Source organism: Podarcis bocagei (genome assembly GCF_964188305.1).
Source record: "Podarcis bocagei genome assembly, chromosome: 6".
NCBI classification, from domain to species: domain Eukaryota; kingdom Metazoa; phylum Chordata; class Lepidosauria; order Squamata; family Lacertidae; genus Podarcis; species Podarcis bocagei.
In genome coordinates this window covers 20,409,315-20,481,403 of record NC_138130.1, presented here as the reverse complement: position 1 = coordinate 20,481,403, position 72,089 = coordinate 20,409,315, and the positions used below count along the sequence as shown (strand labels likewise).

The window sequence follows — 72,089 nt, the reverse complement described above, 5'->3', positions numbered from 1 at the left end:
ACCCTCTGAGATACTCTTCAAAACACTTCCGTTCATCTCTTCTCTGTGACTCATCCTTATTTCTTAGTTTTGCGGTCATAGTTACTAATACTGAGTTTTATAACCTTTCAAACCCGTGACAATCTGCTGTCACTGACTTGTTCAGTAACTCCGGGGAGGTGGGGAGGAGCTGGGTGAAAGGCCCCCCCCCCAGGTAGAATGAATAGCACATCTAATGTTTCTTGCCTTTCAAGTCTTTTAAAAGTTGAATAAAATCACTAAAAGACACGCACACAAATCAGCATACAACCCAGTGGACAAGGGATCCGGCTTGTATAGAAATCCTGATTGAAAGATTTATCTTCTGGAAAAAATCCATGGAGATAAAGTGGCCAGATAAGAAAGGATGGAATAGCATACAGTAGGCAAAACAGGTTTTTGTGAAATGCTATTCTTTTGTCCTTTGTATAAAATATTCTAAATAGCCTCAATGTGCATGTTAACCGGGGGAGGGAGGGGATACAAGGTCCCTTCCCACATGTGTGATTGCTTGAAATGTTCAGCATAATGTTGGGAAGGGAATCACAGAATGCACTCTTTCTGCACCACCTGAGAAACACTTGGAAGTAGAAATATGGAAAAATCATAAATGCTATGCAGACATCTTTGCAATGGGCATAATCAGGCAGTGAAGGGGGAAACTGGAATTGCACTCATTGGTCCTGACCGCAGGATTCGTGCGTATATGAAGGTCGGTTCTCTCTGAATGGTTCATCCCAAGTGGTTTTGCGGGTGTGAATCATGTGGAGAGAGTTTACACAGACACAGCTGAAATGCATGGTGATATCACTTACAAGGTACAATCAGCAATGGAGGGTGAAGATGGGAAGCAATCCTACTCTCCCTGCCTGCGTTGAACATTTGCACAAATTAAAATATATATATCCCTACGAAACACAGATGGAACAACTGATTGGTTCAAAATTGGTAAAAGAGTACGACAAGGCTGTATATTGTCTCCCTGCTTATTTAACTTATATGCAGAATTCATCATGCGAAAGGCTGGGCTGGATGAATCCCAAGCCGGAATTAAGATTGCAGGAAGAAATATCAACAACCTCAGATATGCAGATGACACAACCTTGATGGCAGAAAGTGAGGAGGAATTAAAGAACCTTTTAATGAGGGTGAAAGAGGAGAGCGCAAAATATGGTCTGAAGCTCAACATAAAAAAAAAAACCCGAAGATCATGGCCACTGGTCCCATCACCTCCTGGCAAATAGAAGGGGAAGAAATGGAGGCAGTGAGAGATTTTACTTTCTTGGGCTCCATGATCACCGCAGATGGTGACAGCAGTCACGAAATTAAAAGACGCCTGCTTCTTGGGAGAAAAGCAATGACAAACCTAGACAGCATCTTAAAAAGCAGAGACATCACCTTGCCGACAAAGGTCTGTATAGTTCAAGCTATGGTTTTCTCAGTAGTGATGTATGGAAGTGAGAGCTGGACCATAAAGAAGGCTGATCGCCGAAGAATTGATGCTTTTGAATTATGGTGCTGGAGGAGACTCTTGAGAGTCCCATGGACTGCAAGAAGATCAAACCTATCCATTCTGAAGGAAATCAGCCCTGAGTGCTCACTGGAAGGACAGATCCTGAAGCTGAGACTCTAATACTTTGGCCACCTCGTGAGAAGAGGAGACTCCTTGGAAAAGACCCTGATGTTGGGAAAGAGAAGGAGAAGGGGACGACAGAGGACAAGATGGTTGGACTGTGTTCTTGAAGCTACTGTACCAGCATGAGTTTGACCAAACTGCGGGAGGCAGTGGAAGACAGGTGTGCCTGGCGTGCTCTGGTCCATGGGGTCATGAAGAGTTGGACATGACTAAACGACTAAACAACAACAACAATGAAACACAGAATATCTTTAGCTCAATGCTGATTCGACGCTTCTTATTCTGCTAACCATGGTTAAGAGATCAGGCGTTCTATGGGCTCCATTCTTTCCTTCCTCGTTGTTCTTCCCATCTTATGTGTCAATCACTATAGCTCTCATTGTAGAGCTAGCTGTAGTGTAGCGTTACCTCGGCGCCAGCACTTCTGCTAACCACGGTTAGCTCCGAAAGCTCTGTTTGCAGGTGTTAAAACACTAGCTTGCATTGCACGTTGCTCCCATTGTAATTAAACTCCTTCCCCCTTTTCAAGGCTCCCAGAATGTTTGACAGCAAAGGACAATGTTAAACAACTAAGGAAGAGGTTTTCAAACGCTGGAAATATTTCAGAGAATTATTGTAACACTCAGAAAATGTGTTTTTTAAACACCTTTGGATAGGCATGCATGTTTAGAAAGTGTTCTCTTTGCTCTGCCCCTTGCCTCTGTTCTATTAAAGGTCTTTATTGCAAGTCATTAAGTATTACAGCAAATCCTGCCTTTATTTGGTATAAATGGGTGGCTTGGCCAACATATCTGATATGACTTTTGTTAAACAACACCATTTACTGTATTGTTCAACAGGATCCACATTTAAGGGCTGAATGCTTGTGGCGCTGTGGTCTAAACCACTGAGCCTCTTGGGCTTGCCGATCGCAAGGTCGGCAGTTCAAATCCGCATGACGGGGTGAGCCCAACGTTTGTTCTGTCCCAGCTCCTGCCAACCTAGCAGTTTGAAAGCATGCCAGTGCAAGTAAATAAATAGGTACCACTGCAGCGGGAAGGTAAACAGCATTTCGGTCATGGTGTCCCATTGCGCCAAAAGCGGTTCAGTCATGCTGGCCACATGACCCGGAAAGCTGTCTGTGGACAAACGCAGGCCTGAAAGCGAGATGATCGCCGCACCCCATAGTCGCCTTTGACTGGACTTAGCTGTCCAGGGGTTATTTACCTTTACCTTTCACCTGCTTTTTTATTAATTTGACTTGTTGATTCTCTGGGCCCATAGTCAGTGTTGCACAACCTGTTGATTAGGTGTGATCAATATATTCAAAGTGAATTTTTAGAGTTTGGTCCTTTGTAAAAACAGGGCTTTTTCCAGCTTGAACTCAGTACCAGCACCTCTCAGTTGGGTGCCATTGCAATTCTAGGAGAATGAGGTGAGTTCATGGTGAGTTCTGGCACCTCTTTTTGTCGAAAATCAGCATTGATCAAACCTTTTGACAGCCACATTGAATCAGCTGAACCTTGGAGTTGCTGAGAAGGGAAGGTTTTAACACATACACTATTCCTGATGCAGCCTAAATGAGTGTGTAATAATAATAATAATTGTCAGAGCTGCTCGAAGATCCTAGCTCACAGAGGATCACGCTAGCCAGCGATCATTAAGTAAAAGTCTTTATTGAGTTACAGTTTCCATTTTCAAGCTGCTGCGTGCAACTCTACGTCTAGTAGCTAGATCGGCGAAGCTCCGTCTGATTCTCCGCCCCTTGTGCACCAACTTAATATCCTAGCCCTGCTCCACCTTTTCCGCCTGACTGTTCTCCTCTGGGTCCCTCTGCCCCCCGGGGTTTCTTCCTTCCGGGATTCTTCTGACGCTGACCCGGACCCTCCTGCCTCCTTGCGCCGGGCTTTAGGACCTGGCTCCCTTTCCGGGCTGCTTACTGCGCCGCCTTCCTCTGCATTTGAACTTGGCGCGCGCGCCCAACCTTCCACTTTCCGCTTAACCGTTTCTTCGCTCCCCGATGGAGGTGTGGCCACTCCTGACTCATGCCCTCCCTCCTGTGGTGAGCTGCCAGCGCTTGCCCCCTGGCTCCCTTCCTCCTCCCTGCTCCCTAGCGGTGACGCTGGTCCCGATTTCCAACTGCTCTCCTCTGAGTCCCCTCTGGCTCTATCTTCCTGGGGTGCCCCCCTAAACTCCCCCCTTGCCCTGGCCACTGGTGCTCCTTTCTGTGAATCCTCTGATTCACTGGAAAGACTCGGAGATCTCGGGTCGTCGTCATCACTCATCTTTTCTTCTGCCTCCTCCCCTTCGCTCTCTGTTTCCTCCCTTGCCCTTGCCTCTGCTCCTAAACCCCTGACATCCATCCCCCCCTCGAAGCCCCCCATTCCCCCCTCCCCTCCTTCCGGTGCTGGAACTGGGTGCTGCTGTTGCAAAGGGACGAATGTCGGATATCGTTCGCTTCCCGTGGCGGGCCTCCATCTGAAGGCTCCCGGGTCTTCCTCCCTGCTCCCGTCGACGACGGTCACCTCCGCTTCCATCTCTGTGCCGCCGTGCTCGAAACCAGGGTCGTCCCCGAAAACGTCCATGTCCGTCTCTCCCTCACTTCCTCCTGGCGGCGTTGCTCGTCCTGGGCATTCCAGCCACTTTCTGCGGAACTGCTCCTCTGGTCGATCGTCCCACCAATACGAGGGTTCTGATGCAGATCCCGAGGGTGACCCCTCCGGGGAACGTACGTCTTGTGTCGGGTCCTCGTCCGAGTCGAACCCCCGGAAAGTGCTGGCCGAAAGCGTGGGCGTAAAAAGCCAGTCGTCGAAAAAGTCTGCTGGCATTGGTCTATGTGGGAAGAGGGCGTGAAACTCGTCTTTGAGTAGAGGTTCGTCCAAAGCGTAGCCCGGCACCCAGCTGTTCGCACTGGCCGGGGTGCCCTCCTTGGCGAGAAAGTATTCTACCCCCTCCTCCCCCCATCTGGAGTCCAAAATCTCCGTGACTTCGTTGATGCGCTCCTTCTGTGCCACTCCCGCGTGCCCTGTTCTGTCTCTGACCGGACTCGGCGCCGTTCCGGGGTCTTGGAACCTGTGCGGTGCCTTGTAGGGAGTGAGCACCGATCTGTGGAACACCGGATGCATTCTGGAACCCTCCGGAAGTGCCAGTCTGAAAGCTACCGGGTTGACCTGCTCTTCGACTTGGTAGGGCCCCAGTTGTTTATGCCCTAGTTTCTTCTTGGCCAACGACCTGGCCGGCACTGCGTGGGCTGCTAACCAGACCCAGTCTCCCACGTGGAGCTCTTCGCCAACCCTTCTGTGCTTGTCCGCTTGTACCTTGTATGCGTGTTTGGCCAGCTCCAGGTGGCGCCTCAGCTGATCGTGGACTTCCTGCAGCTCCGACGCGAACGCATCTGCTGTCTGCGGCTCCCCCTCCCCCATTCTTTCCAGTCCCGGGAAGGTTCTGGGGTGCCTCCCATTGTTGGCGAAGAACGGCGTGACCCCCGTGGACACGTGCTTCGTGTTGTTGTAGGCGAACTCGGCAAGCGGCAGGTAATCCACCCACGTCGCAGGCTGTTGATTTGCATAACATCTCAGGTACTGCTGCATGATGGCATTGACCCGCTCCGCTTGCCCGTTGGTCTGCGGGTGTCTCGCCGACGCCAGGTTGATCTTGACGTTCAGGAAGCCCATCAGCTTCTGCCAGAAATTCGAGATGAACTGCCGCCCCCGGTCGGACAGAATAGACCGTGGCAGACCGTGAACCTTGAACACGTGGTCTATGAACAGTTTGGCGGTTTGCTCCGCCGTGGCCACCTTCGCACACGGAATGAAATGTGCCATCTTGGAAAACAGGTCCACCACCACCAGCACTGCCGTCTTGCCTCTCGAGCTGGGCAGATCTGTGACAAAGTCCAGAGCCACCCTCTCCCAAGGTTCGACCGGAGTTTGCAGCGGTTCCAACAGTCCGGCCGGCGGTCTGTGCCCTGGCTTGGCCCTCTGGCAGGTGTCGCACCTCGCCACGTAGTCTGCGACCTCCCCTCTCATTCCAGGCCACCAGAAATCCCTGGCTACTAATTCCACCGTCTTCTCCTTGCCAAAGTGCCCGGCCGTGGGCGCGCCGTGCAGCTGCTGCAGCACCTTGGCGCGAAGGTCGTCTCCCGGCACGTAGATGGCCCCTTTACGGATGAGCAATCCATCTCGTAGCTGGAAACTGTCGGCCGCAGCCTTGCCCCTTTGCACCTCTGCCATCTTTGTTTGCGCGAAGGAGTCATCTTGCAACGCTCGTCGCACCGCCTCCAGGTCCACGGTGGCCGCGGCGCACGCCCACACTGTTGGTGCGAAGATGTGCATGGCGGCCGCTGGCGTTGCGTCCTCCAGATACTGTGGCTTACGGGAGAGGGCGTCCGCCATGATGTTAGTGTCCCCCGGGACATACTCTATGCGGAAGTCGAAGTTCGCAAAGAACTCAGCCCAACGTATCTGCCTCTGGTTTAGGAACTGTGCCGTGCGCCAGTGCTCCAGATTCTTGTGGTCCGTGCAAACCTGCACCGTGTGCTTGGCGCCGATCAGGAAGTGCCTCCACGCTTTGAACGCTGCATGAATGGCAGGCAACTCCCTGTCCCAGATGGTGTAGTTCTGCTCGGACTTGCTGAGCTTCCTGGAGTAAAACGCTCCCGGTCGCCACACCCCCTGCTGGTCCTTCTGCAGCAGGACCGCCCCCACGGCTCTGTCCGAGGCGTCTGTCTCCACCCTCATCGGCCTGCTGGGGTTGACATGAAGCAGCTGCTCTTCCGACGCGAAGAGACGCTTGAGCGCCTGAAAGGACTGCTCCGCCTGCTCTGTCCAAACGAACTTCTTTTTCTTGGAGCTAAGCGTGTCAGTGATGGCCGCTGTCTGCATAGCGAAGCCTTTGATAAACTTGCGATAGAAGTTCGCGAAGCCGACAAACCGTTGGACCTCCTTCCGGTTGCGTGGACTCTTCCAATCCAACACCGCTCGCACCTTGGCGCTGTCCATGGCGAGCCCCTTGTCAGGCAGCTTGTAGCCCAGAAAGTCCACCTCCGTCACGTCAAATTGGCACTTCTCCAGCTTGGCGTAGAGCCTATGTTGCTTTAGCCTGCTCAGCACTTCCTTGACGTGCCCGTCATGCTCCTGCTGCGATTCCGAAAAGATCAGGATGTCATCTAAGAAACAGACGCACGTCTTGTAGAGAAGTCCCGCCAACACGTGATGCATGAAAGCTTGAAAAACGTGGGAGCCATTTTGCAATCCAAAAGGCATAACTCTGTATTCGTAGGTTCCCAGTGGCGTGAACATGGCCGTCTTCCACTCATCTCCTTCCCGCATGCGAATGAGGTTGTACGCCCCTCGCAGGTCCAACTTGGTGAACACTTTTCCCTTCCGCACCTTCGCTAGGAGGTCGTCGATTCGGGGCATGGGGAAGTCCGATGGCTTGGTCCCACTGTTCAAAATGCGATAGTCCACGACCAGTCTTTTTTGGGGCGTGTCTCGCTTTTTAACAAAGAATACAGGACTGCCCCCCGCTGCCTTGGACTCTCGGATGAAACCGCGCTCCAAATTATGATCTATGAACTCCTTGAGTTCTTGCAGTTCGTCCTCTGACATGGAATACAGTTTCCCTTTAGGCAGCGCCGCCCCCGGCAGCAGGTCAATTTTGCAGTCATATGGTCTGTGAGGGGGTAGTCTGTCCGCCTCCTTTTCGCAGAAAACTTCCAAAAATTCTGCGTACTTGTGGGGAATCGCTTGCAGCGTGCCTAGCAGCAGCTGTGACTCCTCTTCCTCTCCTTCCTGCCGGGGCACGATGCAGTGTTCAGCACAAAAGGAAGAGCCGAAGATCAGCTGCCTCTGGTACCAAGCCAGCGTTGGGCTGTGCTTGTCCAGCCAACTCATTCCCAATACAATGGGCGTATCCGATAGTTGAGTGACATTGAAGCTGATGACTTCTCTGTGATTCCCAAGTCGCATCACCATCGGTGGCGTCTGCTTCACCACTTGCCCCCCTAGCAGCTCCCTGCCATCCACCGTGACAACCTGCAGGGGCAGTGTGGCCGGCAGCAACTGTATAGCGTGTTTGTCGACAAAGTCCTGCCCTATAAAGTCCGCGTTGCTGCCCGAGTCCACGGTGATTGGCACATCCATGGTGATGCCATTGGGCAGCTGGAGAGATGCGGTGAGCCTCACTACTGGTTTGGGCGGGAGGGGGTTCACGGGCTGTAAAATCTCTGGGGACTGCGTCACTAACACGTCTGGCTGGGCCCCAGTGCCTCTTCCTCCAGCCAGACTGCGTCGTTTCCCTGCTGTGGTCCACTTTGCTGCGTCGCTGCAGTCACCATTGCTGAGGCTGCAGTGAGCTTGTGGGGCCTCTGGGGACACTCTTTCGCCATGTGCCCTGGCTCCTCACAGACGTAACACTTCCTGTTCCCTCTAGGAGGCTTCGCTTTCACTGCTGCCGGTGCTAGGGCTCTGGTTGCTGACTGAGCCCTTGCACCTCCCACCTCCATAGGTTCCGCTCCTCCTCCTGGTGGAGGCGTGGCTTGCACCCGCGCTGCGTCTCTGGGAAGGAAGGAGGGGCCCCTGGCTGGTTCGCGCCCTCCACGCCCTTCGTCCCTGCTCCACGGACGTTCTTCCAGCCGCACCCCCACTGCCAGTGCCCTCTGAACGACCTCCTGGGTGGTCCGGGGTCGCTCCCCCCTCGCGATCTCATCTTTAATCGAGCTGTGCAGCCCCTCCCAAAAGAGGTCTCTCACAGGGGCCGAATCTCTGTCCCATTCCAGGGCACTGACCAAAGCGAAAAAGCGGGCATGATATTGCCTTACGCTGGCCCTCCCTTGCCTTAGTCCATGCACCTCCTTCCGGGCAAGATCCACGTCAATGCTTGATAAAAAACACCCATCCATCGCTTTAATAAAGGCATCCGCATCTCGGAGCGCCGGATCCTTATCTCTCCATAGATTGCGCAGCCATGCTTTAGCATCCCCATGCAAATGGGACATGATGAATCCCACCTTCTCTTGCTCATCTCTAAAGTCTTTATTCAGCAGTTGCAGTGCGCACAGTACATCTGCTCTAAAGTTGGGATACTGTTGCAGGTTCCCATCGAAGTGAGAGACCAGACCGCCTGTACGTCTCGCCAACCCAATTCCCTCCTGTCTGGGTGTCTGCTTTGTAAGCACGTCTAACCTGACTTGGAGATCCCTGCAGGCGGCAGCTGCCTCCTCCTCTCTCTTCCGGGATGCGAGAGCCTCTGCATTCAGTTGTGAAACTGCTTCTCTGAGTTCCGCTATCTGCTGCTCAGCCGTCATGTCGGTTGCCGTTCGTGAGCTCGCTGGTAGGCACCTGCTTCTCTCCCCTCCTCGAGGCTGTAGATGCCCACACTTGGGAGACGGAGCTTACTGTCAGAGCTGCTCGAAGATCCTAGCTCACAGAGGATCACGCTAGCCAGCGATCATTAAGTAAAAGTCTTTATTGAGTTACAGTTTCCATTTTCAAGCTGCTGCGTGCAACTCTACGTCTAGTAGCTAGATCGGCGAAGCTCCGTCTGATTCTCCGCCCCTTGTGCACCAACTTAATATCCTAGCCCTGCTCCACCTTTTCCGCCTGACTGTTCTCCTCTGGGTCCCTCTGCCCCCCGGGGTTTCTTCCTTCCGGGATTCTTCTGACGCTGACCCGGACCCTCCTGCCTCCTTGCGCCGGGCTTTAGGACCTGGCTCCCTTTCCGGGCTGCTTACTGCGCCGCCTTCCTCTGCATTTGAACTTGGCGCGCGCGCCCAACCTTCCACTTTCCGCTTAACCGTTTCTTCGCTCCCCGATGGAGGTGTGGCCACTCCTGACTCATGCCCTCCCTCCTGTGGTGAGCTGCCAGCGCTTGCCCCCTGGCTCCCTTCCTCCTCCCTGCTCCCTAGCGGTGACGCTGGTCCCGATTTCCAACTGCTCTCCTCTGAGTCCCCTCTGGCTCTATCTTCCTGGGGTGCCCCCCTAAACTCCCCCCTTGCCCTGGCCACTGGTGCTCCTTTCTGTGAATCCTCTGATTCACTGGAAAGACTCGGAGATCTCGGGTCGTCGTCATCACTCATCTTTTCTTCTGCCTCCTCCCCTTCGCTCTCTGTTTCCTCCCTTGCCCTTGCCTCTGCTCCTAAACCCCTGACAATAATAATAATAATAATAATAATAATAATAATAATAATAATAATAATAATAATAATAATTTTATTATTTATATTCCGCCCATCTGGCTGGGTTTCCCCAGCCACTCCAGGTGGCTTACAGCACATAAAAAATGGTAAAACATTAGACATTGAAAATTTCCCGATACAGGGTTGCCTTCAGATGTCTTCTAAAAGTCAGATAGTTGTTTATTTCCTTGACATCAGATGGGAAGACGTTCCACAGGGCGGGCACCACTACTGAGAAGGCCCTCTACCTGGTTCCTTGTAACCTCACTTCTCACAGTGAGGGAACCGCCAGAAGGCCCTCGGCATTGGACCTCAGTGTCCGGGCTGAACGATGGGGTGGAGACGATCCTTCAGCTATACTGGGCCGAGGCCATTTAGGGCTTTCAAGGTCAGCACCAACACTTTGAATTGTGTTTGGAAATGTACCAATGTAGATCTTTCAGGACCGGTGTTGTATGTTTTCAATGTGTGCTGAATGGAGGTGTTCATTGTGCCTCTGGGTATATGTCTCCATGTACGTTTGCTGAATGTGTGCATGTGTTAATGGCGCCAGCATCAGCCACCCCCGCCAGCCATACCCACTGGCATGCAGGTCCCGAGCATCAAGCTACTGCCACATGGGGCTCTCAGGGTCCAGATATATACACTCTCCTGGGATACTTCCACCCTGAGATGTGAGTTTAGGTACAGTTCGCAGCACCTTGAGCATCAAAATCCTGCATTGCCATAGACCAGGGGTCTGCAACATTTAAGACAAAAAGAGCCACTTGGACCCGTTTCCGAAGAAAAAACAACTGGGAGCCGCAAAATCATTGCGACATTTAAAACAAATATGACACTGCATATATTGTTTCTTACCTTAATGTCTGATCTGACAGCGGGCGGGAAGGTGACGTCGGGACGGTGCGTGACTAACGCACACACCGCCCCCATGCGACGTCACAGCCAGTACAGCGCCCGCCACAGTGGGGAGTGTTGGGGCGCACAATGTGCCTCCTCCCCTCACTAGTATCCGCCCCGGAGCCACAGCAAAGGTGTAAAAGAGCCACATGCGGCTCCGGAGCCGCGGGTTGCAGACCCCTGCCATAGAGTGTTGCCCATCAGTGCTAAAGCACTCTTCTTCAGCTTATATTTTCTTGATTATTTTACATGTGTCGTTAATGTTTGGTTATAAGCCTATCTTACAGGCCTCTCTTGTGAAAAGCTGGAAATAAACAGTATTTTATTTACCGCAGGAAAGTTCCACACTGGAAGCGTTGACATGGTCTGTAATTATGGCCATCTGTACCCAACCCAAGGGGAACCTCTAATTTTCTAGTTTATGTAATTTAATTTTTAACTGCATAGCAAAAGAGAGAGAGAGAGAGAGAGAGAGAGAGAGATTTTCACTGAGAAATGAACTCTAATTATAAAGCAAGCAGACTGAATCATTTAAATAAGCAAATAATGTTCTATTCTAAACTTCCCTCTTTTTTTTTTTTTTTTTGGAGGGGAAAAAAATGACCCTTGTAGGAATGGCTCCAATATTTTACAAAGAAAATACTTCCCCTAATTAAAATTAGCCAGCTATTTGTTCAGGGATTTGGGGTCAATTATGCTCACTAAGGGTTTTGAAAGACAACCATATGTTGACATGCCCTTGGCTTCCTGTAGTTCTGTAATGGTATCTCACTATTTTACTTTTTTCATATTTAATATTCAATTAGCTAGTAAGTGTCCAGAAACAGGAGGGCATTGACTTTTCAGAGTCTGAAAGATTGACTTTTTTTCTTTTTAAGTACAACCTGTTTTTAAATTACCCTTTCTTGTGACTCTTGCGGCATCTGGCATTCTTTAGGCCAGATATCACCAATCCGATGCCCAGAGACATCAATATTCTCTCTTTATATATACAGTGGTACCTTGGGTTAAGTACTTAATTCGTTCCGGAGGTCCAGTTCTGAAACTGTTCTTAACCTGAAGCACCACTTTAGCTAATGGGGCCTCCTGCTGCCACAGGAGCACAATTTCTGTTCTCATCCTGAAGCAAAGTTCTTAACCCGAGGTACTATTTCTGGGTTAGCGGAGTCTGTAACCTGAAGCATATGTAACCTGAAGCGTGTGTAACCTGAGGTACCACTGTAATTTTATTCCAAGTTGCTTGAACTCAGCGGGTCTTTTCAGTGAGGCACCACTGTATCTATATATTTTTTATTCAGTTTTACACTATACATTTGAATTCAAACATTAATCATAATAATTTAGGATTCCCTGATTCCTTAGACTTCCCTTCACAGTTTCCATTATCAAACTTTTTCTACTGCATCATATATTTTCTCTGTTTTCTTAAGATAATCCATTTTTACCTTAGTTTTTAATGCATTACCAGTGTTACTCAAATCCCGCCAAAGTTTTTAGTTCTTTACAGCGTTTTCTTAAGTAAATTGTAATTTCCCCCCCATTTGTTATTGGTTTCTGATTTTCATGGTCATTTTCACCATTTCGGCGTTGTCTATCATCTTCATCAACCATTCATCTCTGGTTGGGACTTTATATTCTTTCCATCTCTGCGCTGCTGTTGTTGCATACATAAATAGTCTCAGAGAATTCGTACTAAAATAGGAAAGGCTAGCATTTTGGTGCCAATGATATCATGTGGGCACTGCAAAACAGCTGCATCCATGAAGATCAGCAACTCCAGAATAAACATCCATCCCGAAGCACCACCGCCTTGAATTTCCCTACCTTTTCGCCTTTAGAAATGCTTTAAAGAGATTTTTGTGTATTGCTGCTGCCGCCGCCATTTTGTTTGCATTGAATTTAATGCTGCAGTCTGGGGGTGGGCTACAAATGAACTTATTTGAAAATGAATGCAGAAATAGATTTGTGACATTGTAGCCAGCTGGGAGGAGCTCAGTTAAACTGAAAAGCTGTGTACGTTTCACTTCCATTGGGGGCACAGATGAAGCAATGTTGTTTATTTCTTTAAAAAAAGTTCACGTGGGCAGAGTACCTAGGAATGCTTATGTTAAAACAAACAAACCAGTATTTGTGAAATTGACAAAAGTCCCAAATTAGCCACCCACCCCCAAAACACCCTCCCACCCCTCTGCAGTTAGTGGAGAGATATTCAGGGAAATTGAGAAGCCTTGTGATTTAAACAGGTGCAAAGAAAATCTTTGTTAATTTCACCATTGCTTAAAAACACACAAAAGACCCAGTTCTGAATGGGTTTTTTCAAGGTGTGAGGCTGAGGAATGGGGGAGATTGTCAGGGACTGGGCAGAAGAGGAATGGTAGAGACCGCCTCCCCATCCAGACCCTTCCAGGGAGGAGGAAGAGGAAGACGGTATAGATTTACAACAGGGGTTTGAGGGAGGTTGCAGCTCAGAGGCACATGAGGGGGAAAACTGGGAAATCATGGGAGAGCTAGAACAACACCCGGCTGACACATTGTCATTAGAAAGCTTTCCAGACCCTCCATCTCACAGAACCTGGCGAGCCTTAAAAGTAGGAGAGCAAAGAGCTCAAAGACAGAGGGCACATAGCAGCACCCGCAGAGGAAGTGATAATGATGATGAATGAGGAACTGGGATAGAAGGAGGGTGAAGGTTCACTCGGGACAACGCCATTATCCAAGAGGCTGGGTTCCAAAGCCTCTCTCTATCAAGATTGGAATAAAAAAGGACTGTAAGAAACTTTCCCTTGTCTTTATACTTTCCTGGGCAACTAGCTGGGAGCCGCTGACAGCATCTTGATAGAGATGGGTATTGTTGCCATATTTCCAAAGTGAATAGCCGGAGAAAGTTGTTGAGCATTCCTCCCCCCTCAAAATGGTTGAGCTTTTTGGGGGGAACATTTCACCCCAAGCCAAAAAGAACATTTTTGGGCTTTCCCCTGTTTTTTATAAGGATTTTTTTTTTAACCCTTGCTATATGTTCGGGTTTTCCCAGACATTTTGCAGACAATTCAGCAGAAATCCGCCCGGACACAAATGATTGCCCGATTCCTGGATCTGTCCTGGAAAAACAGGATATATGGCAGCCCTAGAGATGGGGGATTTAGCTTTCAGTATGTGGCTTGAAGACTGAGATAAAATGGAGAAAGAGGGCCACACACACACACACACACACACACTTGTGTTTTATGAGGATCATGACTATTGTGTTTTATATTTTCTTTTCCTATATTAGTCTTTTCTTTTGATATATTGCCTTTTATTATCTTTCTACAAAAGAGTTTGGATTTTATTGCTTAATATGTTGAAACCTCTAATGAAAGCTGCTATATATATATATGAAAAAACACACACCAAAAAAAGGCAAACGATAAGCACCATTAGAGCAGTGGACAGAGTGGCTTTCCCTGGAGACAGGGATTGCATTCCGTGCTGTCAGCAAGCACATCATAAAGCACTTCTCCACACCAGGCAAGAAAATAGCACCCAAGTCACTCTATATCCGAATGGATTGTACTGCAATTCTGGTGGAAGTTAAAAAACAAAGTCATGCAACCCCAAAAAACATAGTACAAGAGAAAAATCCATAGGAATGCAAAATGGCAAAGGTCACCTCGGTTCTGTAGTATAGAAACAATGGGGTGCATGGTGTCACTAATGGGTGGGTGAGGCAGTTCAGGTGAATGATGGGCAGGATTACTGGGTGCTAGCTGCTAGTATAATGATTATGAGAGGGGTTAAAGAAATTAGCAGCAGCTATAACTTTAAATGAAGGATGCGGGTGGCGCTAGGGGTACGGGTGGCGCTAGGGACACGGGTGGCACTGTGGTCTAAACCACTGAGCCTAGGGCTTGCCGATCGGAAGGTCGGCGGTTCGAATCCCCGTGACGGGGTGAGCTCCCATTGCTTGGTCCCAGCTCCTGCCAACCTAGCAGCTTGAAAGCATGCAAGCGCAAGTAGATAAATAGGTACCACTCCAGCGGGAAGGTAAACGGCGTTTCCATGTGCTGCTCTGGTTTTGCCAGAAGCGGCTTAGTCATGCTGGCCACATGACCCGGAAAAACTATCTGCGAACAGACGTCGGCTCCCTCGGCCAGTAAAGCAAGATGAGCGCCGCAATCCCAGAGTTGTTCGTGACTAGACTTAACTGTCAGGGGTCCTTTACTTATATATATATATATATATATATATATATATATATATATATATATATACACACACACAGAGACATACACTTTAAACTGGTTGAAGAGAGGGAAACTTTTTCCATATGTGGTGGGCATGAGGAAATTTTAAAGAATATTGGGAAATGATAAATAATGAGATGAAAAAAAATGTTCTAACAACCACCCCCCCAAAAAAAACCCCAGAGGCATTTTTGAAGGTATTATTCAGACAGAGGTTCCCAGGAGTCAGAAAAAATATATTTACGTATGCAACAACAGCAGCTTGAATCTTGCTAGCCCAAAAATGGAAAGCGAAGGAGGTCCCTAGCAAGGAGGATTGGCAACTTAAGATGTTAGAATATGGAACTAACAAGTAGAATAAGAGAACAAGAAGAACAGGTATTTAAGGAGGAGTGGAATTTTTTTGTCGAGTATATTGAAAATAACTGTATGCAGTTGAAAACGCTGGCAGTATTAAAGTAAATTCAACAGTATAATAAACACTGAAGCGATGTAAGATAGGAAAATAGAATTAAATGGATATATCAAAATATGCAGGAATGGTGGGGAAGTTAAATGAACCTTGGAACGGAAGGGAGGGAAGTCAATAAATGTATGGCATAATAAAAGATGTTTAATTTGTAATGTAAAATTTGAAAAAAAATATTATTATTATTATTATTATTATTATTATTATTATTATTATTATTATTATTATTATTATTAAAAGAGGGGGCAGTTAATTCATCAAGACTATACACCAGCATTGTATCCCCAGGAATCTGTGTAAAGGCCGTTATTCAAAGCAGACCTCATTCCTGCATCGCTCAGAGAGGCAACTTTGGTTGTCTTCCTAATATTGAGCTGACTTGAGATAGCCCAGAGTTTGGAAGCAAACAATGTATGGGCTGTTCAAAAATGTGCTACAACTGATGGTCCCACATTAGGACATAACATAGGATGGAAGAGTATGGATGCTTAGCTTGGATAAATAAGTGTATCTACCTGAGACATACACTGGGTTCTCCCCCTGGGTTCTCCCCACTTTTGTCTTGTGTTCATTAAAACTCACACCATGGCACAAAACACTAAAGAGAGGTTCTGCACAAAAGCAGGCACACACATCATTGCTCATTTCAGCTTAAATTGTATAAGTAAGGTAAGCAGGCAGCCCAGAATGTTTTCTTTCTGCTTCAAGCCATTAATTCAACCCCTCCCCCTAATAATCATGTTTAAAAGATGTCAGATGAATTGTGGAAGAATGGGTTATTGGGGGGTGGGTTATTGTTTTGCTGTTTTGTTTTACTTATTTACTTGTTTTTATCCTTCATTTTATTCTGTGAGCCACCGTGAGATTTTTGGATGAAGGGCAGTATATAAATCTAATAATTAAAAAGAAACAAAATAAAATAATATCCCCCCCTTTTCTACATACAGTACTTTCTTTGAATGAATGCATGCCTTGCTTTTACAAGGTGCTGAGGCAGGGGTCAGCAAACTTTTTCAGCAGGGGGCCGGTCCACTGTCCCTCAGACCTTGTGGGGGGCCAGACTATATTTTGAAAAATATATATGAATGAATTCCTATGCCCCACAAATAACCCAGAGAAGCATTTTAAATAAAAGCAAACATTCTACTCATGTAAAAACACCAGGCAGGCCCCACAAATAACCCAGAGATGCATTTTAAATAAAAGGATACATTCTACTCATGTAAAAACAAGCTGATTCCCAGACCATACGCGGGCCGGATTAGAAGGCGTTTGGGCCAGATCCGGCCCCCGGGCCTTAGTTTGCCTACCCATGTGCTAAGAGCTTTATATACGGTAGACTCAACAATCAAAAGTTTATTGTATTAACCAGAGGCCATAACAGTTTCAACCCATCTGACTTGCCACACTGCAAACCAAAATGTGGAGCATACAGCTATTACGTATAACAAGGCACCAATGATTTGAAGAAAGGGAGTCGGAATTAATAAATGTCATCTGTTATCTCATACTTAGCTCAACATCCGTTAGACCTCCAAATCTCCGGCTCAACTTATTGCAATACCGGCTAGCTCTCGCTTTCTCATCTTACTTGTGGCCAGAGCATTAAGCGCCACTCTGTGTGCCACAAATCTGTTAATGCAAAAAAATGAACCGCTTCTGTTTCCTGGAGTTAGTAAAGGTTCTGGAATCGGTCTCTTCGATCCCCATGGAAAGGGCAGATCAACAAATCGCGTGCCGTGTTTTCCACCTGAGGTTGGCCACGTATACAGCATATGTTTTCATATGGAATCCTGTACTTAATATATTGATAGCAGCACTGTGAACTGCCCTAACTGCAGCTTTCAGATCAAATGCAAGGGAAACCCCATATAGAATGCATATAATCTGCAGGAATATTTTAAGTGTGTTTTATAGGGCTGTGCTCAGTCCCTCAATCCAATGGGACCTGACATGGCCTGAGACAGGGGTCAGCAAACTTTTTCAGCAGGGGGCCAGTCCACTGTCCCTCAGACCTTGTGGGGGGGCCAGACTATATTTTGAAGAAAAATAATAATGAACGAATTCCTGTGCCCCACAAATAACCCAGAGATGCATTTTAAATAAAAGAACACATTCTACTCATGTAAAAACACGCTGGTTCCCTGACCGTCCATGGGCCAGATTTAGAAGTCGATTGGGCCAGATCTGGCCCCTAGGCCTTAGTTTGCCTACCCATGGCCTGAGACAACACACCTGCCCTTACAGAGGCAAGAAAAGGAGATACTTGCAAAACAGACCCCCAGCTTCCTTCCTTCCTTCCTTCCTTCCTTCCTTCCTTCCTTCCTTCCTTCCTTCCTTCCTTCCTTCCTTCCTTCCCACCTGGTGCCTCACCCACTGACAGCCTCAGATCACTGTGGGCAGTCAAAACCACACCAGGGTGATCTGGCGCTGTCCCTACCCTTCTTCAGAGAAGCAGCCTCCTCTAGGCAGACCAATTTGGGATTCAGTTGAATCCAGTGCACAGCGCTAGGATTTTGGCCCTTGAAACAAAATATTTTAGCCAAGTTTTAAATGCTGGGGCTGTTGCTTTTAAAATGATGATTTTATGATGTGCGCGTTGATTTTATGTGGATATTTGCATTGATTTATTGTTTTAACTTTTTCTGGCCAGCTCTCTCTCTCTCTCTTTCTGACGAACTGCCCAGAAGATGTGGTTAATAGGCAGTCTATATGTGTCAAAAATAATAAATAAATAAAGTGCTGTACAGGAAGAAGAAGTCCCGAAACTGCAGAACAGACTACAGCTTTTTCTTTTTAAAAATTTAAACCCTTAGGGGGGTCGGGGGGGGGGGTAAAACACAAAACATTCATACATATGCACATCATAAAACCCATCCTTGACGAATGGAGGGCAAAATTTTCTCCTATCCTATCTGGGTGAAGAAGAAACCGAGCCGAAATATTTTGGAGGTAGCCCAAGTGGTGGCCCTCTTAATTCACTGTGATTTGTGTTGTATGACTTGTCCCGTGAAATATTCCAGCATCGTAACTTTGGTTGAAGAGAGAATGTTTCCAGTTTGCCGAGGTGCCCCCATTGTCCCGGAGAGGGATTTCCTCTGACTCCGATGTGAATAATTCTTTTGGACACTGGTATTCCCTTGAAGCGACTGGGCTTTCACTGTGAATCACAGAGTCTTATGCTGTCTCGCTGAAGCCAAGGGTTGCGTAGACCTGGTGCTAACATTGACTTTCAATTATCCATTCCTTTTGTTTACCTCATCGGCATTGATTCAGCATCCCTGTGTCCTTCTGTGAAAAACGATTACAGGAAGAAGAGGTTGCGTGGCAAGTTCCTGCCCCCCCCCTTCCAGGTGGAAATAATTACACATGACACAATTATTAAGGTTAATAGGCTAAAAAGGTCACAACTTTATTGGTTACAGGTGATGAGCGGTATTTACTTAGGCATTGGTCCTAACTGACTATATCCAACTTCAGCCCATCTGCTTGAAGACTGGGAAGGGTTAACCACCAGTAGAGGGAGTCCTGCTGATGCACATCAACTAGGAACTCCCCCGGGGTCACCGATAGGGCCTTTGGCCCTCACCTCCCTAGGCTTCGGACAGGGCCACGCCCCCCAGAATCCTTTATCAGACTACCCCTTCAATATGCGGGGCAGTTTATGGCGTTACCTCCCCTCTTCCATCCACAAAACTATACCAATGCCTAACCGCCAATACCCAGAAAGTTGTGACGATTTGCTACGAGGTAGGCGAAAACCAAGTGGCTGGGGCCAATTTGCCAAGTGGAAAAATTCCTACCAGGCCTCTCAACGGTGACCAACCAAGGTCCATACCAAGGTGAAAGACAAAACCTTAAAGGGCAGGAGGGTGGGGAAACCAAATAGCTGCAGAGCAGCAAAGAGGAAGATCCCCGGCCGCATCCTGCCTTAAATAGGGCAGGCCACGCCCCCAGAGCCAGCCGATTGGCTGGCCAGGTGGTGATGCGGCAGGGAATCCCCCCAATCATGCGGGGGCTGGGCTGTGAAGCCCGCAACCCCACCTCCGCTGAAGGGTGGCTTTGAGGAAAAGCCACCTAGAAAAGAGGCTCCCCCTTGGCTCTCTGTTTATGCATTTGTTGTTGTTGTTGTTGGTGGTGGTATTATTATTTCTATACCGCCCTATACCCGAAGGTCTGAGGGTGGGTCTGTTGAGCCCCAGAAATTGAGGATCTGCCTAATTATTTGTTCATTCGTTCACTTCACTCTGAACCAAGAACCGGGATCTATTCTGCCTCATCTCTATTTCAATACCATTCCAGGAAAGACTTTCTACTGCCTGCTGGACACCAATTTTAGGGTAACTCGCAAGGTCTCTCTTAGCACAAATGAAATCCCGACAAGAGTTATATAGGAGATTGCAGTTGACTGCTTTGGGGGTGCTCTTAATTTAACCATTATATCTTAAAAAAAATAATTATTTTTACCTGTATCAAATTTTACCCTTTCAATATGTAAGTTCTATATAGTATGTTACATGTGATTTATATTGTATGTTAAACATACTACACCCTATTTTCCAGGGACAGTCCCGGATTTACAGAAGCCGAGCCAGTTTTTTATTTGATCCCAGAATGTGTCCCGCTTTTCCTTAGGATGTCACTATTTTCACCAGAGAAATGTTGGAGGGGATGGAGTTATGTGACCCCCGAGCCAAGGAGATAAGTAACTATACAACCATTAGAAGACATCTAAATGCAGCCCTGTCTAGTGTAGCTTTTTAATGTGTTTTTATTAGCAATTTCAACATAACAACATATCAAACATATCAAACATAACAACATATCAAAACATATATGATAGCCATGTTCAAATATATAAAAGGATGTCACATAGAGGAGGGAGAAAGGTTGTTTTCTGCTGCTCCAGAGAAGCGGACACGGAGCAGTGGATCCAAACTACAAGAAAGAAGATTCCACCTAAACATTAGGAAGAACTTCCTGACAGTAAGAGCTGTTCGACAGTGGAATTTGCTGCCAAGGAGTGTGGTGGCGTCTCCTGCTTTGGAGGTCTTTAAGCAGAGGCTTGACAACCATATGTCAGGAGTGCTCTGATGGTGTTTCCTGCTTGGCAGGGGGTTGGACTCGATGGCCCTTGTGGTCTCTTCCAACTCAATGATTCTATGATTCTATGATTCTATATCATATTCATTATTTTCTCCCCTTTTGCCCCCCCTCAAACCCCCTCCCCTCCCCCAAAGACTTCCCTCAGCTCCTCTCTCTAACTTCTCAGCACATATTATTCTCTGCATGTTATAAAATTATACAAATCCTTACATTATCTGTCTACCATGTTATCAATCAATAAATCTGTGTATGTTTATTCAAAACCTGCCAACGAGTCCAATTCATTTTGTTGTCTTTTTAAGTAATTTGTGAAAAGTTCCCATTCTTCTTCTTCTTTTTTTAAGTCACAGTTGTCGTTATCTCGCATTAATGTGTAATGTTTGATTATGTTTTTATATATGTTGGAAGCCACCCAGAGTGGCTGGGGCAACCCAGACAGATGGATTGGGTTTAAATAGTAAAATTATTATGATTGAATAGGATGTACGTATTTTCATGAGAGAAATGTCGGAGGGTATGGAATCAAGATCATCGTGCCCATTCTTGCTTTTGATATTCTGGTGTATGTGTGTGTAATATTTTTGTACCCGTCGGTTCAGTTTTCCCAGAATGAGGTGTCGCTAGAGATTTCGTTTCCTCCCCAAGTGCCTCTTGCAGTCTTGGGAATGGATCCAGAGAAAGCACGGCCACATTTTTATTCTTTATCTGAGTTTGTTTAAGGAGCCGGAACGATCCAGGACTGAATCACAGGTCGTTTGCAGAGTCCCTGACTAGTGCCCAGCAAATTCTAAGAAATCTTTTATTCCAAGGCAGGGCAGTTCTGCAAGCCTGCGGAATTTGGCTGACCACAGGAAGCAGTTGAGAGCTTTTCCAGCCTGACCATATCGGCCGTCTCACCACAAGAACGTCCTATTTTGGCTCCGGCCCTTCAATCAACTCAAGGTTGTGCCTCTCGTGATCTGCAGGGCCGAGTTTAAGGAAAGCTTGTTGGCTCTCTGTTTATGAAGTAGCCCTCGCTCCACACAAGCTCTCCTTTCTTGCTTCAGAACAGCTCCTGTTTGCTTTATTAAATGCTGGCTAATTTTCCAAAGGTGCGTAAACGGCTTCCATTACATCTGAATGCTTAAAGAAAAAAGAAAAAAATCTATTGCGAATCCACTTACGTTAAATACAGAAAACAGAGAGTCAATTGAATAATAGAGGAAAAACACACCCTCCCACCTCTGCTTCTGTAAATTAATATGGACCAGTTCAAACACTGGCCTGGCCAAGGATTGTAAGTTTTGTGGTGGAGGAAGGAGACCTGCATGCTAGGAACATAGCACTGAGTCACAACATTGGCCCACTTAGCTCAATATTGTCTACACGGACTGACAGCAACTCCTTGGGGTTTCAGAAAGGGGTCTCTCTCAGCTCTACCTAGAGATGGCAGGATCGAATCTCAGACTACTTGAGTGAAAAGTGTGTGTGTTAGCTCTGTGCTATGGTCTTTTCTCTACTTCTGAGTAGACCTACCTGTCAGGCAGCGTGGCATAGTGGTTTGAGTGTTGAATGAGGAATAAGGAGATCCTAGTTGAAGTTCTTACTCATCCATCAAGCTCCCTGGGTGACATAGTGTCTCAGGTGGGAGAAGATTGCATGATCCTCCATGAAATAGACTCCCTGCACCTAGAAAGTTAGCATATCAGGGGGAAGGCTAGGATTACTCCTGTTCCTTAGTATGCTATATTTCTGTAGGCAATAAACTCAATTTGTGTTTTTGTGTGGATATATATGTTTAGGTCAAAACCTGTAACCCCTGACTCACAGTCAAAAATAGTACAGCCCACATGATTCTCCTGAATGTATAAACTGGCGCTAGCTTCCTTTGGATAAGGGCCAATATATATGGAGCTGGACTGAAGCATTAAGCCATAATTATCTTATAATCAGTTGCTCTGACTTCCGTGGTGTATAAGGTAACTGTGGATTGTTAAATGCAAACATTTGCAGAATAAATTGAGTTCCTTTGTTCCGAACAATTCTCTGATCCAGTTCTCTTTCCTAAGGTGCAGTAAATTTTCCTCCATGACATTTAAAAAGCCAGGCCTGACATTTTTCATCTTAATAGCCAGGACAATGTTTCTTATATTTCCAAATCTTTCCATATGTTACAGCTTATGGGATATAAACAACGAATGTTAGGCTCGTAGATCTCCTGACGATGTTTTTCCTCCTCAGTTTGCCCGAAGATTTAAGGTTTTCAGACATTGCTATGGATTATATTATTATATTTGTTTTCCACCATTCCTTTAAGGAGCCCAGGACGTGAAGGAAGTTGCCCCATTTTATTCTCATAATTGTCCTGGGGAAGCAGGTTAGGCTAATGATTTGTCCCCAGGGCTACGCAATGAATTATATGGCTTAGTGACAAATCGAATTCCTGTTCTCCCCAGTTTAAGTCTACTGCTCTGTCTCCTACACTCCCGATCCCCATCTAATGCTCTGTCCGCTATCTCCACATACATCCAGGACCCAGAAGTGCAGTGGGACAGAGTTGCTCTGCTAGCTTCCAGGCAGTGGGTTGCTGTGGCTTACCAGGGACTCGGCTATACAGCTGCACATAAAACATTTCAAATGCGTTGCAATGTGCAATATACAAAGGTGACACTGGATGGCAACAGTGAGCTATGCAAAATTCAGTGCATTTTTCAAAATGTTTTTTAAAAAAATATGTGTGTAGATTCCACCCAGGTTGGTGCAGTGCAGAAGCAATGGAAGGAGCATCCGATTGGCGAGTTTGCACCATGCCAGCCTCCCTGCTGTCTTGCCCCCTTTCCAGTAAGCCACGGTAACCCACTTGTTTCTGGAGCCTTTACATCCAGATACTAATTTTGAGCAACTCAGTTTATTTGTTCTTCTGTTGCTTTGCAAGCTTTGTTCATCCAACCAGGGGCACATTGGGGGTGGGTCCAGAGGCCACATGTTTTTGAGGGGGCACAAGCCAGGTACCTCTACGCAGGGAGCTCTGCCCAGCCTGCCACTGGGGGGTCTCTGGGCCCTGGCCTGGCCTTGCTGCTGCATCCCTGGCACCCTTGCAGAATGGCCACCCAGCTAGTGTTGGGGGGATGCCCCCGCCAAGGGCTGCATCGGCCAGCCGGGCTCCCCCCTGCATGGGCAGGCAGGCGGCATATTGCAGCATGGCCCCATGAACCCTCTGTGCCATGTGCCCACCCGGTGGTACAGGGTTGGGCTGGCGAGGTGGGTTTTTTTTTACCTTCTGCTCCCAGCACCTGGTCCCACTTGGTGCATGTACACACATGCGTGAGCTCCAGACAGCAGCGAAGGATGCAACGCCGCTACATTCAACGCCCTATTTCAGATACCAAAACCTCTTCAGATCTATTTCCATTCAGTACCTGAGTTTGTGGACTGTGGGGATTTGGTTTCATATCTTTGGCCCATCCTGGTCAGAAGCAGAGGGGCTGGTACATGCAGGAATGTTGGGGGTACGTGGGGATGTGTGCTCCCTGAAGGGTTTGTGTTACATGAATTCAGCTGAATGCCTGAACAGAGCCCTAGCAAGTACAGTCCAATGACACCCAGTGTCAGGTGGCAGAGGATCCAACCCCCATGGCAGGTTACCAGAAACGGATAAGACAAGGAAAAGTTCTTACCAACTGCTTTTTATTCAATATTCACAGAGAGATGCTTAGAAAAACAGCCTCTTTGAATAATGACTGAGTCTCTACCCCTCCCTCTCTCCCTTCATGCGTCACCACTATGGGTGCTGAGAAGTGCCCTCTGCCTTTGAGCTCTTTGCTCTCCTAATTTCAATGCTCACCGGGTTCTGGGAGAGGGGGGGGATCTGGAATGCTTTATAAAGGCACTGTGTCCATCAGCTGTCACCAGCGGCAGAGGAAGCCACTCGGGCGCCTGGGGCAGCATGCCCAGTGACAGTGGGGTGAGCCGCCCATAGGGGCGAGGCACGCTGTGGGGCCTCAGAGTCTGCCTCCCTCTTCCCTACAACAATCCTACAGCTGGGGGGGCGAGGCAGCGGGTGGACGGTTTTGGGCAGCGTGGAGCCTGCAAACGCCCAAGCCACCACGTCTCTCCCAGGAGAGACGCATGGCTCGGGCATGCTTCAGGCCCTGCGATGAGTGCCACCTGGCATTTTGTCACCCCCCTCAGTGTATTTCTGGAATGTCTTCTTCTTCTCTGGAAGGGTCAGGCTGGGGAGGCAGTCCCCATTCCTCCTCTGTGAAGTCCCTGACAGGGCTTTGTGGCTGTGCAAGGATCTGACTTGGATCTCCCTGGCACTAGTCATTTGTTAGCTGGGCTGCTGCTGTCGAAAACATTGGAAGGGTGCCAGGTTGGGTAAGAGTTCCATAATCCAGGGATGGGGAACCTGTGACCCACTAGACACTATTGGACTCCCATCTGCTCTAGCCAGGGTGACCAATGTTCAGGGATGATGGGAGATGAAATCCAATTCTTTTTCGAGTGCCACCACATTGACCATCCCTGCTGCAGTCTAACACTCAAACTAATGCGCCACACCAGCTCTGTTATTTGAGATGTGACGTTCTTGTATTTTGAACTGCAGCAGTTTTTAACAATCCAGGTGTGTGTCGTTCTCCACTCCTCCCCGACAACATTCTTAATAAATACTACAGTGGTACCTCAGGTTACATACGCTTCAGGTTACAGATTCCACTAACCCAGAAATAATGCTTCAGGTTAAGAACTTTGCTTCAGGATGAGAACAGAAATCGTGCTGTGGCGGTGCAGCGGCAGCAGGAAGCCCCATAAGCTAAAATGGTGCTTCAGGTTAAGAACCGTTTCAGGTTAAGAACGGACCTCCAGAACGAATTAAGTACAAACTTCTCCTTTTAAAAATGTCCCTGTTTTTAAGTTCCGTCAAATGCAACTCATCTTCCAGTCTTTTGAGCAAGAGCTGTAAAAATATTTTTGCTGGGGAAGGGTATCAGCATTTTAATCTTCCGCGCGCTGATAAAAGGAGGAGGGCGAGGAGGAGGAGGAAGGAAACTCCTTTTTGCAGCACAAAATAGAGGAGAAACAAAGATGGCCTTTGTTTGGAGGAATATTGCACCTGCGTTAACTTTGCTGCTGACATCCTTAGTTGAAATTTGATTTCCCCCCTCTCCTTCCCCTCCCACTTTCATTATTCCTCAGGCCCAGGAATGCGCGGCACGCAAGCCATCTTTCTTGTCACTGACAAATTTCTTTCTTCGACTGCGAAGGGAGAGAAGCCCTTCCTTGCTTGCGCTACCATCGGCGAGGCATTCTGGCAGTGCACCTGCGCCTTGTAACCATATCCTCTCCTTGAGCAGGGGCTTCATGCCGGCCTGACAGACTTGGGAGGTCGATTTCCTGCCCTTTTCTAAAAGCTTGGGGTTACAGGTTCTGTCTGGACGAGGGAAGACCTTTTTAGAAATCCCTGCAGCAAAAAGAAAAAAACCAAAACAACCAGGAAGAGCAGGAGGAGCCCTGGATTTCCCTCAAGGAGAGAGTGTGGCTAAGAACTCTTGTGGCATGTGGTTGTGGAGGAAATGCTGCTTCTGTTTCATGCTGGGCTGCTACTTTTTAAGCTGGCAAGTTACATTGGAAGCGGCCTTCTAGGAAAGTGGTTTTCAACCAGTGTGCCATGGCACCCTGGGGTGCCTTGAATGATAATCGGGGTGTTACAGGCAGCACTGGTCTCTGTCCCTCTTTCCTCCCCTCCTTCACCTGAAGCTCTCTCATGTCTCTGCCCCCCAAAGGTTTTTGTGGCTGTTTGTTGAAGCAGCTGTTGCTACAAGCACCACAGGCGAATGGTGCCTATGGGGTGACCAGAGGATGCTGGTTACCAAGAACTGAGGTGGCCTTGGCGTATGCAAGCAAGTGGGCAAGGGAGACCAGTCAGGTAGTCCACCAGCTCTTGAGAATGGACAAACAAGCGGGAGGCAAGGCAGGCAGACACTGTGCTGGCCTTTCTTGTGTTTGCTGTGTGCAAGGCCTGCCTGGGAGCTGAGTGTCCGGTGCTGAAAGGGAGCCTTTCCACCATGCAAACCCAGCGGTGCCCGCTGCTGGCACTGCTGCCTCCCAAGGTAAGGTGTTAGCCCCATGTTCACCTCTGGCCAGTCTCTGTTGGGCCACCAAGGCTGGGGGCATCCTCTTCCCAGGACCCTGTAAGGCAGTGTGAGGAGGCACCTCTCTTTAGGACAGGGGGGGGGGAGGAGCGCAGAGACCAGGGGTGGCAGTAGTGACTGCCCAGAGGACTCCCAAGGACAGGTAAGAGGTTGAGGAAACACTACACAAGGGAAGGTGTTCAAAAACGGGTAAGAGGATGCCAGTTCTGTGAGAAAGGAGTGACATAATTGGGCTCCTGAACCCCACAGAGGTGCCACAGAAAGAATGTAGTTGGTCAGAGGAGCCGTGGACTCAAAAAAGTTGATTGGTTTAGGACATTGGTTTAGCTGTCCCAAGACTGTCTCTCCTTCCTGGCAGTGACTCTTTCCAGAGTCAAAGCAGAGATCTTTCTGATTACCTGCTGCTGATATATTTCACCAGAAATGTGAAGGATTGGATGTGCAAAGTGTGTGCTCAGCCATTGAGCTGCCACACAGCTTGCAGCAGGAGGCATTCTAACCACTGCACCATGCTGCCTTTCCTCTGTTCATTTGGCCCAGCTGAGTGGAGAGTTCCTTGGACAGGTGCTTGTATGCTGGACAAAGTGAGCCCAAACAACATTTTCATATAGCCCAGACTCTTTTTATGATATTAACCTTCTTTTGTTCTTTGCATGTCGGTTGGGGTTGATTTTGGGGGACCTGGGTTCAAGTTCCACCTTCACCAAGTGCAAGTTGTGTGGCCTTTTGTTGATCGACAAAGTCACTTCCCATTCTTGGCTTTGGTTTCCTGTCTGTAAAAAAATAGAAATAATTGTTGACTGTGGGTTTCATCTGACGAAGACAGCGCAGAATCGGAATAATTGGTGGAGAGGCATACAAAGAATAGAAGAAAAAAATATTATGTATGCTACCACAGCAGCTTCTATGATGTATACCCAAAGGTGGAAAGAAGAAACAGTTTCAACGAAAGGAGATTGGCAATTAAAACTGATGGAATATGCAGAAAAAAGTTAATGGAAGAATATGAAATCAAGATGAGAGACTCTTTATGACTTAGTGGAGAAAAATCTATTGGTTATTTGAAGGCGCATTGTAAACAACTTAAAACGTTAGCAGGGTTGGCATAAACTGGTACATTAGCGGATAACTAAAAGAGAATATAATGGGAAGTAAATAAATAGATTGAAATTGGATATGCAGTAATAAAAAGATCTAAAATAAGTAACCGCAGAAAGGAGGGGAGGGGAGTAGAAGAAAATGCGGATTGATATAAAGATGGTGATGATGATGAGGTAAATATATGTAAAATGAAAAGTGAAATTTAGATATATATATATATATATAAGACATAGAGCAGAATCATATTTCCCAGCATAGAAATTACTGTTTTAATCTTTGGAAATTAATAGATTATAAGATCCTGTCCCAGTGGATGTAGACCAGTTGATGACAATCTTGACACTTTAAGGACCTCTGTAGCCCTCAATTTGTACTTTGTTTTCAAGGCCTAAGATCGCACACATTTCTCAGCAATGTGCTGCCTCACCTACTGGGCCAGCCTGTGATTTCGTGCAGTGATTCCCTTGCTCTCCTTTCTCCTTTCCCCAGCTCCAGGGAAGCTCTGACGACTTGCTCAGAAAAGAGAGCTGTGGATATCTCGTAGATGACGGCTATGGAAAAATGACCAACAAGGTTCTATCCCAGTCTTATCACTTTCACCGCACACCACCAGTAAGCAGAGAAAGAAAATGGCTGTGCCGCAGATATCCATGGATCATGGGGAAGACGTAATAGAACCATGCCTACTAACAGTGACTAAAGACACACCTCTGAACTCGGAAGTTAAAATGTGTGTGTAAACCCCAAATTGAAAAAAGTGGATAGAACTCTTAAGTGCACTAGAAACAGAATAGTTCTAGTTGCATGTGACACAAAAAATGCAGTAAGGTTGGAACATGACCTTCTTACATGATTATTAGTGCCGTATATTGTATTTATCATCTGTTAACTATTTTATGATTACATTGTTCTTGTTGTTGTTGTTGTTTAGTCGTTTAGTCATGTCCGACTCTTCGTGATCCCATGGACCAGAGCACGCCAGGCATTTCTGTCTTCCACTGCCTCCCACAGTTTAGTCAAACTCATGCTGGTAGCTTCAAGAACACTATCCAACCATCTCGTCCTCTGTCGTCCCCTTCTCCTTGGCCCTCCATCTTTCCCAACATCAGGGTCTTTTCCAGGGAGTCCTCTCTTCTCATGAGGTGGCCAAAGTATTGGAGCCTCAGCTTCAGGATCTGTCCTTCCAATGAGCACTCAGGGCTGATTTCCTTAAGTATGGAGAGGTTTGATCTTCTTGCAGTCCGTGGGACTTTCAAGAGTCTCCTCCAGCACCATAATTCAAAAGCATCAATGCTTCAGTGATCAGCCTTCTTTATGGTCCAGCTCTCACTTCCATACATCACTACTGGGAAAACCATAGCTTTAACTATAGGGACCTTACTGGTTATATTAAAATCAGTTAAAACAATTCACATGACCCTCAATTGATTCAAAAATCCCAAACAAGTATCGGTACATTTAACTAACTAACTCTCTCTCACACACACAGCTGCTGAAAAACACTTTAAATGCTGTGTGTGAAATCTTAGTCATGATGAGATCCCATAATACCGCCTAGGAAACTTATTTTACAATTTCACCTTGTCCAAAATGCGAAACTGAAACTGGTGCCAAGCCACAATCCAATCGCCAGTCATTGCCAAGCTTCTGCCATCTTAGAAATGCCATAGACATCTTGATAGATGTGAAAGCTAAGTCAAATGTGGGCCGCATTCTTGGAGATGGGGAGCCATTCTTTACTTCTGTGGCTTCTACATCCTTTTGATTTCAGCTTGTTCCTCCTTGTCATTGTGGTGTGTGGGTTTTACCTTTTTTTTTACTTTAACGTTAGATTTAGAAGAGTTAACCTCATGAGAAGGAAACTACGGTATGAAGATATTTCATGCACTGTAGCCCATCAAACTGTGGTGAAGAGCTTTAAATTCAACAGTGCTAACTGCAGAAAACTCCAGCTTCTGACATGTTCTCTAAAATCTGCTTGAGATTAGGCCTTAAAAATAAATCTGAGGGAAAGGAATGTTTTTGTGTGGAGATATTAGGACCAGCTTGAGCTGGAGACCATCTTGGCAACTAGGGGTGGACCTCCCTGACGTTTAAGGAAAGGCAAGCCCCATTTCAAATCCTTTCGGAAATTGCCATTTTGATAGAATAACATTACAGGCAATCTCTCATATTTAGCATGTTTGTTTCATGCTCTGCCAGTCAACCACTGGAACAATGATAGAACCTCCAGGGCAGGTCATGGCTTGGAAATCATGGAACAATAGATTCAGATTGCAATAAATATGCTTCTCTCCCCCTCCCCCTTTTGAGTGAAAATAGTATATATTTTTCTTTGGGAAACTGCAGCTCAAGTTGCTTTATAAATATGCTTACTGGCAAACATGTTAGGTGGATTCCCCCCCCCCTACCTAATGTGTTCAATGAAACTTACTCTGGGTACCTATATATATAGGATTGCATCCTTAATCTGTGGTTATTCTGTGGTTGATATTTAATTGTCAAAGCTGTGAAGGCTGAGAATGAAAGGTGCATTTATTAATTTTTGGGACTACTTTGGTTCTGGGTGTTTTTTTTACTGCAATGGAAAAATCACACTCTGAAGCACATTTCCTTCCGGTGACTAAACCTTCCACTGCCTCTAAACAGGTAGGGTTATGTGTTTCTCAGATTTTTTTAAAAAATCAGGCACAGTTTGTGACCTATAATGCCACAATTACATTTTTGATATTAAAAAAAAGCTTTAAATTGCTTCAAGAACTCCTTGAGAATGTGATGGGAGATGTTTGTATTCACTCCATGCCACATAATGATTTCCAAGAACTTCTTCTGAATATTGCCATCCATGAACCACATCTGGATAGCAGAGAGCACATCCTAGTCTCTGTCCCATATTTGCTTAACATCTTTCTCTTGGAAGCTAACCAAAGCTTGGGCTTGAGCATCTATTGGAAGTGTTAGCCCTCATTTTTATTTGCCTTGGCTTCTTGAGCCAGGATGACTACAGCTGAGGATTAGGAGTTTTTCACATCTGCTCCAAGTTTCCACAATTCCAAGAGCTGGAAAAAGATCAAGATGGAGTCCACAGGTTAACTCTCCCTGGCTTTCTTGTGCAACTTACATCTCACGGGAGGTCTATCTGTGTGAGCAGTTCAGTGTTGGAGGAAGGGACTTAAAGAGATCCGCAGAGCAGCACCCATGAGTAAACTTGAGTTTCAAAATAGGAAAACCCTGCTGACTGATTTATGGAGCTCTGTGAGGTCCCTTCTCCAACATAACGCAGTTGCACCAGTTGTATAGTTAAATGCCTAACCATCTTGGGGAAAAGACATCCTCACCAGCTTTAACATCCAGCTGCCACTCTTCTGCCTACTTCATTATCAGACTGTCTTAGAAGGGACACGGTACTCTAGATGTGCAGGGATCCCGCCCCAATCTGTATGCTGACAGAGCCCTTTCAAATGCCAGCTGAACATACGGATGGAACTACATGGGGATAAGGACACCTCAAGTCTCGTGAAATCAAGGCAGTAATCACCAGAAGGAAATCTTGCTCCCTCAATTCTCAGTGGTGAACTGACCCTCTGTATAGGAAGAATGGGTCTTTTCAGGGCTTTTGAACCCAGGGCTCATAAATGGGTTCCTTGATGTTCTTCAGAGGCTTTGCCTGAGGAGGAATTCCAAAATTCATTGAAGAAAGCAAAGTTGAAATTTTGTTGCTAGGGGGGTAACCTCAGGGTGAGAGAGAGAGAGAGAGAGAGAGAGAGAGAGAGAGAGAGAGAGCGAGAGCAGGGGGAGAAACAGTTTCATTTTTGTATCTGAGGCCTGTTTGTGTGGTTGAGTCTGTTACTCTTGTCAAGAAAAACAATTCGGGACAAATACACCAATACAGAGTGGCAGTTGTCAGTTAAGTTGAAACTTATTTAGGTCTCTCCCTTGACCTTCCCCTCATGTGCAACAGTATAGCATCAAGCTATTAAAAAGTCTGGTGTGTGGTGCTGATCAATAATAGACAATACAGTGGTACCTCGGGTTACATACGCTTCAGGTTACATACACTTCAGGTTACACACTCCGCTAACCCAGAAATAGTGCTTCAGATTAAGAACTTTGCTTCAGGATGAGAACAGAAATCGGGCTCTGGGGGCGCGGCAGCAGCGGGAGGCCCCATTAGCTAAAGTGGTGCTTCAGGTTAAGAACAGTTTCAGGTGAAGTACGGACCTCTGGAACGAATTAAGCACTTAACCCGAGGTACCACTGTAAATTCAAAACAGGATATACTTAAAGCAGATTCTTCTGCCTCTCTATGTTAGAACTACACAGAAAAAGTTAAAATCTTTCTTGTCCTTTACAGTGGAACGGATACACTGCTACAAACAGCCCAAGTCAACAAACCATGGTCCTCAAGGACCGAAACTTACAGCCTCTTCAGAGGTTTATGAGAAATTTACTTTCCACTTGTTTTAAACTAAATTAAAGACATTTGGATGCTGTTTGGCTTTCTGCAGTTAGACCAGCCTGGCTTTCTATCTTTTATTGCTGTATGAGTTGCAGAGAGGATGGGATGGGGAAATTCTTGATTTCTTTTTTGGACAAAATAATGCATCCTTCGAATCAATATGGCAAACATGACCCAATAACCTGCCCGCCCTACAAACAAGCCCCACTGTAACCAACTGAATGCAACCAATCAAGTTCTAGACCCCCTAACCTCTTGCAATGTATGTGTATGTATATATATATATGGACACACACACACACACACAACTTATCCACCTGATGCTGACACAAACCCCCATCTCTCTCTCTCCCTCTCTTTCCCCTCAATCACAAGTTGTCGATGACAAAAGTGTGTCTCACTACATGCAAGCTAACTGTGAAAAAGACTCGGTGGTTCGAAAGGGGAGACAAAACATGTAGTTTCCCCACATTTGTTTGTTTTGTAGCACAATAAAAACCTTTAATAAAAACTAATTCATAAAAAGTAGTGACAATCTGTATGTATTCAAAATGGCGCCATCTATGTGCAAATATCAGGAGGCTTGTGGGAAAGGTACAAAACCTTCAGGGGCAAAAATAGGAAATAATCTCAAGTGGGCGGGAGGAGGAGTTGCCTCCAAACAACCCTATGAGAACTAAGCATAGAAATCAGAGGATGGGGAAGGGAATCAAATTGCAGATTGTGGAAAAGAGGGTGGCTGGCTGGCTGGTTCCTCAAACAGGCTGGGAAATGACAACAACAGGAGGAGGAACACTCCGTGTTGCAAGTTGTGAGATTCTACACTACTCCTGTTTTTTACTTTGCACACACACATGCAAAGGAATTAACAAAACAGGGCAAAATGGTTTGACTGTTTACTGCTTCTCTCTCTCTCTCTCTCTCTCTCTCTCTGTGTGTGTGTGTGTGTGTGTGTGTGTGTGTGAGAGAGAGAGAGAGAGAGAGAGAGAGAGAGAGAGAGAGAGAGAGAGAGAATCTGTAAGGCTTTGCATGAAGGTCTGAACCTTGCAAAAAGGTTTCTGAAGTTGTCTCTGTGATAAATCATTGTGTGACTTTGTCCATTTTTATTTCCCCTTTACCTAAATTGTCTCTGCACACCCTTTTCTAAAGTACACATTTGAGAAATGCATTGGCCTGGTTGTGAGAATACGTCTATTTTCCTCCCTGTCAGATAACAGGCCCTTGTTTCCTTTATATATAAAAAAAAAGCTCAATGGCAGCTGTTTTGGCAGCTGCAACGGAGGGTAAACAAAATACCATTTTCAAGTTTCCACATATTTCTCATATTACAGCCATCCAGGGACTGAATCAATACAACAAAAATTCTCAAAAGTGGGATTTTCAGATCCATTTGCTAGCAAGCAGGCAATATATTGAAACGGCAAGTCCTGAAAAGCAAAGGAGGTGTAGGAATGAAATTGCAACACAGAAAACACTTAGCAGGGTGGTGTTATGCAAAACAAACCCATCGGGATGTCATTTTTATTGGGGGTGGGGGTGGTTGGGGGGGTGGAACACCTGTTTTCAATTGTCTGGAAAAAACCTGCACAACTCATGACCCACCAAGCCAAATAAATACAACCCAACAGCTAGGCTGTCAAGCTTAGAGATATGTTTGACAGCAATTAGAATTAGATCTACCATCTGACGAACCTGTTTAATGCCTTGCAAGGAAAGCCCACTCGTTCATATGCTTCATTTGTGGTCGAGGACAGTTATGAACTCTTTCATTTGTACCAGTGGCGTAGCGTGGGTTGTCAGCACCCGGGGCAAGGCAAGTGATTTGCGCCCCCTAACCCGTGGATTTGCGCCCCTAACCCGTGGATTTGCGCCCCCTAACCCGTGGATTTGCGCCCCCTAACCCTAACCCCCAGATGTTGCGCCCGGTGCGGCCGGCCCCCCTGCACCCCCCACGCTACGCCACTGATTTGTACAGTTGTAAATTCTCAGAACGTATTTTGTATAGCGCACCATCTAGCTAGATCTGTGTTTATTGGATTTGATTCCTTTGCTATGGCTTGTGGCTGACTCAAATAAAGGTTTTCTCTATCTATCTGACAGCCCAGGTCTAGCCCTCTCATTAGCAAGACTGATACTGTCCATCTCAGGCAGCAGGTATGGGGGCACCTACCTCCTAATGGATAGCACATTGTCAAGTATTGTGTTTATTATAATTCTGCCATGACAGGAGTACTATTCAGACACCTAAATATCTTGCCTGCTTTTTCACTCACTGGCGGGCAAAAATTAGTCGAGCCCTTGGTCAACCATCTCATGATGTTGGGCTTTGAGAGTTGCAAACTATGCAGGCTGGATTTAAAGCTGCAATGCGGGTGGTGCTGTGGTCTAAACCACAGAGCCCAGGGCTTGCCGATCAGAAGGTAGTGGTTCAAATCCCCACAACGGGGTGAGCTCCTGTTGTTCGGTCCCTGCTCCTGCCAACCTAGCAGTTCGAAAGCACGTCAAAGTGCAAGTAGATAAATAGGTGGTACCGCTCTGGCGGGAAGGTAAACGGCATTTTCGGGCACTGCTCTGGTTTCGCCAGATACAGCTTAGTCATGCTGGCCACATGACCTGGAAGCTGTCTGTGGACAAACGTCGGCTCCCTCGGCCAGTAAAGCAAGATGTGCGCCGCAACCCCAGAGTCATTCGCGACTGGACTTAACTGTCAGGGGTCCCTTTACCTTTACCTTTTAGCTTGTAAAGAAAAAGAAGGTACCTTTTATCATATGTGGTGGACCTGTAATGTAACTTAAAAATTCTGGGAAATGATATACAATGAAATGAAAAAAAAATGTTTTAAATAACTTTTGTTAAAAAACCAGAAGCTTTTTTCTTAGGTACCAAGATTCTAAAGGAGCAGAGGAAATTTTTCATGTATGCCACAATGGCTGCTTGGATATTGCTAGCCCAAAGATGGAAGGAAGAAACAGCCCTGACCAGAGAAGAATGGCAAATCAAGTTGATGGATTATGCTGAAATGGCAAAATTAACCGGGAAGCTCAGGAATCAAGAAGACAAGAAATTTTAAAAAGAATGGGAAATGTTTATAGTGTATATACAAAATCATTGTAAACAGGTTAAAACATCAGCAGGATTTTAAATACACTTTTAATGTAACATAATTTACAGATAACTTTGGAAGATGAAAAATTGGAGAAGTATTGAAATGCAGTTGAAAATAGAATTAAAAGGAACCATGGAAGGGATGGAGACAGATTCAGAGCAATCTCGATATTTCAATTTTCTCCTATGGTTTGTTGTGTTTACTTTTTTGAAAATCTAATAAAAAAGATAATAAAAAATAAAACAAAGCTGCATAAGCTGGTTCCTACACGCATTCACACACCCATTTTTAACTTCTACCCAGGCAAAGCAGAAATGCGACCAACTTTCAAAGACTCGTGCCAACCAGGAAAAGCACGAAAGGGGGGTTGCAGAGAGGTGGGACCTAAGGAGAAGGGGTGTAGCTGGGGAGTGTTCCAAGAGCCAAACAGAGAGGACTGGAGGGCGACATTTGGCTCGTGGGGCTGTGCTACCCTCATCCCCACTTTCCCCTCTTCTCGACTGAGACTGATGGCTTGGCTCTTCAGCAGATTGCATTGCCTTTGATTTTCTCCCCTGATTTCTTTTCTCATGCTACGAGGTGCAGGAAACGTCTAGTTCTGTATCTGTTTTTCTTTTTTTAAGCTGAGATTTCTGCCGTGACTCATTCAGCGTATCCACTGGAAGACAGGAAGGTCTTCCCCAGATCATCATTTCGCTCCTGGTGGTGACTTTAAAGAGAACCATCTATCTCCCCCCCCCCATCTCCTCTTGCCACCCTGTTCCCACTTCCTCCATCCCACACCAGAATACTTAAAGGCTGGCTCCTGCACTGCTGTTCCTTTGTGGCCACTTTGCTCACTCTGCAATCAAGTTTCTGCCAGCATGTTCTAAAATTACATAGTTTATGTCTGAGTGGAAGACTAGTGGGTGCTGAAGCTCTGCTGTGTGAGTGGTCAGTCTGTTCATACTTTCCTGTGAGTTGGACTGCTTCTTGGTCATCACAACTCCTGCCAAGGAAAACATCTCCTCTTATAAACACGATGTGTATAATTTTACTGGGCTGAGGGCGGTGGTGGCGAAAGTTAGCACTTTGCCGTTTCAGCACTGCCCACTAATAGGTTTCTTCAAATCCTTACTAAGTGAGTCATGAAGGGACTCTGCTAAGAATGACTCAAAAAGCATCCCACAGTTTATTACACAATTTGGTGAAGTTTTATGAGGTAGCACTGAGTGTCCCATGGAAAGGAATTCCGTCCCTGATGCCTACTAAGAGGTATCTCATTTGCCAGTCAAAAACCTTGTAGTCATCATTGTCCTTTCATATTTCCTTCCTAAACTTCTCAAGGTTCTCCAGATGAACAATTGCCTTTGCATTGTCTCAACAGGGACATGACGGGTTGAAAGAAAACCAGATGTTTGTAGAAGGTGTGATGAATGATTAAACAAGAAGCCTTTCCTTGCAAAAGCAACCCCTCTGGTGGTCTGTTCAATAGCAAGATGTATTTGTAAATGGTATTATTCACACAGCCACTTGGGGAGGGGATGGAGTTGGCCTGGTCAGCAAAATGTCACTTTCTTTCTTACTTCAAACTATGAAGCTGTAGGAGGGCACAAATTAAAAAACAACAACCCCAAAAAAGCTGTCACTAGTAAGGCTGCCAAGTTGTGATTTTATACACACCTGGTGAGCAGAGACAGGGATGGGAATGACTAGACAAGGGACGGATTCTAATGATTTTTTGGTAGATAAGTGGGTACACGCCTAAAGGTTTTAAAAAATATCATTTGTATTAGTTTTTCAAAGGTTTTAACTAATTTACTTAACATAAAATATATCATTCACTTATATTTTTCTTTTTGGCTTCCCATCCTTTCCACCCTGATGCTTTTATTCTAATCCTTAATTGCTGCATTATACTTTTTACTAACACCCTAACTCCATCTTATCATTCATTTCCCCCATGCCATTCATATCGCAAATCCTGCTCGCAATTCATATCGCTAAAATACTTTGACAGATAGTTCAAAAAGGCCTCCAATTTCCCATAAATGGTTCATCATTTTGATCTCTTGGTTTTCCAGTCAATTTCACCATTTCAGCATCATCCATTAATTTTATAAGCCATTTTTCTTTGGCTGGAATCTCGTCCTCTTTCCATTTCTGTGCATCACCCCTGAGGGGTTTGATGGGTCAAGGGAGCCAGGATCTAGTAGGTTTGTAGTGGTTAAGAGCGGTAGTCTCGTAATCTGAGGAACCGGGTTCGCGTCTCCGCTCCTCCACATGCAGCTGCTGGGTGACCTTGGGCCAGTCACACTTCTTTGAAGTCTCTCAGCCCCACTCACCTCACAGAGTGTTTGTTGTGGGGGAGGAAGGGAAAGGAGAATGTTAGCCGCTTTGAGACTCCTTAAAGGGAGTGAAAGGCGGGATATCAAATCCAAACTCTTCTTCTTCTTCTTCTGTAAAAAACAACAACAGTGTAGGGTTGATTAGGAGCTTCTGGGTAGGTGGTGTACTTGGATGGTGAATTGCTATCACCGTCTTGCCATCAAGTGGAATGGCATTTAACAGGGTAACAACAGAAAGTAATAGACACTGATCTGAAATACAAAAGCAATTACAAAAAATACTTTCCTTGCAATCAATACAATCATTACTTGCTTCAAGATTGTGCTAATTTACATGCCTCCTGAAGATACAACAAACATGTAGCAGCTGTTGAATGTATCTCATTAGTGGGGACTCTTTTGACTTGTAAATATTAGGTTTTCGGTTAAAGGCATACAATCCTATGGAATGAAGAGTTCCAAGAGGACAGCTTGGAAATATCTGTCATCTCTCAAAAAGTTCCAAAAAGCAAACAGGAGACAAAGTATTATCTGCACTGAGAGTTCAGCAGTCATGTGGTGCAGATTTTGTTGGGCTGTACCATTTCAGAGTGCAGAAATTATGGACACATGCTTGAATGCTTCCCCAGATTTTAAAAAAAGAAAACACTAATTCTGTACCTACAAAACTGACACATCCAAAAAAAGGATAATGTCAGTGTAGGTGTATGCCTGCTCCCCACAAAACTGTGTCCAACGTGGCTCACAACATATCAAATGAACAAGAAGTCCAACTCAAAAACCTTTTAGAAACAATTATACATCAAAATAAAAAAATAATAATTCCATGTAACATTATGTGAAGTAATACAAAAAACCTAACATAATTTAGCAGCTTAAACTAAACAATATTGTATAAAATATTGTTACGCTCCACCCTAAATTCCAAGCATGAGAGATTGCCAAGGGTGCCTACGCTTATCCAGAGTTTGGTTTCCTTTGAATAAAGACCAATGGAGACTGTGGTGCCTTTAGGATATTTGGTTTCATTTGCACATATATGCAACTTGAGCGCAAAGGTCTTTCAGTGTTGATGCTCCCATAAAACTTGCTTCCCAATTAGGTTTCCAGGGCAGCCCCCAAATCCTGCCCAGAGCAAAGATGTCTCCATCTCCAGCTTTCAGCATCCGGATTTTCTGCTCACACCCAAAACAACTCTGGTTATTGTTCTCCTATGTACCAGCCAGGTGAGGGAAGTGTGGAAAAGACCCTCCACATTTGTCTGTGGCACAGAGCAACGTCTTTGGATATGCTAAATTGCGGTACTTAACTAGCCAGCCAAAGCCATTACCTTGACAAAGAATCTCATTTGGCAGGCTTTATGGAATCATAGAAATGTAGAGTTGGAAGGGAACATGAGGGTCATTCAAGTCCAACCTCTGACAATGTGGGAATCTCAACTAAAGCATTCAGGACAGAAGACCATCCACCGAATTCAGCAGGCACACAAGCCGTGAGCTTTTCCTGTGAGTTCTCCTCCACTGACGAAAACAGTGCTGGCTTCTCCACCAATTCCTCCCTCTCCCACTTTACCTCAGGGTCCCGGGTATTAGAGAAATCAGTTGGCACCAGCTCATGCTGTCTAACAGACACCTTCAATTTCTCCCACTCCCCTTTTTCCACAGCAGGTTCAAACATATTTGGGACTTACAAGGGGACGTGAAGGAAATAAGCCCTTCCTTGTTTGTCTCCAAACATCTGGTATTTAGTGGCATACTGATAGGATAGGAGAGACCCAGTACATAGATTTTCAACACGCACAGAAATGCTATATGGATTATTGCAAGAAAAACAGACATGCTCAAACACATGCAGAAAAAGATGATCTCTTTCCTTTCCTGCTCTCTCAGCTTGACGAAAACACTGCCTTCTTAAACCCAATGTGAGACGCTTCGTATAGAAGCACTTGCTCACGAAAGCTGTGTGCCTATTCCATTTGTTAATTGATGGCAGAACTTATTCCACTCTTTCCGAGATCTGTTTCTTTGAGGAACCCCAGGGAATAAATTACTTCACACACAGGTATTTGTAGCACTTAGTCGCTTTCGTGTAAAATGCTGAATACAATATTGTCCTGTGTAAATCTCCTAGGATTAGCACTTTGATTAAACCTGAGACTTGAAATTCTTGCCCAGAAGGAATGGAGACAAAGAGATTTGCTTTGGGGCTCCCTGCACCTCAGAAATGATGAAGGTGAAGGAAAAAAATTTGTTGACTCTTGGGTCTAACAAGCCCAAGCTCTAAACGTCTTTTTAATGCAAAAAGAATTTTGAGCAAAATAATTTAAAATATGTATCAAAATGGGTCATGTTCTAAGGATAGACATCAATGCTGACATGGGCAAAACACATCTGTCAGTTAATAAGATCTTGCTCTGTGTATGTAGGGAGATTGATAGCCAGTCAAATGATTTTGAATGTGTGTATTACAATCTGCTTGGGAGTATCTAAATGCAGATGGGAAACTGCTTGTATGAATGGTGAATGTATCTAGAGTTGTACACCAGAGTACCTTGAGAAGTTCAGCTTCTTGAGGTGGCTTCGACCACTCTATTTCTATGATTATGAGACTTTGAGTTGTCTTAGAGTTCCAAACTTGGAGGGTAACTTATGGGTCCCTCTGTAGGTTATGCCTTGCAATCTTTTCTTTCAATGGCTTGGTAACGACCAAGAGAGCAAGCCTCAATTGGTGTTGTTACTCTGCTTTAAGCTTATTTTCTTCCTTTGTTCTTGTATAATAAGAACAAACAAATAAAATTAATTTATTGACTATTTTGAATTGATCTATGATTCTATGTGTACTTTGTATGTGTTACCTATTGTATTCAGGTTGATTTGACGCCCCCCCCCCAAAAAAAAAAACACACAGTATGATTATGTCAGTTTTAATTTGTTCATATTTATGATATCAGCTTTCCATAACCAGTACATATTATTCCATTTCATAGAAATCTTATGTCCAGATCCCAGTTTGCAGCTGTTGGGTATGTTGGGTTGGAATATGGATTGTGTATTTCCCATACATTTGAAGCACATTCCCACCCAACCATGGGAACTGTAGTTTGTTAAGGGTGCTGAGGGTTCTTGGGAGATCCTTATTCCTCTCACCAAGCTACAGTAGTGGTTTAAAAGTCAATCCCTCTTCCCAGGGAACTCTGGGTATTGTAGATCTGTGGGGGGGACGGACAGTTATTAACTCTCAGAACCCTTAACAAGTTACAGTGCCCAGGATTCTTTAGGGGAAGACTGTTTAAAGTAGTACAGTGGTACCTCGGGTTAAGTACTTAATTCGTTCCGGAGGTCCGTTCTTAACCTGAAACTGTTCTTAACCTGAAGCACCACTTTAGCTAATAGGGCCTCCTGCTGCTGCTGCGCTGCTGGGGCACGTTTTTTGTTCTCATCCTGAAGCAAAGTTCTTAAACGGAAGCACTATTTCTGGGTTAGCGGAGTCTGTAACCTGAAGCGTATGTAACCTCAGGTACCACTGTATTACAAAGCTTTAAAATATAGCATGGATGTAGGCTTTATGGACCTTCATTGAGTATGTTTGAGGGTGTAGACCAAGGAGTCTGTCCAAAGACATCACAAAAATGGTGAGTTTTGAAGAGGATTCTGATGGAAGAGACTGGTAGCATAATGCGGGAGTTCTTTCTGGGAAGGATTGGTAAATATTCCAGTTCTCTGCCATCGTCTGAGTCATGATATATTCTTGACATGGCCTTCAGTGCCGTCTAAGTTACCTCAGCCCGATCTTGCCATATGCTTCAAAGCAGAAATACAATTATCCCTTGGAAGTGCCCATTCGTTTCTTCCTTTCCCACTGCCAGTTCTGCGTATGGAGTGTGTGTTTTTTCTTTCCCCCCTTAGTGTCTATAGCAAATCTTACTCATCAATATGACTAGCTACACGAACCACTCGATTATTATCCTTCAAACATGCAGAGGGCCTCTTGACTAAACCAGCTGTCAGCGTTAACAGCAGCCACTCCTTCAGGAAAGGAACAAGAATCCCCCCCACCCATTCTGTTAAATCAGAGCTTAGTCACTAAAAGTTATTAACGGGAAAAGGTTTGACTGCAATCATGCATTAAGTCAGAACAGGTATGGAAAGTTTAGGGGTTTAGATTTTTTTTTTTTAACCCTACTCTTCAGTAAATGGTTTAGATCACGGGTGAAGTACATAGAAGAGGCATCACTAAATTTACATGTCTGCTGTACAGTGGTACCTTGGGCTACATACGCTTCAGGTTACATACGCTTCAGGTTACAAACTCCGCTAACCCAGAAATAGTGCTTCAGGTTAAGAACTTTGCTTCAGGATAAGAACAGAAATCGTGCTTCAGCAGCGCGGTGGCAGCAGGAGGCCCCATTAGCTAAAGTGGTGCTTTAGGTTAAGAACAGTTTCAGGTTAAGAACGGACCTCTGGAACGGATTAAGTACTTAACCTGAGGTACCACTGTAGAGTGATTTTTGATACGCCCTCATTGCAAAGTGCTTGGTGGAATATAAAAACTTGAGCCAGCTTCACAACAATAACCCTATCAATCCCCCCCCATCAAACTAGCCAGGGCATGCTGGATTCAGTGTGACAGTGCATTTAGCATCTGCTGCAATGGAATATTAATAGAGAATGACTAGGAGTTAATTTTATTAGAAAGATGATCTTGGAGAACTGTTACAAAGGTGTCACAATGAAATTCAGTTAGGGGGGATTTGAGGAAGTCAGATAACAATGAAAGTTAATTTGGATTTTAGAAGTAATAAGTGTTTTTATTTTTCTTTCTTTTTTTCATTTAGTACAGTGGTACCTTGGGTTACATATGCTTCAGGTTACATACACTTCAGGTTACAGACTCCACTAACCCAGAAATAGTGCTTCAGGTTAAGAACTTTGCTTCAGGATGAGAACAGAAATTGTGCTCCAGCGGTGCAGCGGCAGCCCCATTAGCTAAAGTGGTGCTTCAGGTTAAGAACAGTTTCAGGTTAAGTACAGACCTCCGGAACGAATTAAGTACTTAACCCGAGGTACCACTATATTGTAATGTGTTTTGTTTTGTGTCTTTTATATGTTATATTTGTTACAAATGTGGAAAATCAATAATTTTATTTTTTTATTTTTTTAATAGAGAATGATTACCTTGCACCCCAGGCGAGGAGCATCTTTGGTACTACCCCTCTCATTTGTTCAATTTTTGAATATTTACGGTATTTTTCGCTCTATAACACGCACCCGACCATAACACGCACGTAGTTTTTAGAGGAGGAAAATCCGTAGGCGTGCCACCCATAGGCATTCCGTCCATAACACGCACAGACATTTCCCCTTACTTTCTAGGAGGAAAAAAGTGAATGTTATGGTGCAAAAAATACGGTATATTTCATTTCCTTTTTCAGCCTACTTGACAGTGTTGATGTGTCCTTTGCACGCATGACTCACCTTGTCGTGTGAGATCCTGTGTTTCTTCCCGCATGTGTAACAGCAGCAGCAAACGGCAACACAACGATGGCCATGCCACCTTTATAAGTGAAAAAGAAGTACTGTAAAATAGTATTCACAAATCACTTGGCCACTGAATTCCATGAGCTGGTGACCTACTGACTAAAGTACTGCAGCGTGATCTATGCGGGGCCACCCTTGAAGACTGAGGGTGGAATTCAACAAAGCTTCCCTAAACAGGGCTAAAAGCTTCCCTAAACAGGGAAGTTGGAAGATATCAGGAAGATGTACACCAGAGATGGGAATCCTGCAGGATCGATGATGAAGCCTAGTTATGGTTGGACTGCAATTCATCCTTGTCCATTGGCTAGGCTGGCTAGGGCTGATGGGACTTGGCATCCAACAACATCTGGAGGGCCACAGGTTCCCTGATGTGCACACACACACACTCACACTCACACACACACACACACACACACCAATTCAACATGACAAGAATGGCAAAGTGGATGATAATCTGCCTTTTCCCTAGAACACATTGCCTGCTTCTGGATGCGAAAAGAGAGGGAGTGAACCTTATACACCGCCAGGAGCTCTTTAGAAAAAAGGTAAAGGTAAAAGTAAAGGGACCCCTGACCATTAGGTCCAGTCATGGCCGACTCTGGGGTTGCGCCGCTCATCTCGCTTTATTGGCCGAGGGAGCCGGTGTACAGCTTCCAGGTCATGTGGTCAGCATGACTAATCCACTTCTGGCGAACCAGAGCAGCGCACGGAAACGCCGTTTACCTTCCCACCGGAGCTGTACCTATTTATCTACTTGCACTTTGACATGCTTTCGAACTGCTAGGTTGGCAGGAGCAGGGACCGAGCAACGGGAGCTCACCCCATCGCGGGGATTCGAACCGCCGACCTTCTGATCGGCAAGCCCTAGGCTCTGTGGTTTAACCCACAGCGCCACCCAAAAAGGTGGGGTTTAAATGTAATAAATAATAAGAAATGAGCAGGGCCTGTGTGCTGATTGGCCTGGCTGTTGGAAGTGCAACAGCAGAGATCATTTGGTGTTTGACTTAAGGGTTAATTGCATTACCAGTAAAACCAGCTAGCCATGTGGGTTGAGGAAGTGTTACTTAAGTTCAGTTCGTAAGGGTGTGTGTGTGTGTGTGTGTGTGTGTGTGTGTGTGTGTCTTTAGGCATGCTCATAAGATAGTAAATAGCCAGGGGATTTTGTTTCGTCCCATAGTTACGCTTTTAGCATAAATTTCTGTTCAGTTACAGTTCTGCCTTACTTCCGGAAATCTCTCTCTGTACCTATGGTGGCATGTGTTTTCAGTTAATTACATTTGTTCCTGATTATTTTTGTTATGGCTGCAGGGAAAGGAAGGGGCCTTACTATCTCTGAAATGTGATGTGAATATCCGCAACCCCCACCTCCAAAATCCAGCTTTTGGTTCATTAACAAACTATCTTTGGGGAGCGGGGGCGGGGGGAGACTGCAGAGACTGTCTGTACCATTGACACGAAATAAAACTCTTGTCTTTCAATACCGTTCCCCCCCCCCCAGTTGTCTTGTTATAACCCTGGAGACCCTTATTTTCCATATAAATTAATAATTCCATCTTTCCATCGGAAATAAAATACTTCGAAACTATACAAGTCCGACAGAAATGAAACCAGATCCAAACTCCATTCAGGAGCAGGCTAAAGCTGGCTAAGCTAGCCTAAGCCTCACAGAGGGGAAACAAGCCTTTAGAATAGTGTTTGAATTACACCACCCTTTCTGCTGGGTTGCCAGTACATGTGACTGAGCTCAGTGGGCTTAGGATCCAGCGTAAGTGGCCCCTCTCTAATCCCACCAGATGCCTCTTTCTCAGGGCATCTGCCTGCTTAAGATCGGCTGGATCCTAATTCCTCGCACCTGAACAGCTCTTGCTATAGGATGGATGCCTTAGAGCTGGGAAATTCCACCTCAGATTATTTCAGAAGCACAGGTCTAAATCTGGTTCTTAACACAGACCCTCCAAGTGTCCCTATTTTCCAAGGACAGTCCTTGATTTACAGAAGCCACCCCAGTTTCTGATTTGATCCCAGAATATCCCACTTTTCCTTAGGACATCCTTATTTTCATCAGAGAAACGTTGGAGGGTATGGAGTTATGCGACCCCCAAGCCAAGGAGATCAGTAACTATACAACCTTTAGAAGACATCAGAAGGCAGCCCTGTATATGGAAGTTTGAAAAAAAAATTTAATGTTTTATTGAGTTTGTAGATATGTTGGAAGCCACCCAGAGTGGCTGGGGCAACCTAGTCAGATGGGCGGGGTAATATTATTATTATTATTATTATTATTATTATTATTATTATTATTATTAATAAGGGCATGCCTGTTTTCATCAGAGAAAAGTTCGAGGGTATATTAACACTGATCTTCTGGTCTCTTGCAGACTGTCAGAGTTTTCTGTAGGTACTGTAATTTGCTATGGGTTGCTGAAAACCGTAACTCTGGAAGTGCCCAGAACTCTTTGAAGGAAAGAATGTGCTTTGGATGTGTTTTAAAGGTATACTTATGTACACAGTCGGAGAGAGCTGTGTGTTTTGAGGAGCTGAATAGTAAACATGGAACATCTTCCTGGGCTTAGGATATAAGAAAACTGTAGTAGGCTGGGGAAGTCTTCCTGTGTAATTTTCCTGGAGATATTTTTGGCTTGGAAAACAGACCCAGGAAGGACGAAGGCTGCGTGGGAAGCAATTGTGAAACAACCTCTACTCACAGGAAGAGTAGTAAAAACTCAGCGCATTATTTATAGAATGACTGTCAAGCTGACCAGCTCCCAGAGGAATATTTAACTTACCATCTGTTGCCTCTTCAGTCATTACTACTCAGCCTCTTCCGTCTCTCCAGCTGCTCAGAAGGCCCCTGAAGGAGGGATTCAGAAGGACAGTCATCTCCTGGGGCTTCTCAGCTGGCAGCTGAACCCCCAAGATGTTGGCCTATAAATTCCCCATTTCAAGTGAAAAACCTCTTTTACATTCATCTAAGCCAGTCAAGTAGAAACATCTCATTTCCTCTGCTGGAAAGTCTATACAAGCCCTTCAAGCTATTGGGTAATTTTTGTATCAAGTCCAAAGCTACTTGTAAAGGACCTCCCATAGAATTGCTCTCATTCAGGAGTGGGGTGGAGAGGGGAACAATATCTCCTTCCCCTACCTGGCCATATGTTTAATTAGGGTTTCAGAAAAGCTCCTAATTAAACATAAGCCTTGTTCCTGAACTTCTTTGGAACTGGGTCCAGTGTGAGGAAGGTCGTCCTCAGGTTAGTCCAGGTTGGGTTGCCCTGATTCAGGCCCCCGGAATCAAGGCTGCAGGGGGGATGTGAGAGGGCTGTGGCAGCCTCCCAATCTACCCCACCTTTGGCTCCAATCCAAAGAGCATTGGGTTGCCTCACCCTTGGCTGACCCCAGGACCACCACCCCAGACTTGGGTCCAAGTAAGTTCAAGGGTAGGACTAATTTGTGTGTGTGTGTGTCATTGTTTTGGTTTCTTACTATGGGGTGCTTTTTTAAAGTTTTTCTGTTGTAAACCACCCTGTGATCTTTGCATGATGGGCGGTATATAAATTTAATAAATAAATTGAATTGAATTAGTGTTCTGAAATCCTAATTAAATACATAGCTAAGAGAAGGGCGGAGGCACCCTGGCTGAGATGGTGGGTGCCTCCCTCCCACAGACTCACCCCCTTTGAAAAGAAAGCTGCTTGTGGACATCACCCACCCACAAGCTGCAGGATGCTGAGGTGTGAGGAGGCATCAGGCAGGAAGAAGAGCAACAGGCACACAGGAAGTTGGGCCTTCTTTCTCCTGGAAGATGCAGCCACCAAGCAGAGATCATGGCTTTGCTGAAGGGTTTTCCCACCCTGCTTGCCTCTCTTTCCTGTCTGATGTCCCTTCCTGATGACAGCCATGGATGCCTGTGGACCACCCAACCAGACCCACAGCAGTTCATGCCTCTTCTTCTTTGACAATCACTCATAGCCGAGTAAGATTGTCTTCCATGAATATGGTATTAACAGAGTGTCCATAAGTGACTGTGGAGGCCAATTCTGGATCCATACGTCCTTTCACAGTGGAGACACAGGTTTCCGGGTAGGAGTAGATCATGGTGAGGATTTGCCAAACATGCCTTCCTCTTAGCTCTTTTTGCCCTTTTGTCCTGACTTTGTGCTTCTTCAACGTCCATGATGCCTTTGGTGAAGGCTGTTCTCCAATTAGAGCACTTGCAGGCCAATGATTCCCAGTTGTCAGTGTTTATACTACATTTTTAAAAAGATTTTCCTTGAGAGAGTCTTTTGTTATCCACTGATATGCCGCTTTCCATTCTTAAGTTGGGAATAGAGTAGTTGCTTTGGAAGACGATAATCAGGCATCTGAACAACATGACCAGTCCATCGAAGTTGATGTTGAAGAATCATTGCTTTGACACTGGTGATCTTTGTTTCTTCCAGTACACTGACATTAGTTTGCCTATCTTCCTCATCCAGTGTCAAAGTCCTTCTGAAGAGACCTGACTTTGGTAGGACTCAGGGAAATTTTGTGCATACCATCTCTCCATCCATCCATCCATCCATCCATCCATCCATCGATCCATCCATCCACCATCTCTCCTCCCTCCCTCCTTCTCTCTCACACACTTTTATTGATGTTTTCATTCATTTGTTAATCACTTTGGGATGTCTCATGGGAAAGGAATCATAAACAAAATCAAATAGGCAATTAAATGTGCCTGTATTATTTGAAATTAGTTTTCCCCTGCCTTGCATTTTGAACATTGTTTATGGCATAGCAATTCACCTAGCAATGATTTATACCTATGAGACAGCAAACAGCAAACTTTCTTCCGCCATTTGTCACAGCAGAACATTCTAGAGGTGGTAGATAGACATGGCCAAAGATGTCTCTGTTTTCAAACAACTCAGTCCCTATATCTGCTTTCGCAAATGACCAAGTGATTGCTTTTAAAGGTATTAAATGGGCCCAGGTGGCACCATAAAGCTAGGTGCCTCCACATGGAACATCTGTCGCCTGTTCCCTAATTCCTGCTATCTTTACAAGGCAGCGTGTGATCTTTTTTTAACCCTTTTGCTTCCAGCCTTCTCCTCCTAACAGTTTGCACCACTGCAAACTTTGTTCTGATAAGAGCACAATGGATCATTGTGATGCATTTAGTGCATAAGCACATTATGCTGGGTATGGTAGGCAGCTGCAAGACAGTGCGAGGTTTTCTGCAGAGATGGTTTCCTGTGTGTCCCTGAAACTACAATTGCTTTACAGTTATATCTGCACTTCACTTGTAACATTTTATATCACATTCCCGCCCCCCCCCCCGGCCGCTCATATCTCAAATCCTGCGCGAGATTTCGTTTTGCTAAAATATTTTGACGGATAGTCCAAAAAGGCCTTCAATTTGCCATAAACAGTTCGCCATTTTGATTTCTTGGTTTTACAGTCAATTTTGACATTCCAGCGTTATTCATTAATTTTACAAGCCATCCTTCTTTGGTTGGATTCTCTTCCTCTTTCTATTTCTGCACATCTAAGATTCTGCCTGCAGTTGTTGCATACGTAAAAAGATTAGTCAACTTCTTTGGAACCCCTGTCCCAATCATCTCTAGCAAAAAAGGCTTGGGGTTTTTTTTGGGGGGGTCACCAATTTAAACTTCTTTTTGAATTCATTATCTATCATTTCCCATAAACCCTTGACCTTTTCTCCTCACCTACTGCATTTATTTTTTTAAGATTTGCCTTCTAAAAAAACAAATAAATCCAAAAGTCAAATCTAATCTGAAATGTATATGAGAGTGAAAGTAGGGGCAAATGGTCAGTTGACAGCTCCACTTCCAAAAACAAAAGGGGTGTGACAAGGGTGGTTACTGGCTCCCCTGCTGTTTAACATTTATGCAAATGATGCAATAACGGAACTGAAAGGGCCAGAATTATTTCCTGTTTCAGTTTTATCCCATAAAGTATCAATTTTGCTATTTGCCAGTGATATGGTGTTATTCAGCATCTTAAAAAGCAGAGACATCACCTTGCCAACAAAGGTCTGTATAGTTAAAGCTATGGTTTTCCCAGTAGTGATGTGTGGAAGTGAGAGCTGGACCATAAAGAAGTCTGATCACCAAAGAATTGATGCTTTTGAATTATGGTGCTGGAGGAGACTCTTGAGAGTCCCATGGACTGCAAGAAGATCAAACCTATCCATTCTGAAGGAAATCAGCCCTGAGTGCTCACTAGAAGGACAGATCATGAAGCTGAGGCTCCAATACTTTGGCCACCTCATGAGAAGAGAAGACTCCCTGGAAAAGACCCTGATGTTGGGAAAGATGGAGGGCACAAGGAGAAGGGGACGACAGAGGACGAGATGGTTGGATAGTGTTCTCGAAGCGACCAGCATGAGTTTGACCAAATTGCGGGAAGCAGTGGAAGACAGGAGTGCCTGGCGTGCTCTGGTCCATGGGGTCACGAAGAGTCGGACACGACTAAACGACTAAACAACCAACAAGAATGGTGTTATTAGCACAAACGCAAGTCGGTATGAGGCCTTTACTCCTCTCTGCTGCAGTCTGGCATCTTGTCCAAATTATGGGCCACAGGATAGACTTGAGATGTATTAAAATGCATTTTCCCTATGTATACACACACAAACAGGCAAATGCATGCACAAGCACACACTTGCATACACCATGCACATCAGGGTGGGATAAAACCTACAGATTATTTTAAAATCCCTTCCACTGAACTTTCCATTCCTGGGTGTAGTGCATTCCGAACAGAGCTGTTGTCCCCTGAAAGGACTCCAGTATACATTGGAAATTAATCAGTTTCAAGGAAATGCAGCTGGGCATACATTAATCTAAAAGCGCCCAGAACAGGCAGTACAGACTCTTCCTTTCTGCAAGTCTGTCTCTCCCTGTGAAGCTGAAGTGCCTTGAAATGTTCACTGGGCCTTTAACCCTTGCCCTGCCCATTACCATTGATGCCACAAATAAAACAGCAATGTTCGATCTTACATAGCGAGTACTGCTTGTCCCAGGGGGGGAATCTCCTCACAATTACATTTCCCCCAGACTATTTATTCCACAATAGTCATGACTGTTCATGTTTGGTGTAGACAGATGCCCATGGTGTTGTTTTCAGGGAATAACAGTGCGATCCTATGCATGTTTCTTAAGGAAAAACCCACTGAGTTCAAGCAACTTGGAATAGAATTACAGTGGCACCTCAGGTTACATACGCTTCCGGTTACATACGCTTCAGGTTACAGACTCCAATTTTGGATTGCCCTCTTCTAGATGCAACGGGATCGATAAGCTGATCCTCAGGGTCCCTTCCGAACTCTGCAATTCTATGATCTAGAAGGAGAGTTACAGATTGAGGGCCTTACTGGTGAAATTGAAATAACCAGTCGTTTAGAATAATAGTTTTTACTTTTCACGCAATAATTTATAAACTGTATTGCTCCAATGAATGCATTTTTAGTGTGAGAACTTTTTAGTGTTGATGTTTTGTGCTGTTAATGCTGATAAAATAGTGGTCCCTACAACATTAGACAGCTTAAACCTCCTGCTAGCAATGTGCTGTTTTCCTAAATCATTTTTTTTTTAAACGTGACTGTGCAAGAGACGCATAAGACGCATACCAGTGAAAGAAGCTTATAAACATGTTGGGAGCAGAATGCTGGACTAAATAGACTTTCAGTCCTATCCAACAGGGCACTTTTATGTTCTTAAGTTTCATAGATCATAGCATAACACATTGGTCACATAAGCGGAAATGGTTTGCTTATTTTAAAATAATTAGCAAAAGCAACTGACTCACCTGGACCCACTTTCATTGACCCCCACTTCATTATACGAGAAAAGAAACTGATACATGAGTAAAGGATCATTTTCTCTCTCAACCATCACCAGTATGAATTACTAGGGGCTGCCACTCTTGCTTGCTCCATTTCCCAATCCTTCCCACCCACCTAGACCTAGACCTCACCATCTCTCCTATCTCCTCCCAGGTTGCCCACCCCCATTTGTTGTTGTTTAGTCATTTAGTCGTGTCCGACTCTTTGTGACCCCATGGACCAGAGCACGCCAGGCACTCCTGTCTTCCACTGCCTCCCGCAGTTTGGTCAAACTCATGCTGGTCGCTTCAAGAACACTATCCAACCATCTCGTCCTCTGTCGTCCCCTTGTCCTTGTGCCCTCCATCTTTCCCAACATCAGGGTCTTTTCCAGGGAGTCTTCTCTTCTCATGAGGTGGCCAAAGTATTGGAGGCTCAGCTTCAGGATCTGTCCTTCCAGTGAGCACTCAGGGCTGATTTCCTTCAGAATGGATAGGTTTGATCTTCTTGCAGTCCATGGGACTCTCAAGAGTCACCTCCAGCACCGCCCATACCCATAGCTAACCTCAAACAAATATTTCTATTTATTTCTTTTTAATAGGGCTGCACTGTTGACTTTGTTAATCAATGAGATCCCCCCCCCGGACCAATCCTACTAGTGGACTGAGATGGACAAATTTGTTTATTTTGTGTTCTCTCAGTCTCTCCCTTTTCTGTCCATTTCCACATCAGTTGGCAATTAAAAAAGAAATTCTCACGAAAATTATTTAGCAACTAGTGCAGGTTTCTCCCAGTGCAAACATTTCAGTATGCAATTTTGCCTAATGGACACAATTTTGCAAGCATTTCCTCCTAATACTTCTGCACATTACTTTCACTAACATACGCACACCATGATATGCATTTTTGTACACGTTACGTGGTTGGATAACTGAATTGCAAAATTCTTTTTTCACCAATTCTTTTAAATTCATTTTCAGACTTTTGCCTGCATTGCAAAATTCAGAGAGGTGCAGATTTCGAAGGATAGCTACTTTTTTATTTGCTTTCTCTTCCAGGAATTGGCTGGGTTCACCTTTAAATGGGAACCGAATCAAATTTCTTCCCCATCCCTAATGACTAAGGAAAGCCCTGGTGCTAGAGGATATGAATTGTCCAATGTCCTACGAGAAATGTGGCCACAGGAATAAAGGATAGAGAGAGAAAGGATTTCACTCCCACATTGCTGGCTGTTCTTCCCCTGGTACAATTTCTCTCCCATTGTTTCCAATAGGAGCAGTTTTGTCCTTGGTTTGAACCCCCCAATCTACTCCTGGCATGCCCCTTATGGCAGTGAAGGTTTTTTCAGCAGCAAGAGAAGGACCTATGAGGTCAGATATCTCATGCAGGAACAAACCTCTTTTTCCACACTCAAAGTGGGGGGTCCACTCCCTCCTAAGGCCCCTGGGATGCTCTCCCTAGGACAATAGTAATGCAGGAACCATATTCTAATAAAATAAAATCCCTGAATTAATCCGTCAGCATATTATTTTCAGATACAGTGGTACCTTGGTTCTCAAACTTAGAATCATAGAATCATAGAAGAGTTGGAATAGACCACAAGGGCCATCGAGTCCAACCCCCTGCCAAGCAGGAAACACCATCAGAGCACTCCTGACATATGGTTGTCAAGCCTCTGCTTAAAGACCTCCAAAGAAGGAGACTCCACCACACTCCTTGGCAGCAAATTCCACTGTCAAACAGCTCTTACTGTCAGGAAGTTCTTCCTAATGTTTAACTTAATCTGTTCTGGAAGTTCGTTCCAAAACCAAAGCGTTCTAAAATCAAGGTGTACTTTCCATAGAAAGTAATGCAAAATGGATGATTCAGTTCCAGACTTTTAAAAACAACCCCTAAACCAGCAATTTAACATGAATTTTGCTATCTAACAAGACCACTGATCCATAAAATGAAAGCAATAAACAATGTACTGCAGTCACACAATCCACCAATCAGTAGTTCCACACAGTCACAAAAACAAAACAAAAAAGAGCTGCAAAAGCAAAAATAAATAGCAAAAGCAGACAGACCTCAGCGTAATACTCAAAATGGAAGTGTGGCACTCAAATCAGAAGCATAACACTCAAACCGGAGCACGTTCGGCTTCCAAAAAAAGTTCGCAAACCAGAGCTGGGTTTGCAATGTTTGGGTTCCAAGGTGTTTGAGAATCAAGGTACCACTGTATTGGGGGATATCCAACATCCAGGAGACATACTCAGATAGTAGTCCCATTGAAATCAATGGATTTAGTTACTGAAGTCCACTGTTTTCAGTCAGGTGTACCCAACACTGTGTGAGTGGTATTCTGCTTGCATAACGGGATGTCTCGCTGCACTCCACCCAGATTGACTGTGGTCCTCAGAGGGCCTGGCCAAACCTCTAGAATGGATTTTGAGGGTGCACAGTAGGGTACATGGGAGAGGAGAGGAAGGGGAGCCATTTGCACAATGGCGGTGTTGGGTAGAACTCAATCAATCTACCCTGAGTATCACTAATGTTGGATATCACCCATCATTTTTAATAAGACTGCTTCTCAAAACTGCAGAAGGCAGGTGCCATCATGAGACTTTCTCCAAAGCCTGGATTTCGGTGCTGTGGTTATAGTGAGGTTATACCTCTATACATACCAGAGGGAGGCCTCCTCTGATTCCTGCATCATCTAGCAAGAAAGAAAATTTGCCCTGTGCTTCAGATCGAATGAATGGATTAATTGATGCATTTGTATGACTGATGGATCTAAAAATTCTTTCATCTTCCTGCAGCCCTACTTTTGAAGTTCACATGCCGTTTGAGCAAAACAGTGAAGCGATTACTTCAAGATTCTAGCATGATATGTCTGTCCTCGGACGCGACCTGTGAAGTAGAAGGTTGAAATGCTTCTCCTTTTGCTGAACCTGATACTGAGGCAAGTTTTTGCTGTGCCACTTCAAAAATCCAAGAGACAGGCTAAGACTACTTTCTAAGTACATTCTGTGTCCTTGAAGCACAGAGAGGCAAAGGAAAGGAGCTCTGATTAAATTCCAGCAATATTTCTCATTTTTGCAGGTCACAAGTGGTGCTTATCTTTCCAGTACATGTTGTGATTCAGTACTGGGCGGTAGATTATAAATGGGTTGGGGACACTTGACAAAAGTGATTTCAAAGTCGTGCATTCCCAGTTGGTGTGCATCTCCTGAAACATGAAAGAAAATGATTGATGTTCGGTTTTTGCAAGGTGCATTGGGCAAACAGATGCTATGGGGTTCAAGACCCTTGTTCTCCAGATAGTTGAAAGAAGAAGGAATACCAGTTGGTGGCTGTTTGCCTGTCCCTGAGTGACAAGCTAGATCTGCCCCAAATCTTCTATGGAGCTCTGCATCTGGTCACCTATAAAGTATGGTAGTAGTGGGGTGTTTTGTTGATGCACCTTTGTGCTTGTGATAACGTTGTGGAGCCACAGCCGACTCTTGAAGCAGCTGCAATTGGGGTGATAATGTAATCCAGGGGTTCTGATGTAATCCAGGGATGACAGGCCGTGTACATGTTCCATCATGCCTGGCCATTAGCTGCCCTGGTTGAAGCTGATGGAAGTTGGAGTCCAATGACATCCGGAGGGCCCCAGATTCTCCACCCATGCTGTAATATAATGGCGGAAACATTCTAAAGGTTATTTTGTCCAAACATTCAAGGACTTCTGTTAATTTAGTCAGTGCTTTTGGGGGTGTGCGGGGACACAGGGGTACGTATACCCCCAAAACATTTTGTGAATCTAATGGGAAAAGAAATTTAAATTATTTTTTTTTAGTTTCTTCTCTAGCATGGTGAATCGTCACTTCCGTTGAATAGCATGGTGAATTGTCTGTTCTGTTGCTACCCCCGATGGCGGCCTTATTTCCTGTCACTGTTTCCTGAGTCTCAGATGGAAGCGAGTGTTTAATGTGTGAAGTAGGAGTTGGAATCTAGCACGGCGATTGGCTAGTTTCGATGTTACCACCTCCAATGGTGGCTTCATTTTCTTTCCCAGTGTAATGCATGTTCTTTGTACTTTTGTCCATTTGCTGTATTTATTTTCCCCGATTTGAACTATAAAATGATTATTTTCTTGAGTCAAAATGAGAGTACCCCTAAGAATTTTTTTTTTTTGAAAAAAAGCACTGAATTTAGTTAGCAGAGTAATGGGACAAATGTTGGTGTTTTAAATGATGAGGCTGAACAGTTCATGCTTGTTTTCTATACTATTTTAATTCTAATTATCTCGCAAGGGTAAGCAACATGAAGTCCCCCAAGTTCTTGGGCTCAAAGTCCCATCTATCAAGCCTGGTCAATGGTCAGGGATGATGGGAGTTGTAGTCCAACACCATGTTGGCTATCCCTACTCTATTATAATAGAAGATGAAGCAAATATTAAAGATTGGATTTTCTTGTAGCATTGAAAAGTAGCTTTCATTTAGTAAATAGTAAGCTATCTCATGTTTCTTTAAGTAGTACATAAAGGCATCTCTCTCTATATATCCTAGAAGCAATCTATTTATTCATTTTACTTTTTCAAAATGCAAAGACATGGTCATATAACAACAATTTTGCATAGAAAACAGACATAAAACAATTGCACCCAAAATGCACTCTAGAAGATCTATAGAGCTATCTATAGATTTTATTGAAACGTGGCCTTGCTAGGAATATTGATTTTTGCAATCTATAGGTTTTGTTAAATTTTATTGGTCAGTACAGTGCATTTTGGATAATTTAACATGGTGGGTGACCGCCAGGGACGCGGACTTATAAAAAATATTGGGGGGGCCCGGGAAAGCTCATGAATAATAAATAAGCTCATGAATATGCAAATAAAGTGGCTCCGGCCCTAAATAGGGCAAGCCACGCCCCCCCAGCCAGCCGATTGGCTGGCTGGGAGGTGTGGCCAGTCGGGATTCCCCTGTTCTCGCGGGGGCTGAAACCGCCAGGAGGAAGGAAATTCCCCCCGGCAGTGCCTTGGCAGTGGCGGTGGTGCTGCGAAGCAGCGAGGCAGGAGCCCCCGCCCCCGGGGATTCCCTAATCTCGCCACTAGGGCGTGCGGCTGGCTGGCTGGCTGGCGGGGGACGGCAGCGGCGCTCTGCTGGAAGGGCGCCCGAGATTATTGGGGCTTATTGGGCTTATTGGGGATTATTGGGATTTTTTTTGAGGGGGCTCGAGCCCAAGCTAAGTAAGACCTGCAGAGTTCAAAACTGCCAGAATCTGGGGATAAGGGATGTTAACAATACCTGTCACATAATGGTTGCCTTAATTCACTCTTTGTTCCCTGGATTTCTTGTGAGTCACTCTCATGCCTTAAAATAGCTGCAAATGTATTGTCAGAAAGACAAGACCTGTGAACTATGAGACAACGCACTTGAGCTAGACATGAGCACTGACCTTCAAGCCTATTTCAGAAGTTCTGCTGTGATCTGAATAGAACATGTAGCCACAAGGAATAATGTATCCATATTTTGTCAGTGTGACGCTTTCTCCTTTTTAATGAAGGCAATGGTCAGGATCCTCATTAGGCCTGCCAGAAATCCTCATTTGGCCCCCAAGGCAGCCAAGCCAACCCACCTTTCCTACACCTGATAGAGGTGTGGGTGGACTGAAATGAACTATTGCAAGCACTGCCAGTCAGCTGATTGGCAGCTCCTGCTGAGTCATGTGCAAAGCCTCTTCATGGTGCTTTGCAAGTCCTGACGACCAGCTGATCAAGAGGGCTTTCAAAGCACTGGGCTGTGCCTTTGGTCACACCATATTATTTCAGGACATGTCGACAAAAATGGGTCACCCAATATCAGGGGTGCCAACTTGGAGAAAATATTGTGGGGGGCCAGGCAAACTCTGCCCCACATAATCTATCACATGATCACACTATTTGAATGGCAATGTCCATCAACTTGGGGGGGAGGTCCAGCCTCCTCAAATATTTTATTGTGGGGACCGAAGCGCCCACAGACCCTAGGAGCTGGCTCCTATAACCAATGTCATTGTGATATCAGGCAAGTGGGGAGTGCAGGAAGAAATGATCTGACCCACCAGCTGAATATAGTTCCCCACACCTTTCTCAAGACATTCATGCTCCATATCATTAGATATACAGTGGTACCTCGGGTTACATACGCTTCAGGTTACATACGCTTCAGGTTACAGATTCCGCTAACCCAGAAATATTACCTCAGGTTAAGAACTTTGCTTCAGGATGAGAACAGAAATTGTGCTCCGATGGCGCAGCGGCAGCAGCAGGCCCCATTAGCTAAAGTGGTGCTTCAGGTTAAGAACAGTTTCAGGTTAAAAACGGACCTCCGGAACGAATTAAGTACTTAACCTGAGGTACCACTGTACTTGTGAAATATTTGTCATTATGAGGTATTCATGAAGTGAAGGCCTGCTTATTACAGGGCCTTCCAGAGAAGAGGAACCGCAATGGTGACAGGGGTGCATTCCCCAGTAACACATCCTTGCAAGCAACACCTTTTTAGAGATATTGCCAGCTTTTACTCACTCACAATGGAACGTTGTCACCAAGTGTAACATTGCAGGTGCCATTTTCCCTCCCTGATCTCCTAGTGAAGCTAGTGTTCGGGATGAGGGGCAAATTATGCCCTCTTGCAATTCTGCCCAGGATTTCAGCCAACACTTGTCATAAAACTAAATTTTTAATTAAAAAGGAGCCGCTATGAATTGAGCTGACTTCTGTTTGCTTCATATCAGTCTGTCACAGCTTTAGCTAGTGTATGATGGATACTTTCGTTTTAAAGAGGGTGACACAGAGAGAGTGTTGAGAACTGACAATTATATGCCTATTATGTGTACACCTTTATGAATGTGTGTCATAGCACTACATTTCCTGCCTTTGTTGTATTAGTGAGATTAGAGAGACTGTGGACTGAGCAGTGACTTAATTTGAACTGCTTTTTAAAAAACTTTAACACAGAGAGATCAAGAACCAATTTTCAAACATCTGCAGAAGGAGAAAGAGCTGTTCCAACTTTGCATTGCTCCAGGATAAAAGAAACACCTCTCTTTTACGATCTTGAACTCCCGTACCCTTCTGACAAAACCTTTATAAAGCAATTAAAATGCTTCATATATAGTTCCTAAAACTGGCACATCTGAAAGACTAGAGAATTTTTAAAATTGTGATTATGTTTCATAACAATATGTCTTGTCAATACAGCTGGGGTCCATAAAGGTGAGATTAAAAAAAGAGAGAGTCATTATAAACTTACATGTTTAGACTACATAAACACCATACATTTAAAGTATATTTAAAGCAGAGGGCTTCCCCCAAATAATCCTGGGAATTGTAGTTTGTTAAGGGTACTGGGAATTGTAGCTCTGTGAAGAGTAAAGCACAGTTCTCAGGGGAAATCCATGTTCTTTAAATGTATAGTGCTTATGCAGCTAAATACACAAGCCGTATTATTAATCCTGTAGCACATTTGAATTTGAGTCATTCAAAAAAAATCCTGTGACTTTAATGGCAGCCTCATATGCAAAAATTTAGCTGGCGTAGCTGTTCCTGGCACAGAGTTAAAGCGACAGGGAGCAACTTTACCAGATAAAAGTGTTGCACAGCACGTTGATTTATTTGGCATGGGGCACTGGAAGTGTTCCCACCCTCTTAAAGACTTTCTGCATTTTGCACCAGAGCAGAAAAGGTCCAGTCCATTGCTTTGCACACCCACAAGAGTTAAGACATTGTTTTGGTTGGGCTTCCGATTTTCCCCACAGAGCTCTGTCTCTTTAAGGGTATAATTCCAGGACTCTTTCTCTCTCTCTCTCTCTGTATTCGTACATCAAGTGCCAAGCAGAGACATCAACTGTAGCCTCTGGGACACACTGCTCTTTGCCACAGAGAAAAAGGAAAGAAAGAAAGAAGCGAATGTGGGAGGAGGGGAAGGAGAAGGGGAAGCACAGATCCTGTTATGTTCCAAAGGATGAGTCACTTCCTAGCAATAACCCCGAGATGCTTATTTATTTCTGTTTTGCTGATATGAAGGCCAGAGTTGCAGGGCACAGTTTCTCAGCGTTCCTCAGCTCCAGGACCCAGATCCCCCACCCTCGACTGGCCATTAATCATTGCAGGCCTGTTACCAAATGTACACAGAGAGGGAGCTGTGCCCGGGCGAGTGGCCTTTAGCTGTCTCCAGTCCAATGAAATCACCTTGCGCGGAGACCTCTTTTATGAGAGTTTGGTTTATTTGTAACTAAACGACTTCCTCCGCTATTTGATAAGCTCAAATATTTGCTACCGATAGTCTGGGAGAGTGTCACATTTATTATCCCCTGTGCTGAAGGCAGCCATTGCCTGGGTCTTTGATTTCGGCGCAGGTTAACCCCTTGAAAGGCAGCTGCACAAATGGCCAAGGGAATTCTAAGTACAGTGGTACCTCGGGTTACATACGCTTCAGGTTACATACGCTTCAGGTTACAGACTCCGCTAACCCAGAAATAGTACCTTGGGTAAAGAACTTTGCTTCAGGATGAGAACAGAAATTGTGCTCTGGTGGCAGCAGGAGGCCCCATTAGCTAAAGTGGTGCTTCAGGTTAAGAACAGTTTCAGGTTAAGAACGAACCTCCGGAACGAATTAAGTACTTAACCTGAGGTACCACTGTATTCTAAGTCTGGGGTGAGGGAAGCTATTCCAGCTGGAGGGCTTCATTCCCTTTGGGGCAGGCTTCCAGGGCCCACATACCAGTGGTGGAATGGGCCACAGGCAAAAGGGGTGGAGCTACAAATATAGATACAGTCATACCTCATGTTACGTTTGCTTCATGTTACGTTTTCTCAGGTTGCGTCCCGCGGAGACCCAGAAGTACCGGAAAAGCGCTGGGATCTGGAGGAAGACGAATTTAAAATTACAACAGCTTTTAGACTGGGTAAAAAACAGGACAGAAAGACCCCGAGAGACTGCCTGATTACATTCAGATCCAAGGAGGAAAGAGACAAAATATTAGGACTCCACTTTGAAAAGGCCCTGCAAATTGGCAACTCAACTGTACAGATTTTCAAAGATATCCCAAAATATATCTTGGACTTAAGAAACTTCTACAAGGACCTGGCTCTTCTGTTAAAGAAAAATTCCATCCGCTTTAGGTGGGAATTTCCACAAGGACTGTCATTTGATTACAAGGCAAAAAAGGTGAAAATAAAGACAATTCAAGATAAAGACAAATTTTTGGCAAGAAATCAGGAGGACTTACAGAAGGGGACTGTGGATGTACTGGCAGAACAGAGGAGAGCACTAGATATCCTGAATCTCTCGATTGGACAAAAACCACCACCATCAGAAGAAGAGCAACAACTTGGAGCTGTTGGAGGAGTCTTAAGAAAATAACAAGATGGCTTTGCAATTCCTTAGCTGGAATTGTAATGGACTGAATGGGCCATTGAAGAGAAGACAAGTATTTCATATTTTGAACAGAGAACAACTGGACTTGATATGCCTACAAGAAACGCACATAACTAGAACCCACAGGAGACTACTTACGAATAAAAGGCTAGGACAAGAATTTGTTTCATCAGACAAAGTTAAGAAAAGAGGAGTTGTAATATATGTGAAAGAAAAATGGGCTCCAAAAATGATATTTAAAGATGAACAAGGGAGATATTTGGCAGTGGAGATACAAGTACAAGGAGAAAAACTTTTAGTTGTTGGAATTTATGCACCAAATGAAGGCAAATCTGACTTCTTTAAGAGACTCCATGAAACCCTGACGGACTACCTGGATTACAATATGATAATTATGGGAGATATGAATGGCGTGGTCTCCACTAATATGGATAAGGCACAAAGACTAACAATCAGTAAGGAAGGGAGACTTCCTAAGACTTTTTTTGAAATGACTGAAAACATGGACTTGATAGACATATGGAGAACAAGGAACCCTCTGGAGAGAGAGGGAACCTTTTTCTCCCAAGCAATGTTGACCTGGACCAGAATTGATCAAATTTGGATTACTAGTGGCATGGCCCCAAAGATTAAGAAGGTAGAAATCTGCCCAAAAACTTGCTCCGACCATAATGCCGTGAAGATGGAAATGAAACTAACAACAACTGGTCAATTTAGATGGAGAATGAATGACGCCCTCTTTCGAGACAAGGAAATCCTGATGAAGGCCCAAAAAACCTTAAAAGACTATTTCGAAATAAATTTGAGGGCTGACGTTGAGAAAAGAGTGATCTGGGACGCAAGTAAAGCGGTGATGCGAGGTTTCTTGATTCAACAAAACTCAATAATGAGAAAAAAACAAAATGAGAAAAAAGAAAAGATTTTGGAAAAGATAAAAGAAGCAGAGAAAAAACTAAGAGTAAAACCAAAGTCCCAGGAGATTTTAAGAGAGATCAAGTTATATCAATCACAATATATGGAACTGATGAACTTGGAGATTGAATGGAAGATAAAGCAGATGAAGCAAAAGACATTTGAATCAGCAAATAAATGTGGTAAACTTCTGGCTTGGCAACTGAAGAAAAGGCAGAAACTAAATACAGTCACAAGCTTAGAAGTGGATGGAAAGAATATATCTAAACCTAATGAAATTAGAAATTGCTTCCTGAGTTATTTTAAAAAGCTTTATACTCAAGGCCCGCAAAATGAAGAAGATATAGATAAATTCCTTGATAAATATGGATTACAAAAAATCTCTCAACAAAACAAGATGGATTTGAACCAGAGAATAACAGAACAAGAGATAGAGGCTGCCATTCAGAATATGCAACTGGGCAAGTCCCCAGGACCAGATGGATTGACTTCAAGATACTACAAATCGCTGAAGGAATGGCTGATTCAACCACTGAAAGAAGTCTGCAATGAGATCCTTGAAGGAAAAAAGACACCTGAATCGTGGAAAGAAGCATATATTTCACTCATACCGAAGACAGAGACTGAAAAGACTCAACTGAAGAACTACCGCCCAATATCACTACTTAATGTGGATTACAAAATCTTTGCAGACATTTTGGCAAAAAGATTTAAAAGAGTGCTGATGGAGAAGATTCATGGGGACCAAGCAGGCTTTCTCCCTAAAAGACACCTAGCAGACAATGTAAGGAATGTGATAGATATTTTGGAAAAGCTAGAGGTGAATATAAACACTAAAGCAGTATTGATCTTTGTGGACGCGGAGAAAGCCTTTGACAATATTTCTTGGAGCTTCATGATAAAGAATCTCCATGGGATGGGGGTAGGTCAAGGTTTTGAGAATGGTATGGCCGCAATATATTCTGAACAAAAAGCCAAATTGATTGTAAATAATGTAGTGACGGAGGAACTTAAGATAGAAAAAGGAACACGACAGGGGTGTCCAATTTCCCCATTACTTTTTATCACGGTTCTGGAGGTGTTGCTGAATATGATAAGGGAAGACCAGCAGGTTAAGGGAGTGCAGGTCGGAGCCAAACATTACAAGCTAAGAGCGTTTGCAGATGACCTAGTATTGACTTTGCAAGAGCCAAACACTAGTACGAAAAAGGTTTTAGAAATAATTCAACAGTTTGGCCAGGTAGCTGGATTTAAGCTGAATAAACAAAAAACCAAAGTCTTAGGAAAAAACTTAACAGAGGCAGAAAAGGAGAAGTTTCAAGAGGAGACAGGGTTGACACTGGTTAAGAAGGTGAAATATCTAGGGGTTTATTTGACATCTAAAAATGTGAATTTGTATAAAGACAACTATGAAAAATGCTGGTCGGAAATTAAAAAAGATCTAGAAATATGGTCAAATCTGAAATTGTCAATGTTAGGCCGAATTGCTGTGATCAAAATGAATGTATTGCCTAGAATGTTATTCTTGTTTCAGACCTTGCAGATTCTTGATAAGATGGAATGTTTCAAGAGGTGGCAGAAAGATATTTCGAAATTTGTCTGGCAGGGCAAAAAGCCCAGGATTAAATTTAAAATATTGACAGATGCGAAAGAAAGAGGGGGTTTTGCCCTGCCGGACTTGAAATTGTACTATGAGGCAGCAGCATTTTGCTGGCTGAAAGAATGGATGCTCCTCGAAAATACAGACATCTTAGATCTGGAAGGTTTTAACAATGCTTTTGGTTGGCATGCATATCTATGGTATGACAAAGTTAATAGTGTCTTTAAGAATCACATTGTTAGAAAAGCACTGTTTAATGTTTGGAGAAGATATAAAGATCTGTTGGAAAACAAAACCCCTAGATGGGTCTCACCAGTGGAGGCCAAGGCAGTGAAGAAACTCAATATGGAGGTCGGATGGCCGAAGTATTGGGAAATTTTGGAACAGGATGGAGATAAGTTGAAATTGCAAAGTTATGAGAAACTGAAGCATAAGGTACAAAATTGGTTTCAATACCATCAAATAGTGGAATTTTTCAAACAGGACAGGAAAATTGGCTTCCAGATGGAAAAATCAAAACTAGAAACTGAATTGTTAGAACCTACTACTAAGAATCTATCTAGAATGTATAACTTGTTGCTGAAGTGGAACACACAGGAGGAAACAGTCAAATCAGCTATGATTAAGTGGGCACAGGATGTTGGTCATAACATCATGTCAGATGACTGGGAATGGTTATGGAACACCGGTATCAAATTTACGGCATGTAATGCCTTAAAGGAAAACATTATGAAAATGGTATACAGGTGGTACATGACCCCAGTCAAGCTGGCAAAAATTTATCATTTGCCCGATAACAAATGTTGGAAATGCAAAGAGACTGAAGGTACCTTCTACCACCTTTGGTGGACATGCCCGAAGATTAAGGCTTTCTGGGAAATGATCTATAATGAAATGAAAAAGGTACTTAAATGTACCTTTCCTAAAAAACCAGAGGCCTTTCTCTTGGGCATTGTCGGCCAATTGGTGTCAAAGAAGGATAGAGCTTTTTTCATGTACGCTACAACAGCAGCTAGAATACTCATCGCAAAGTATTGGAAGACACAAGACCTACCCACTCTGGAAGAATGGCAGATGAAAGTGATGGACTATATGACATTGGCTGAGATGACATGCAGAATCCGTGACCAAGGAAAAGAGACAGCGGAAGAAGAATGGAGAAAATTCAAAGGTTACCTTGAGGACTATTATAAACTCAATGAATGTTAGAGTGTTTTGGTTCTTAGGAGCAAAGGGATACAGTGACATAAGCTTAGAATATAGAGATGACTAAGATGACTGAGGTTGGAAAGTAACAACTGGGAGTTGCTATAAAATTATAGACATTGGGATGCAGAAAGGGGGGGTATGGGGAAGTCCCAGAAAAGAGGTTTATGAAAATATGTTATGAATTTATACGTGTATGTTTGTTTTCTTAAGTGTTTGTCTGTTTTTTAAAATTTGTAAAACCAATAAAAATCTTTAAAAAAAAAAAAGAAGAAGTACCGGAAAGGGTTACTTCCAGGTTTCACAACTCGCGCATGCTCAGAAGTGCTAAATTGCGCTCCACACATGTGCACAAGCGCCAAATCACGCCGCACACCTGCGCAGATACGGCACTTCAGGTTCCGGGCTTTTCATGTTGCGAACGGGCCTCCGGAACGGATCCGGTTCGCAACCAGAGGTACCACTGTAGTACCTTTGTGTAGCAGGCTAGTTCCTACACACCATAGGAGCCAACTCCTAGGGGCTCTGGGTCTTTGTCCACTGCCCATAAAATAGTTGAAGGGGCCTGCTCCCCCCCCCCAAAGTTGATGGGCATTGCCATTCAAATGGAGCGCGATTTCTGTTCTCATCCTGAAGCAAAGTTCTTAACCTGAGGTACTATTTCTGGGTTAGCGGAGTCTGTAACCTGAAGTGTCTGTAAAACCCAAGGTACCACTGTAGTTAGTTATCTCCTTGGCTCAGGGGTCGCATAACCCCATACCCTCTAACATTTCTCCGATAAAAATAGGAACAGCCTACCATACTCTCCAACATTTCTCCAATGAAAATAGGGACATCCTAAGGAAAAGCGGGACATTCTGGGATCAAATCAGAAACTGGAATGGCTTCTCTAAATCAGGGACATCCCTGGAAAATAGGGACAATTGGAGGGTCTGTCACACATACTAGAGTAATACGATCTGCCCTTTTGCCTTCCTACCAGCTGGGCTGACCGACCACATTTTGCCATCTAAAGGAGTATGTGCACGTGTGTGTTTGAGACCATTAATCCAGAATCTAAACCCAACAAACTGAATCCCTATTTTGTGATGCTGATGGGGCCTATATCTACCAACCGCAGGAAAAGTTAGGCCCTCCCTGGAAGTTAGGGTTGCCTGGCAACTGCTTGGGCAGCAAGGTGGAATGTCTTTTTAGCTTCGTGCAACAACAACCCCCCCCCCCCCCAAAAAAAAACAGGCTGCAAAAAGGCAATGATCGAAACAAACACTGCTGGGGAAAGCGAGCAAGCAGAAAAGTATTCTGTTAGCCTCCAGCATTAAAAGTCCTGGAGCATACCGGTCTAGTGACTGGGCGAACAGAAATACTCAGGGCTGATCTAAATATCGCACAAAATGAGGTGATGGACATTGGAGTGTAATGACAATTTTGAGACACCAATGGGCGTTGCAAAAATAAAAATAAAAAATGTTGAAGCATATCCCCGCTCTGTAGAGGGAGGCTCCAGTCTTAGGTCTCCAGACAGCCTGAAACAAGAACCTTGTGATGGTGTTCAGGTCTTCTTAGGGGGAAGTAACCTGTGGGGTGGGGTGGAGAGCAGAGGGGCACTGTGGGGAACTTGTGAGCCTCCAGGTATTGCTAGACTACAGCTCCCATACATGTCCCTGATCACTGGCCGTGCTGCTTGGGGCAGATGAGTGCTGGAGTCCAATAACCTGACTTAGCCCTTAAGTATCCATAACTTAAGTATCCATAACTTGGATACTTAAGTCAAAATAAAAAAATTCCTTCCAGTAGCACCTTAAAGACCAACTAAGTTAGTTCTTGGTATGAGCTTTCGTGTGCATGCACACTTCTTCAGATACATGTATCTTCAGAAGAAGATACATGTATCTTCAGAAGAAGATACATGAAGAAGTTCTTCAGATACATGTATCTGAAGAAGTGTGCATGCACACGAAAGCTCATACCAAGAACTAACTTAGTTGGTCTTTAAGGTGCTACTGGAAGGAATTTTTTTATTTTGACTATGGCAGACCAACACGGCTACCTACCTGTAATTGGATACTTAAGGTTGGTCCCTGCTCCTGCCAGCCTAGCAGTTCCAAAGCACATCACAGTGCAAGTAGATAAATAGGTACTGCCCTGGCGGGAAGGTAAATGGTGTTTCCGTGCACTGCTCTGGTTCGCCAGAAGCGGCTTAGACATGCTGGCCACATGACCCGGAAGCTGTACGCCAGCTCCCTTGGTCGGTCATGACTGGACCTAATGGTCAGGGGTCTCTTTACCTTTACCTTATCCATAACTTTAGCCAGGTCATTCCCTCTGTTTTGTGATATGAAGTCATTGGACTACAACTCCCATCTGCTCCAGAAAACATGGCCAATGGTCAGGAACATGGATGGGAGCTGTAGCCCAGCAACATCAAGAGAGCTGCTGGTTCCTCACCTGTCTCCTAAAGTCACCTGAAAGTTCCCATCCCACTTTTGCCACAATCCAATCATACATTATGTAAATATGCCACCATCTTTGAAGTTTCAGCTCTCTGCTTCTATGGTTGTCACCTCATCACCTCTTCTCTGCTTTCTGGATTCAGAACAGTTATTTTATAAATCTCTTCCCATCCCCCTGCCCCCAGTAAACAAGACATATTTGCCCAAGTGTTTGTTCATATGTTTCAACAAAAGAAGAACTCTGGAGTGGGGGGAAGTGGGGGAAAAACAGAATGCATCTGCTTAAATCTGCCATGCCCCACTTTCCTGCCTTAGGAAAAATCTGCCTGAGGAAGCAGCACATTGTTGTTGTTTAGTCGTTTAGTCATGTCCAACTCTTCTTGACCCCATGGACCAGAGCACGCCAGGCACTCCTGTCTTCCACTGCCTCCCGCAGTTTAATCAAACTCATGCTGGTGGCTTCGAGAACACTATCCAACCATCTCATCCTCTGTCTTCCCCTTCTCCTTGTGCCCTCCATCTTTCCCAACATCAGGGTCTTTTCTAGGCAGTCTTCTCTTCTCATGAGGTGGCCAAAGTATTGGAGCCTCAGCTTCACGATCTGTCCTTCCAGTGAGCACTCAGGGCTGATTTCCTTAAGAATGGATAGGTTTGATCTTCTTGCAGTCCATGGGACTCTCAAGAGTCTCCTCCAGCACCAGCACATAACTTTCCCCAAAGAATACTTGCAGACCTTCCAAGTGTCCCTGTTTTCCAGGGACAGTCCCGGATTTGCAGAATCTGGCCTACTCTCCTGAGTAAGCATGTTTAGGATTGCAACCTTAGTCTGCAATCTTATGCAAGCAAGTATGTTCCCGCAAAACACCCTTGGACTCACTTCCAAGTAGACGTTCCTCAGATTGCTCTGTTATTTCAATTAGATTTTAGTAGGTGCAAAACGGATTTCAGATTGTGCTGGAATATAGCAACAAAAACGGTCCTGAGCTGTGTGGTAGCCTAGTTAGGCTCCCACAGCAAACCAATAAAGACTCTTATGACATCTTAAAGGCTGAAATATTTTTTATTTTATTCTCTTGTAACATAAGCGTTTGTGGACTTGCATCTGATGAACTGAGCTCTAGGCCCCCAAACCTTCTGCTATAATACTTCTGCGAATCTTAAGGTGTGCAAGCAAAGTAATTTTCCTTCTGCATCTATTTACAAATTACCTTCCAAACAGAACGCTTTGGCTTCTCGTGTGTTCTTGGCTTCTTCCTAGTATTTCCTTCTCAATAATCCAGCCACAATCTGGTGATCGTTAATAGAGTTGTAACACATTTCCGGTTCCCGGATACAAATATTTGCACGAAGCTGTGTGGTCCGTCCATCCCTGCCTATTCTTGTCCCCAGACCTTCCCTGTTTTCCTTTGTTTTTGGTAGCCTGCTCTCTGTTGGTTGAAGTAGACATATGGAGGCCTGGGACACCCAGCAGGGGAAATATAGGGATTAAGGTGGTGCCCACAGGCAGAAGGTGGACAGAGAAAGTGGGTAGAGAAAGGCTCTTTTCCCTTTTTCATAACACTAAAACTAAGGACAATCAAGGAAGCTGAGTATTGGAAGAGTCAGGGCAGATAAAAGACATTACCGCTTCACACAGTGTGTAGTTGAACTGTGGAACTCACTCCCACAAGATGAGGACATGGCCACCGACTTGGATAGTTTTAAAGGAGGACTGGAAAAACTCACGGACGAGAGGGCTATCAAGGGCCACTAGCTATGGCTATAGCCAGTGTGGTGTAGTGGTTAAGAGCGGTGGACTCGTAATCTGGTGAACCTGGTTCAATTCCCCGCTCCTCCACATGCAGCTGCTGGGTGACCTTGGGCCAGTCACACTTCTTTGAAGTCTCTCAGCCCCACTCACCTCACGGAGTGTTTGTTGTGGGGGAGGAAGGGAAAGGAGAATGTTAGCCGCTTTGAGACTCCTTCGGGTAGTGATAAAGTGGGATATCAAATTCAAAATCTTCTTCTTCTTCTTCTTCTTCTTCTTCTTCTTCTTCTTCTTCTTCTTCTTCTTCTTCTTCTTCTACTGCACCATTGGAGATAGTATGTTTCTGAACACCAGTTTCTGGAAATTCTGGGGGGGACAATATGGTTGCAATCAGGTCCACCTCATTGGCTACCCATAGGCATCAGGTCGGCCAGAATGCTGGATTAGATCTCACAGCAACCCATAAAAAAACTTTAGCGTTATCCTTTTCTTTCCATGGGCAATTATCTTTTATAGCAGAAGAGATCTTTGAAGTTTGTCACACCGATAGCTGTATTGGACCCCAGCCTGCCAAATTTGGAGTTTGCTTTGGAAATCTCTAAAGCAAACACCAGCATTTGACAAATGTGAGATCCTGGACTTCCAGCAAGCTTTTTTAAAAAGCATTTGCAGGGGGAAACGTTTCCTTGTGCAATAAACTTGGCTGGCTGTTCGGAATGCCAAAGAGTTGCAAAATGCAAGTGAATCATTTGTCCGCAAGATGAAACTCTAAATCATGCCAAATACAGAAGTGCAGACTTGTAATATATGACTCCAGTTAGTGAAGTGACGATAAAAATAAAGGACACAAGCCAGCCAAAGTTATGCACTTTTCAGACTCATAAATTTCATTGGTTTGCACGCATCTGGGTGAAAGAAAGGTGCTGGGATAGCTCAGTTGGTAGAGCATGAGACTTTTAATCTGAGTGTCGTGGGTTCAAGCCCCAGGCTGGGTAAAAGATTCCTGCCTTGTATGGGGTTCGACTGGATTGTACTTGCTTTCCCTTCCAGTTCTCTGATTCTCTCATTCATTCAAGTGCCACAGTCCAAATTCTTTTTAAAGGGTTGACCACCACTCTGTAAAGGTATCAGTAGGGGTCTCATCACATGAGCCTTCCAATGTGGTTCCACCACCACATCGAGTGAAGACATGTGACATTGAGATCAATGTGCACAGAACTATTTGTGCATAGCTGCTCACCACGACTGGTACTCCAACTCAAGCACAACTGCACATGCATCCATAGTTCTCTTCACACATTCTACTTAAGGTGTGGATTTTGGAGGGGAGGGGACATTGCCTGGACAGTATGGGAGGATAGCAGGCCACAGTCCTATTCCCCCCCACCCCCATGTGTTTAGTGCATATGTGGCGCTGTGGGTTAAACCACAGAGACTAGGACTTGCCGATCAGAAGGTTGGCGGTTCGAATCCCCGTGATGGGGTGAGCTCCCGTTGCTCGGTCCCTGCTCCTGCCCACCTAGCAGTTCGAAAGCACATCAAAGTGCAAGTAGATTAATAGGTACCGCTCCGGCGGGAAGGTCAACGGTGTTTCCGTGTGCTGCTCTGGTTCGCCAGAAGTGGCTTAGTCCTGCTGGCCACATGACCCGGAAGCTGTACGCCGGCTCCCTCGGCCAGTAAAGCGAGATGAGCGCCGCAACCCCAGAGTCATCTGTGACTGGACCTAATGGTCAGGGGTCCCTTTACCTTAGAAGCATGCATGAAGACATGAAGAACTGCTCAACTTTGCCCCATGTGGCAAGCTGCGTAACTGCAGCCTCCCAATCAATCACCTTCCAAACCTAGCTTGGCTCTGCTTATCCAGAGTGTCCATTTGTTCCTCATGGTCAGGAAGGACTACAGAATCATAGAGTTGGAAGGGAACCCAAGGGTCATCTAGTCCAATGCTGGAATCCCAGCTAAAGCATCCATGACAGATCACCATCCAACCTCTGCTTAAAAACCTCCAAGGAAGGAGAGTCCACCACCTCTTTGGGAGTCTGTTCCACTGCTGAACAGCACTTACTGTCAGAAAATTCTTCCTGGTATTACTTGAAGAAACTTATAGATGAATTAAAACATAATATTTACAGAAACATGCTTATGCAAGCATGGGTTTGCAGTCTCTTCTCCTAACCTCCAAAGAACTGTCTTTTCCTCTCTATCCAGAGCTCAGCATTCAGCCTTCTGTATCTCAGTTAGGCCATGCCTTGTAGCTCCTGGGAGAGATTTCCACTTCAACCTTCTCTGGCATCTTTTCTCTCTTTCTTTCAAGCAGAGAACAAGCAGTCCGACACTCTATTCAACTTAGCAGTGTTCACAGTGGATTCTAAAAACACAGTAATCCTGCTTCACATAAAATGGAGCCTCTTCTTCACTAGATACCTCCCATGTGACCAACGTTAGCCAATCACATGAGTGCTACGAGAGAACTCTCTAGAATTCAGTTACCAACTGATCAAATTTAAACACATAGTAATGCATACAAGCATTTACAATTTCAGTGAATTAAATTAGTGTACTTAACAAAGCACTCCCAAGAAATCATTCAAGTGGGGTGCATTTTTTTAAATTTAATTTATTTTTTGGCAATGGCAGTGGTAGCATTGCATATTTTACATTTCCCAGGTTTGGAGGCATTCAAATGATGGCGAATATTTGCACAAGTCCTGATTAATAGGGGCTTTTGCTTAATACAGGCCAGTTGTTGTATTTCTTTATTTCTGACTACTTTATTGCATGCACCTGTTTCAACTAACTACCAGCCATTTCTAGACATCCAACCTTCTGATTGGCCTAGAGCCAGGAATGATCTCTTGTTCCCACACTTAACATGAGCTCAGCTCTCCAATGGTATAGCCTGAAAAACACTGATAGTATACAACTCTCCTTTTGCTCCCAAACAGTAGGCTCAACCATTTTTTTTATCTACTTGCAGTGCAATAAATGGTTTTTTTTTCTTTTTTCTTTTAATGGTTGAGTAGTCCAAGCCTCAGGGTCATATCAAGTTCAGGAGAGTTTTGCCTGGTTTTATATTTCCTTATGACCCATTCATGGCATTCTGTTCTAATCCTATTTGTCCACCTCCATAGTAAAATGTGTCGGATCCAGTGTCATCCACAAACAAACAAAGTTAACAACAAGTGCATTATGTATGTATTTGAATGTCAGGATGACGCTCAGATGGTGGCTGCTATTTCTCTATCCCCAACAGCGAATCATTTGTTGTCGCAAAAAAAAAGGGGGGGGGGTGGAGGAGATTGAAATCCACAGTCTCTTTTACATAAACAAAGGTGAGCACTGTTAGCTGCTTCTATACCATTCAAATGTGTTTTATAAACAGAAGTACATTGTCCCGTTTTCTCCCTAGAAGGTGAGATGAGGAATCATGTTCACTCTAAAGTCATGTGAGGATATTTCAGAGACTGACTTGTTTATTTACATCCTTTATAAGTCTCCTTTCATGGGCAAGGTCTTAAAACACGGCACAAAAATTTAAAATAAATAAATAAAGACAATGCAATAAAACCATCTAATAAATTACTACTAGCAGTAGCAACAGAAAACAGAAGAGGCCAGGTAAAGAGAAAGGCCTCTAGAAATAAAGAAATCAAATGAAGTAATTGAGGGTCTTGGGCTTCATATATGCCATTTGGTTAAAACACATTCTCCCCCACCCCAAATAATAATCCTGAGGGGTAGAGTTTTAATGTTTTAATATTGTATTTTAATCTCGTTTTTAAGTTGTAT

General features: G+C 44.7%; 1 long non-coding RNA gene across 1 annotated transcript; it reads right to left on the bottom strand.

Annotated features, from left to right (window-relative positions):
- Positions 1-26,932: 26,932 nt before the first annotated feature.
- LOC308589464 lies at positions 26,933-48,307 on the bottom strand. Its single transcript, XR_014009284.1, has 3 exons — positions 47,968-48,307; positions 45,955-46,019; positions 26,933-27,411 (listed from the first exon to the last, which is right to left on the bottom strand). It is a non-coding gene; the product is annotated as an uncharacterized lncRNA (long non-coding RNA).
- Positions 48,308-72,089: the final 23,782 nt, after the last annotated feature.